A 72,089-nucleotide genomic window follows, 5' to 3' on the forward strand; every position below is an offset into this window, starting at 1 on the left:
TTTAAAACATGTGACCAGAATGATGGAGGTAGAGAAGCTTAGTGAAGAAGAGTGAGCCAAGTTTCAACTATTTGACGGTGTCTCCTTTCAGCGTAGACATTGTACTGTGACGTATATGATGGAGATGTTAAGCGACTTATTTTCCATGAGTGGAAAAAAATCTCTTTGAGTTTAAGATATCAGTTCCACCATTAGTAAATAGAGTTTTTATTGTTTTGTTGAAGTGTTTTGAACCAACAATTTGAATCTGAAAAAAAAAGTTGATGGCATATGATTTTCTCTTAAACGGGTAAAGCCATGTATACTTAGAGTACTGATCAACAAAAATCAGATAATATTTGAAACCATCAATAGATTCAACTGGAGAAGGTCCCATACATCACTGGATATCCTCTCTAAGGGAGATGAACTACAAAGAGTAGAGACTAACTAAATGAAAGCCGGTGGATTTCATTACAAGCAAATGAGACACATGACTTTGACTTAAGAGACGATTATAACAAGGCTAGAGAGTCGGTGTGGATGATGTGATGAAGAATCCTATCTTAAGGATGTCCAAGATGACGATGCAAATTACAAAAAGGTTCTCTAATGGTGTTTAAAATGTAGGTAGGGATCAATTTTGAAGAACATAGACATCATTTTTATTTTGTCTTTGTAGCACGACCTCCCTAGTGTTTATATCCTTTATAGAGAAATATTGTGGAAAAAAATCAACACACACTGTTAGTTTTGTAGAAATGGTTAACACAAATTAGATTAAATTTAGTAGTTGGGACATAAAGGACATTGCAAAGGTGTAATGTGTTTGAGGAGGAACTTTTTTTTGGATGTGCCAACATGTATAATATGCAAACCTGACCCATCACCTATTTGCACTTTATCAGGGTCATCATAATCCAAAGACACATATAAGTTCTGAATGACATTGGTGACACCCATTTACCATCTTTGAGTTGTTGGAGTAGAGACATTTGTATTGTTTGTTGTTGGAGTTCCAAGTAGGATTTCTTTGGCTCTGTATTATTTCTTTTGCAACATGCCCAGGCTTTTCACAAAATTGACAAACAACACAAGGCTTGTGAGATCTCTAATTTCCCTCCATATTGTCCCAATTTTGTGTGATACATGTTCGATTGATTGTGATTAGAGTAGAAACCTTTGTGGAAGTTTTGTGATTTAAGTGACTTGGTTGCTGCATTCACTGTGGTGATGGAGTCATCAGAATCCATAGATTTGGACCTGGCCAAATAGGATTCAAAGTATGTAAGTTTGCCATGCATGAAGATCTTCAAATGAGATACAGGTATCATGGGCCTTAATAGAAACAACTATTTCCTTGTAATCAGGGAAAACTCCATCAAGGATGTAAAGAATGAGATCATCTTGTAAAATAGGTGAACCAACAAGATAAAAGTTGTGTGCCGTAGTACAGATCTGCTGAAGATATTTAGATACAATTTGTTCACCTCGTTTAATCACAGAGATACGTTCTTTAAGAGACATTATTCTTGTTCTGGATTTGTTAGCATATGCTTTTTGGGTTATCGTCCAAGCATAGTTAGAAGTCTTTGAAGAGGCTATGAATGGTACAATAGTCTCTGAAATCGAGGCCAAGATAGCATGAAGGTTTAATTTGTCTTTTCTTTTCTGAACATTAGTTACATCATCGGGTACTTGCACGGAGCTATTGATATACCCCATGATATTGTGTCGATGAGAAGAGAGTGTAACTAGGATTTCTATGAAACAAAGTTGGTGGAAATCAGTTTCAATGGTAATTGTGCAGCAGCATTGATGCATACAAGCACCTCACCTGAGTGCAATGTTTTGTTGGGAGTGTTGATTACTGTAGCACGAGAAAAGTTGTCTGGTGTATTTGGATCAGTATCCATGGAGGAAGGAAGAAAACAGAAAACAAAAGGAGAGGTTTGATCGAGATTGCGGTTAGGCAAACACTATATCTCATACAATATGAGAGACTTGATATATGAGAACAAAAACTCTATTTAATTTACTGTAGACTACAAATATATATATACACCACTACAATTTCATACAATCCCTAAATCAAATGATTTGATATATAAGAATCAATTACTATTAGTAATCTTATTTGACTACTGCTTTCATGAGATTTTGATTGAGCAAACATTTTCTACTTGATTTGTTTTGATCTTGAGAATATTTTTTATCATTAACGTTTATCCTATCATGTATATGAGATAACTTATTTCATCACTATGGTATAAATGGTAGAATGAGTTATCCTAAACTTGATAACCAAACACAACACAAAAATTTTATTCCAGGACTATTTTTCTTATCCAAAGATTATTTATCTTTATTCGTCACACTAAACAAAGTTCAATTGCCTTTGAGTTTTGAAATTTGTTATGCAACAACTATAATATTTGACTTGTACACCCTTTAAATGGAAAACTTTTTTATTGAAAAAAAAAATAGTTGGAATTCAAATTGTGGTTATAAGAATAGGGATAATTGTATAGAATATCAACCTAATACTATAAAATAAATATAGTAGCTACCGTTTGATTTATTTGTGTTCCATATCAAACTGTTTGACAATCTCTTTCTCTCTCTCTCATATTCTTGTTTGCCACTCTCCCTCTCTCACTCGCCTCTCTCGCTTTATACAATAGAATTATATACATTGTGTTTCTAACTGTATAAGGCGAGAGAAAATTATATATACACATGCAAATACATATATCTTCGTCTTATACACTTATAATTATACAATAAAAGCACTTCCCTGCCCAAGTCTTTTTTTTCTCCCTTTCTCGTTTTATACAAATTCAAATTGTATATAATTTCTCTCTTTCTCGTTTTATACAATTCGATTCAATTGTATATTCCCTACCCAAGTTTCTTTTGTCTTTCTCCCTTTTTCGTTTTATACAAGTTCAAATTGTATATAATCGTCCTATACACTTATAATTTTACAATTCATTTTATACACTTCATTTTATACAATTCTCTGCCCAATCTCTTTCTTTTTCTCATTGTATAAACTTCGTTTTATACAAGTCACTTCAATTGTATATGTATAGAAAATTATACATATATATGTTTGCTATGTAGCACAATTATGCAAATTTTTCTATAGCATACAAATATTAATTTTATATTTGCTATATGTGAAAGTTTCCCAATTTAAATAACAATATGCTAAAATTCTTGATATTAAGCGAATCAAATTGGCGGATCATGATCTAATTCAATTTTTAACCCATTTGACTTTGACCTCAAAGTAAATTTGGGTGGATCATGACTAAATATTATATTTAGTGCAACCCATTTTAATTTGTCTATTTTAATCTAACCCTCTCTTTTGACGCCCCTACTTATTTTTTTTACCCTTTATATAAGCCAACAACAAAAGGACTATCATGACATTTAACTCTTTGTACCTTTAACATTAGACGTTTGTACCCTTTTATAAGTATCATGACTCTTGGCCCTCTTTTATTTGTCATTCAACACGTGGTTGAGTGTTTTATATTAATTTGCATGTCTGCTGTCCTATTTCCTTTATTATCAAACAAATACAAAGTAAACCATCGTCTTCTTCTCATATTCTTCAAGCTTCAAGTTGGTAGGTTTTTGTTTGCTTTTGTTGTTTTGATCTTTTCGTTTTCTTTTTATCCAATTGTTTCATCTCTTCTGTCTGATTGTTTTGTTTTGTTTTGTTATTCTGCAATTTCTAGATTTTACTACTCTGAATCTCCTCTACTCTTTCTTGCTTCTGCTTGTGCACAAGCGTCAAATTGGTAAGTTTTCCGTTTTCTCTTTGTTGCTTTCATCCATTTGTTTTCTTTTTATGATATTGTTTGTTCATTGTTCATTATACTTTTATGAATCATCTCTTCCGTTTGCGTTGTTTTTTATTTTGTCTTCCTTTTCTGCAATTTCTGGATTTTACTTCTCTGAATCTCTTCTTTCTTAGTTCTGTTTATGCACTCTTCTTTGTTGTTTTGTCAATGATGTTTCAGCTTGGTTGTTTCTTACTTGAGGTATTTCAATCTCTTTGAAGAATTGGAGTGCTAAATATATTTTTTGGTGTCTTACTTTCATTTTTTATCTGTAAATCCCTGTTGCATGTTAGTATTATTGTTGTCCTTGTATTGTACAACAACATGTGTTTGTTGATGAGTTGTAATGAACTATGTTCGCTTTTTCAACAGTAGGCTCATAGCGATTCTAGAGTTCCAAAAACCCACCATTTAACCTTGCATCGTGTCCTGCCATTATCAAGAGTTTACAAATTTAAAAGAACTCTAATGTTGTGGCTCTAATACTAACAAAAGGCTGGTGTGGGAACAATGACAGAAAGAAGCTTTGACTGTGTGACCAAAAAGAATTATGAAAATTCCTCTAGCAATATGGAAACGGGTGGTTAACCGAAAGATGACAATGACCAACACCAATAAAGAGACAAGGAGTAGCTGGAAGGGTTGTACATAGTAAGGTAAGTGCACAAAGGTGAATCAGAAAACCAAATTTACTTTGCAAGTCAAAAAAGGAGGTGAAATACGCTAAAGGTGTCAATAAAAGCAATTGTTCGGGAGTAAGACAAGAGTCTAACTCAACTTCAGTCAAAAAGCTCTATGAGTTTATTGCCAGAAATGGATTCCTAAGACAAAACACAAATAAATAATTAGAAGACTTACATATTTTATAAAAATTCTTGCAAGTTCATGTACATTCTGCTTTAAATATGAGCAGAACAATTCTTAGGTAGCTGAACAAATTAACATTAGTATCACATCACATATTACTAATGTGTGATTAAAGATGCAATATGTGTGAAATCCTTACCATGTTTTGATGTGAAGTTCCCATCTTATCATTGCACTTCAATCGAGTCACCTTCACTATAAAATGCTTTTGTACCCTACACATCAATCCTGCCGACTCCAAACAATGAACGTTGATTCCATATTGCCCAACATCTCTACTATTCAGCAGGTTCCTCACAGTTTCTCCTTGACACTCGGCCTTCTTCAAAATGCAGGCATCCTTCAGTATACAAACAACTTTGCAGCTCAAGAAGCATTATCAAAACTGTTATGCGGAATTCGAGATAATACGAGAAAATATAAACGCGAAAAACAAGACAACAGATTTACGTGGTTCACCAATAAATTGGCTACGTCCACGGGGAAGAGGGGAAGCAGTTTTATTATGGAGAGACAAGAACAGAATACAGAATAGGGTTTGCCATAGCGTCTATATATAGTGCTAAGCTACGCCCTAACAGGCTTCGAAATCCAATAACGGGTCCGATTCAAGGCATTCAACAAAAACAATATAAAGGTTGAATGGACAGGAAATCCAGAAGCACCTGCACCGTAACGTACAATAGAAATAAGAAATTACATATTTCCAGAATAAAGAATCAGCCGAAGAACTAAACAAGAAGGTACATGTGCAACCAACCGTGAGTACAACCCAACAACAACATACCTAGTGATAATCAACAATAGCTAAGAAAAAATAATCACGCAATAGCAGTTTCTAATGTTAATTTAAGAGTCATGCTGATAGTAGAACAAAATATATCTATACTACCGTGAAAATATTTCCGACGACAATTCTTTTCCTAATGTGGAGTAATAGATAAGAAAGAATACTTACAGCTGGTAATTTATGCATATTAACTTTAACAACAGAGTGATGCATGCAAGACAATCTAAGTGTATCTGAACTATCACATTTTCGCAAAGCAAAGCACTCTTTGGTATATTAATTGTTGTTATGCGAGCTATTTTTTTTTATTCACGTGTAAAAATTGACAGCCCATAGTAGTCTTTCTCGATGTAGTTGTCAGTTGTAACTTTGTTTTCTGTTCTTTGAGCTACTTTACAGCACTTGAAGAGAAAATGTAGTAAGAATATGGCTTGGATACTTAAAGCTGGGGAATTCAAAACTGAACTTAGATGAAATCCTCATTAATGTGTTCTGATGGATTTTATGGTCAACTTGGTGGCTATGTTATATGAATTTTGTTGGACATTACTGAAATTAGTTGCTGATTTTTTTGTGTGTACTTGATGAATTGTATCCACGTTACATGGATTCTTTTACTTCCAATGCAGCATCAGTGTTGAATTTATTTGACAGTGTGTCCATTCTCCTCAACTTTTGTGAATGTAACTCTTTAGGACACTCTGATTATCGACCTGTGTCTTTTTTTAGTTATCTGTCTCTTTATTAGGAAGATATTTTGTGTCTGCGTCAGAAAAATACATGTGGGCCATTCATTTTGGTAGCTAAATGATGTTTTAATAGAAGACTACTGCAAAAAATTCCACAACCTTGAAGCATATTCGAACAGGCATAACAGGACACTCATAGGTGATTCAGGTAAATACAGAAGAATAACAAGCTGCTCAATTAGTTCTAATGGTAAATGTTTTATTACATTCTCAAATAGAGGCCTCACATTCGAACTTGGGAAACATTAAGTCAATAAGTGCTCTAAAATGAATATAGTGTGAATAGACTTTCTTCATCAATTAGCCTCGCTGAATTTGTTAAATTATCACACAAATTTTCGTAAGTTCTTGAGGAGGTCTCTCTTAAAAGTTATCACCTCTGTTTAATCCTTCAGTCTTTTATACTCGCGAATATCAATAATATGTGTCCTGAAACAAATTAGGAGTGCAACAATACTTGATTGGGGTAGAGCTTAATTAATTTAATTGATCGATGGGTTCTGTTAGGTCTATGCCTATGTAATAGGATATGATTTTAAAAAAAACTTTTCTGAGTTTTGGGTCGAGTAGTGAGAGGGTAATTTGTGTTGTGTGGGTTAGTTGCACTCACGAATTTGAAGGATCACTTGGCGTTTAAGTGGAGAAAGGTGTAGTAGGCGGACACCTGGTTTAGAGATTTCTTGGTGATAAGATCATGTGGGTAAAGAAAACATAAATTTCAGTATGATATTTGGTTTCTTAAGGGGATGGAGTGGGGACTCGGGTGGAGTGGAGTAGGGAGGACAAAGAATCTAAGGTTTTGGCATGTTTGAACTATCGATTGGGTTTTGTTGTAGGTTCTCCTAGAAAGGCTACTACTGAGTATATGTATTAAACATATATGGTTTTACATGTGTTGATGAACTTCTCTGCTATTTATCGCATCGAACAGTTAATCTTTGCAGGTAAAAGATCCTTTAAATTACAACTTTTGCCAAATCGAAGAACTCTTTGAAGCGTGCGAAAGGTTAGCGGAGTTACTACCTCCATTTGTTTTAGCAAATATAGCAAGTTGTTATCTGCAGTCTTGTAACATACCAAATATGTTTTCTGGAACTTTGTCAGGAACAAGAATACTTTTTTGTTCATATTAATTTGTGGGATAAACTAATTATAGATGAAATGTCTATTCATTGAGTTGCACAAACATTACTCAAAAATACACAAAAAGGGGACTTAATTATAAAAGTTACTATAAACTTTAAAAAAGTTATTATTGTTGGCTAAATATCAGCCATATGTATAAAGTAAGAGTCTTTTTATTTTTGTCGTCTTGCGTCGGCTGAAAAAAGCCAAATGTACAAAAGTCGTAAAGTAAATAGTTTGTCGGCCAATCATGTAAAAAGTTTGTCGGCCAATTATGTAAAGTAAATAGTATGACGGTGTAATTTATGTGTATAAATAGAGGAGCTTTTCTCATAAATAAAACACACCTTCATCCTTACATCTCTCATCTTTCTGAATACTCTCTCTTTACGCTTCCACCCCAAAATTGGTAATGAAACATATTTCGCAATTGTTATCTTGTTTTGGTGATGGTGCGAGACAATCAAGAAAGTAATGCCTTTTTCATCCCGTTATTTGAATGATCAAAATTGTTTGAAACATTGATAAAGCAGAATCATCTCTGGCATCAACATGAAATTTATATGGCTTTTGAATGACATAGTAAAAAAGGATTGTATTAGATGACTCATCTTTGATCTGTTGTAAAACAACATGTTATATCTTAGAAGATAACATCATGTATTAATTTGCAGGAACAAATACTTAACGTGAATCAATCAAAGAAGCTTTTTACTCATACTTCCAAGATGTAATGATTTTTTGATACTGATATGATATTTGTCATTACTCCAGTGGAAGTTTGGACTTTTTATTCTTATCTTTGCATGTAGGTTCTGTCTAGAGTCACATCTTATGAAGGAAATTCTTCAGGCAATTGCGCGAGTGAAGGAAGATTCACTGATTTATTGAGCCTAAGTGAGTGCTACAAAGTAAAACAAGCATTCGCCAATATTTTACAGTACCAGTGCAGGCCATTTAGACATTCAGACTTCAGGCTGAGAAGTGTATGAGAACAGGAAGAAGCTTTGATACATGTTCCATTTACTCCTAAAAAAGTCGAAACAATACCAAATTACTTGCCCAATTAAGCCAAACATGTATATTTTCATACAATGTAGGTGCGACAGTTCAATCAATATTATGTACAAACTGATCATTGTTGGGCCGTGCTAAGCACGGTCCTAGGCCATCTTGTCTATTATATAAGTAAATAACACAGATGAATATATGAATAATTAATTTGAAGTAAATTTTATTAGAATGAATAAGCATATAATCATTCCATAAAAAATATTGAAAATATTCCAAAACATGGCGTATATTATTACTTAAGTCCCCCAATTAATGATAGTCTTAAAAATATTTATCTACTTGATTAAATTATATATTATTATAAGTGAAAAGCTCCTAACTTCAAAGTTAGTTTTTCATTTGTCTTTTTAAATTTTTATTTTTTATTTTCTTGGGAATTTAAGTAAAAAGAAGTCCAAAGGTCATAATTTTTTAATAAATAACCACGCCTTCGAATATTTCAATGACTATATTGATATATAACTATATTTCTTCCACGAGAGATGATCAACGTAAGTATTTTTTTTTTAATTTTCAGAATTGCAAGATAGTTTTGTGCTTTAATATTGATTAACTTTTGCATTTGTTTATTATCAATATCTTAAAATTGAAAGACTTTTTTTTATAGTATGTATATTGCTTGTTTTGTCTTTTATTATTATAAGTGGGAAGGTTTTAATTTCAAAGTTGAATTACCATTATACCCCTATACTATATTAAAATATCTTATCAATTAAATTTTAATATTAGTTGAATTCTCTGCATGTGCCCAACATTTAGTATAATATATTAACCTTTTTGGACATTAATATATTCATTCTTTGTAGATGCTTTCATCTTTCAACTAAAAGTTAGCTGAAAAGTTAGAGATATGGATAATGAAGAGTTGTAACACATAGATATAGGTGAAGGGTGATGAAGAGTTGTGTAGTATGTTAAAGATTCAATTAATTCTATAATGTGTCTCAGCATTCATTTACCCAAATTTTCCAATGCTTTAGTTTCTTCCAACCTTTAATATAATTCATATTCTTTAATTTATTTCTGAAACTATTCAATTTCTCTTAGATTCTTATATAAAGTCTTAGATAAAATTCTCCAGTTTTACTTGATTATTTTTCCTGTTTAAGTTCCTTCATTATCAAATATTGACATTTCTTCCTTTATAAAAGAGAGATTTTGGTGATTTCTTTGGAAAGAGAGGTCGAGTTGATGATGACATTAGTTTTCATTGCATCTCATCTAATGTCTTTCATATTTGTGCAAATTTCTTGTACCTTTTCTCATTATCAATTACATTGTAATTTAGCTTTGAAAATCTCCTCTTCGTCACTTTACAGACGTAGTTAATATAAATAGTGTAACTAATTATGGCGAATGTCCTCTGGATCATATACTAAAAATGATTCTAAAGAAGAGGAATAATAATAAAGAATGGACAACTAGAAAGAACTCCCGGTGAAACAGAAAGTCAAAAAGCTCAAATCTGATAAATTTTTTTTGTTGTGTTATCATTATAAGTAATTTTGGTAAGGCAGAACACCTAAAATCATTACTATAAATCCTAGGTGATATTCATTTGCTCTACTATATCTTATAAGCTTAGTATTTGATTGATGTTTATTTATGCTTTGAAAAATTATTGTAATTTGTAATTATATTTTTATTAATCTATTTTTATCTTGTCTGTAGGCATGTAAATACCAAATATTTATCACTTGGTCATTTTCCGTTCATAATATATGTTGGTGTCTTTGCCTACAATATGCTATTTAATTTTAATACTTTTTATTTATCTCGAACAGATTTTCATGAATTGTTTCCTCTATTTTTGTTTTTAAGTTCTTATTAGCCACTCTTGATAAACATTTGATAATCGTTTAATTTTTTCACTCTTTATTATTTTCCATTAACTTATGGAAGATAAATATTTTCTTCTTTTCCAGTTTTCATGTTTTGACATATTTTTTTTATACATTTGAAGATGTTAGCATCAGATTAATGATTCAATTTTTGTTTTACAAATCTTTAAGCATTCTTTTCTTTATTTTTTATATATAATATCGTGTATCTCATGGCACACATATTCTACCTTTATGTATTTTATTTTAGATTAATTTTTTCAATTAACATGTGATACACGTGCATCGCGCATGTTCAGAAACTAGTATATAAATAAATGAGACAAAAATATTAGTAAAAATGATATTTAAGTGTTGTAAGTAAAGTCTTTTCAATTTTAAATTCTCGTGAGCAACTACATTTGTAACACCTCAGACTTCGAGAAAGGGCTAAAAAGAAAAACATGTAAGACCATGAACCCAAAATAGACCAGGGACCCTTCAGAACACCCTAGACGGGCGGTTTGGGGGGTCCCCAACCCGTTAAGGGCTTCGTGAGGGACTATCCAGGATTTCCCTCACAGGGTCATCTGGACAGCATCCTAGACGGTCTATCTAGTGATTCACGACAAGGGTATCGTGAACCACCCTCCAGAGGCTGCCTGGGAAGGAGTCCACTAGACGATGTCATTGACGGTTTGTGGTGACTTGGGTGGCCCGTTAAGGGGTTTGTACAAGTCACCCGACCGTGAGATTGCACCTAAGTCCTCTATGAAGGACCACAAATAACTAGAAGGTCCGTGAAGCCGTCCGTGAAAGAAAATTATTAGACTTTGAGTTTTTGGTTAACTTCAAATGATCATATCTTTTAGCACAAAATAAAATAGGTGACCCATGACCTATCAAATTAAACTCTATGAGTTCTATTTCCGACGTCATATTTGGTACTTAAACTACATCATTTGATACTTAAATCACTGGTTTTACTTAGTGTAAGCCTAAATAATTAGTCAAAAACTACCTAAAATCGTCATTCTCCTAAAATCATCTAACATAGAAATAAAAGAAGAGAAAGAGGCGATAGTTTCTCCCAAGAACAAGAAAAGGTCTTTTTCAAGTTCAGCCCCAAATTCAAAGAATTTTTTCATAATTTTTGTCACGAAGAATATATTTTGTTAGCGGGTTCCTTTCACAGATTAGGTCCATAGGATTCAGTCAATTCTTCAGTTCTCCATAAATTGTTCACACCTAGGGTTCTTAACTCTTAGGGATCCATTGAAATTAAAATGATACACTCTATAATGTTAATTACATGTTTCTTTGAGAATAAGTGTAGTCCCATGTATAGAACTCAGAAACCCTAGCTTGTGTTAATTATATGTGTTCCATGAATTATACTTGCTAGACAGATTAGACAGAAAATCATGCTTCACAATTCGAGTATAATACCTTTCATTATATGTGTGTTGCATTCTTAGATAACTAAGAAGATAGAACTTGGAATAAGAATACAATTCGAATTTAAAATTTCATTGTTCTTTGAGTAGAATATTGGATTTAACTTTTATTGAATGAATTTAGATGCAGGACGTGAGGACGAATTAGTCCAATACTATGAGTAGACTTACATACCTGATTATCAAACTTTTAGATTGGAAACTTTCATGGAGACCTAATTTATCTTGAGTTTGACGAAGAACATTAGTTTTCTTGGGGGAAATGTTTGAACATGGAATCTTGTGGCTTGATCTTGAGAGTGTAAGAACTTGGGAAAATCTTGGATGGAAAGTTTTTCTTTATATAATTTCATACATAGAAGTTTTAGGGTTCTTGATCGAAAAGAGGAAACCTAGGTGAGTTTTGAAGAGAATTTTTGGATACTTAATTGTTTATATTGATGAATTTTGAGGGGAAATCTAGTTAGTTCAATTATATAATTGGTTAAAATACTCAAAAATGACTTAGAGTAGGGTTAAAAATCTTTAATAAGGACCAAATTAAATAACGTCGGAACGTGTTCTGGATGTTGCTGGAGAAAAAATGCAGCAAGCCTCCACAGATGGCTCTACGGTTCGTGGAACATTCCGCCATCCATTGTTGTCATCCACAGAACTTTGATTGCAAGGTTTTACAAAAACGGCATAATCTTTTATTCCGAACTCTAAATGAGGCAAACTTGGTGATGTTGGTATATCTTTCATAAACCTTCAATTTGATAGGTTAAGTAACATCTAATTCATTATATGCTGAGAGATATCCTATATCAAAACTTAATATGTAAAGAAGCTTCCAACTCAACTTTGTGTTAGGGGACTCTAGTGACCTTAATTCATCTCCAAAATTATTCTCATACTAAAACCGTAACACTTACAAGAATAATTTAAGAATCACCCGAAATGACCTTATACGAAATGAAGAATTGTTCTGATCGTAGCTTATAAACTTTTGGGTATTACAACTCAACTCATGGTAATATATATATAGTCTTGTCAACGAAATAAAACACTACCTTGCAATATTAATTTACTGTTTCCACTTATGGGGTGTTGACACCTCTTCGTGCTCCTTCACTGGAAAAAGAGGTATATAATCCCAATTTTTTTTGGACTCAAGAGTGGCTTGCTAAAAAATTTCACCTAAAATATCTTTAGTGTATACTCCATTGTTCATGTTACTGATGGGTCAAAAGACCACTTGTATTATCTTCTTCTCGTTTGTTTTTTTGTTTCATTCTATCTTCTATTGTCTTTTTCTTATCAATTGCTTAATTAAATACCTTTAATCAATATTGTTTTGAAGTTAAAAACTATTCATGATTGATTTGAAAATGTATAAATTTCATGGTTGTTTTTAATTCATATGATTGGGGTGTAGCATATGAGTTTGGTTTGCATTGATTGGGTAGTGTGTCGGATGTCGATTACTTGGATTTGGAGAGCGACAAAAATTCTTTCATATTATGCTAGTCACATCACCCATTTATTTTGTACGAAATGATGCAAGAGAATGTGATGAAGAATATGTTTTCCTCAACTTGATGGAACTTGAGCACCCTAATGTGTGAACGGAAGAAGCTTGAAATAACTATTGAATCGAGTCTATCCATAAGGTATGTTATGTAACACCTCAAAAAATTCTAAGCTAACATTGAAATTATTCTTTGTACGGGAATAGTCTTATACCAGGCTATTATCAATTGTTCATGTGTTAAGATCTATTTCTAAATGTGGGATGTGTATCATATGTAAATTAGGGTCATAAGGAACCTCTAGCACTTTGTCGATTACAAATCTTCCCTATCACTTAAATTTTTAATAAGATCATGAAGAGTAAAATTGAAAAGATTATATATCTTAAAATATGATGAGTTAGGTGAGCCACAACCTATCAAATTAAAGGACTTAGAGTTTTCTTTCAAACTTCACCGACCATCCATCAGTTCAACAATGGAGTATAAAGTTAATGTTAGATTAGTAAGACGTACCTGGGTTGAATTTAGTGATTGACACCTATCAGTTTGGTGAATCACTGAAGAGGTTTTTGTATTGCCGAACTGCATCACCAAAATGGCCCAAAAATATTCATAAATTGTTAATTTTGATGATTCAAAACCCCACTTTGGCGATCCTCAAAATACTTTCGCAATGGTGCCTATAAATAGCCGAATTGTCCTACTACATGATTCAATACAAGGTCATTTTATTTTATTTGCCTGCAATTCTTATATTCCAAAAGGGGTATTATTGACCTACTACCCTCTATGAACTCCTAAATCCTTTATAACCTAATATATATATAGTAACTCCCAAAATCCCTAATTCTCCTTCTCCCAAAGATCTAGAACATCAAAAGTGGGTTCTCCCAATTTTTGAAGATCTAAAGCCTCCATGTTCAAGGTTTGCAAAAAAAAATCCTAGGGTTTTGAATCAAGATTATTCCCTCAAACTTCATCCCGGAGAATTCCAAAGAAGGATTTCTCATGTTCAAGCTATAAGGTTTCAAGCACAAATATTTTTCTTCAAGAACTCTTGTTCTTCTAGGTATGTAAGGGTATGTATGTGTGTAGGTAACTCCCAAAATCCCTAATTCTCTTTCTCCCAAAGATCTAGAGCATCAAATTGGTTCTCCCAATTTTTCAAGATCTAAAGCCTCTATGTTCAAGATTCGCTCAAGGAATCCTAGGGTTTGGAATCAAGATTATTCCCCCAAACTTCATCCCCGAGAATTCCAAAGAAGGATTTATCATTTTCAAGCTATAAGGTTTCAAGCACAAACCTTTTTCGTCAAGAACTCTTATTTTTCTAGGTGTCTTTCATGAACGTATTAGGGTTAGAACAAAATCGTATGTTTTTGAATTATTCCTAGATCTTTATGAAACCCAAGAATCATTCATAAAATTAGTATCCTAATTCAATGAATATATTACCTCCAGGTAATTATAAGATTGCTTCCATGAAATTATGAACAATAATGAAAGTAATATTGTTTCTATCTTGAAAACTTAGTTAAATGGCTTCTTAATAACTTCTTAATGGTTACTTGATTTTTTCTTGATGAATCCTTAAAAATTATTCTTATATTATGAACCCTAGAATTAAAAGCAATGAAAGTATCATATATTTCGTCAATTCTTGATGCCCTTATGAAATCTTCCACGATTTTTTTATTCTTTCAAGACCATGCAATTACCTCCATGAACTGTCAAGTTATGTATGTACAAAAATTCATGTTTCTGTTGACTACTGTTTATGACCTCTAAACCCCTACAATATCAGTCATTTTCTTAGCAAATGTTATTTCAAAAGTTTATCCCTTTTTCATATGAGATTACAAAAGTATGAACTATGATTTTATGACATTCATTCGAGCATTAATCCTACGAAGTGCTGCCTAAAACTATGAACCATGTGATTTATGATATGATTCACATGATTTCAAATCATGAACTATGATATATAGATTTCAAATATCTTTCATTTCATCCTATGAACTTTGAAGTATGTTTTCTCATAATCTTTACCAGACATGTACATGATTTATATTATGAAGTATGTATTTTCAAGGTAAATATGTTTTTTATGGGTGTTATGTAAATTTATGATGTATGAGCTTAAATCTATTTCATGACTTTTTAAGTAATGGTAGGCATAAGCTTAAATAACAAATGCCCGAAACTATGTATACCAATGTAGGTAAGGATCATATTAGTTATTCAGATGACTCCTCTATATGCCCCTTGGAAGAACTTATTATGGATCCTGAAGAAATGTATGGCTCATGACAAGGTATGTGGTGGCTTAACTGTTGGGGCGAAGATCAGACTCCATGTGCTCTCATGGTGGCTATGTCGGGTTAACCTAAAATCTATGTTATTTTATGAAACTAAAGATTATTATTATGAATATAATTTTATGAATGGTGATTTTCCCCACCATTTGAAAAGAGTATTCAGAAATTCATTGCATATAGGTATTTTGTTTAGTCATCAGTTACTCAGTTTCAGAAAATCACTTTAAACTCTTTAGTTGCACTAATTGATTTTGATAATCATTAGTTTCTTACATTCGTGTACTCAGATATCTCATGATCTTGATGCTATCGTTTTCATGTTCAATTGTTCAGATTTATTCATGTTGAGTTCATCTTTGTAGTTAGCAGTTATCATATCAGCCAAAAGTAAACTGGAATCTTCATAGATAGACACTTTTTCATGCATTCAAAATTTGACCTTGGTGTTATTATTCTTCAAAACTTTAATAATTAATTTATGAAAAACTCCTATTTAAACACCCATTTTCCTTTTTATGATGGATATCTCAAAGAGTATATTTTTAAAAAATTGCATTCCACTCATGTATATCTATATGGTCATGTTTCATGCCATGCTATGGGTACACTCGGGTCAGAAATGACATTGGGTGCTAGCCACGTTCAGGATGTAGGATCAGGGTGTGGCATGTTATGTACCCTATTATCTCATCAGCTTATACTCCAAAATAAATTCTTGCTTCAGTTGTAAAACAAACAAAAGAAAACATTATAAAAAAAATAGACATCGAAAGTTCACTAACTTTGTATTCATCATCCAAATTCTAATATTAAATGAACATAAAATAGCCATTATGTAAGGAATACTTGTCTTGAATTACTTAAATTTAAGATTAATTAAGAAGAATTTAATTCTATAACAAATATACAAATACTCGATAATGTTGAACTAAAGTATTAAGAAGGTAGAATTAAGACTAAACAGAAAATATGTCATTAGATTTAAAGTTGTAAACTCTAAATTTTCACTCAAACTAAAATAAACTCTTCACTAATGACTAATGGAAAGGCAGAATAGTAGAACAAAATATAGTGAGTAAAACATGATAGAAAAAATTGTTCAACGAGGAGTATCAAATATTAAGCTTTGTGAATTTGCACCTCTCTTCAAAAATACGATCTTGAGTCCTTTTTCAATCCCACAATTTAATGAACTGCCGTTTATAGCCAATAAAACTTTTGATGCTCTTGCTTGATAGTTAATCATAACAGGAAGCTTTCATGAGCTATAGATGAGAAAGTAACAATAGCAAGTTGGTTAATTTTTTTCAAGAGAGTCAATTTTGTTCCATTAAGGTTCCATTAACATCTAGTACTGTAACTATGTCAATAGGTGCACGTTCTAGGTTCCAATCCATTAGTGCTGGTGCCCTTACTCTAAGAAGTGGTGCAAATTTTTGCACATTTGAGCAACTGTAGGAAATTCGGATAAATATCGCAGGAGGATTGACAGTGAGAGGTGTAATCCGTGCTATTCTTGTTTTAAAGAGGCTCATTATCTGAAAATTGAACATGCTAGGGATGGGTGTAGATATTATTGGTAGAGGACGAGAGAAGTTAAAAGGATAAAATCCGGATATGATTCCCTCCTACGTTTACATCAGTATCTAATTGAAAAGAGAGCTCTTTCTGTTTGCATCTACAGATAAGGCAAAGGTGGTTTCCATGCTGAAAATTTTTGCCAATGCATCTAATGTGGAAAGAGTGTCAGCATTCAACAGTAAATATGGCCTCATCATTTAAGCCTTCATCTTTTCATCATTTAAGCCTTCATCTTTTTTCCCATTCTACGTATCATTGGCCATATTTATTGTCAAATGTAGACACTCTTTCAACTTAAGTTGTATTGACAATAATGTTAAGCATGAAACACCTTTTCCCCATTTGGAGATGCAAATGGAAGGAGATCGCTTCTCAATTTGGTAGTGATATAAATGTAGAAGAACATCGTATTCATGTAACTTCTCCCGCCTTCTAACATTAATATCACCACCACGTCCCCAACATATTCAATTTTAATATGGGGATCCTTTTAAAAACAACATCGACATAGACGGGCTGGATATATTATTGGTAGAGGACCACAAAATTTAAGAGGACGAAATACCTGAATACAATGCACTCTCACATTTATTTATTACCAAATTAAAGAAGGAGCTCATTCCATTTTCATATGCAAATAGGGCAATGGGGGTTTTCATGCTTAATGTTATTGCCAATAAAGATAGGGAAACAATGTCTACTGCAGGTGATTCTGCTATGCAGCTAAGTTGAAACTCTTGGGATACAAATCTAAGGATACCATTAATACACATTGCAAAGGCGTCTTGAACAGTAACAATCAATTCAATAAATGAGAATTTTTTGCTTGATGCATTAGAAATAGCATAAAGAGCAGAAGAATCATGATCTGAACCTAACTCAAAAGTATGATCAGGGAAAGTTCATATGTCCACTGCCCTTTGTCTATTGCAAGCACAAATGGAAGAAGGCAACAGATTCAGATAAGGGATAAATATTGGTTTTGAGGATCTAAGGTTTGATTTATGTTGTGTTTGTTGAATGTATCACCATTATAGGTGTCTCTCCTATCATAAAAGAGAATGATACTTGCAACTAGATTTTTGTCATGCCTCTCTTCAAGAACACGATTCCCCATACTGAATCCTTTTTCAATCCCATAATTTAATGAAATACCATTTATAACGAATACAACTTTGATGTTCTTGTTCGATAGTCAATCATAACTAGAAAAATATATGAGGTATAGATGAGAACGTAACAAAAGAAAGTACATCTAGTACCATAACTAGGTCAACAGGTGTGTCACATCCGGGGAGCACCCCCTAGAAGTAACATGTCATACTTGACCTCTCGGAGGTCTTATACGAGCTCATAGTTATCATTTATCGCATGTCATAGGTAAATTTTGTGGAAAGTTTAAAAGTTTTCATAGTACATCATATGCTAGAAACTTTACCTCATATATATATAATATCATAAGCATATTAGCATAATTGAATCACAAATCGATATGCATAAGATCAAGATCATAAAGCCACACATAGGCTAAAATGGAATTTGTGAAAGAGCTTGGGTTCATCATGAAATTGGATTGAAAATCACATCCAAATCAGTAGATAATCATCAATACATTCATATTATGCTTTTGAAATCAATTTAAGAAAGAACTCATTGCTAGATTGAAGAAAAAAGGATTTGATCATGGAACTTCTTTGAAAACTTTGAGATTGACTCTCCAAGTGAAAGGTTACTTAGAGATAAAGGATCACCATACCTTTATTAGATGAAGAATCCACTAAAATTTAGTCAAGAAATCAATGAAGAACTTCAATCCTAGCTTCAATCTTACCCTTATTTAAAGAATCTTGACAAATCTTGAATTTTCTTGAATGGAGTCTTCTACTTTGATTTTTTTTTCTTGCGATTTTGTCGTAGGGTTTGAGAGATAAGAGAATGATGAATTTAAAGATGGAATTAGGACTATTACGTCTTTATAGGACTTGTGAAATCCGTTTTATTTAGGTTATCGTAGTGGAAAAGGAGAGGAAAATCACCTTAATTACTATTTTCCCGCTGCCAAAATAGAACTGTACTATACTATACACTAAAATGTTCATAACTTTTTACTCGAAAACTAGATTGATGCGAAATTGATGGAATTGGAGAGAGGACTCAAATAACTTTAATTTCAAAGGTAATATCTCATGTAGTTATTATTCTAAGAGATGTGCTTGTTTCAAGGCAAACCTTTCGAACGTCATGGACTTAATTGGATGTTTGACCTTCAAATTTCACGAACCTTGACACACTTCCTATAAACACTATAATAACTCAGATAAGGGCCTAAGAAGCTCATGAAACACACATAAACACATATAAACACATATAAGTCACATAGGTGACTTAGTCGTTGAACGTCTTAGTCATCCCTTGACATTTGACTTTCAAATCACCTAAACATACTTTAAAGCACTGTATTAAAATGTAACAAGCTCATAGGCACAAGTGAGACTCTAGAAACCCTAACACATTTTGGGGTCTTACAGTATCCTCCACTTGGAAACATTCATCCTCGAATGACACTTAGAACACTTTAATCACAACAAGACTTTTAACGAGTTATAAAGCAGTTCACATCATTCATAACATCATCATATAGAAGTTAATGCACCATGTTTACATGGAACACACTTAATTTTATTTAAGAGCTCATCATGTAAGGTCACACATATGAAGATTCCAATCAATACTCGTAAGCCATTTAAGCACTCATACTTTAATGCATATAGACTTGAGTTAATTAGATTGACAATGGATTCTTATTAGTTAGACCTAGTGCTATGAGGGTCATACTCAACCATACCATGCTTAGTTGAGTCCATGGAGGAATGTCCTTCTTCTCAACACACTTATATGTTTCATGAGTTCACACCCAAACAAATTCAAAATGGTCATCTTTACTGTAACATAAGAATTTCTCAATTTTTAAACAAAGGCATGGTCATGTATTCTTCTTAGTGAAGTCTAAATGGTGGTCACACCAAGTACATCACCACAATAGGAACCTTTTCACAAAATGTCAATTTCTAACATTGCAATAGCCTTCACAGTAAGCATCATTTAGGAAAGGTCTTACAATTCATAGGCAAACACAAGGACAATAGCTAGACATGCCTTCACTTTTCAAAAGTGGACCTACAATCATGCTTCCCGAACCATACAAGTGCCATAGTTTTCAAGAGACTGGACATATTTCATTTTAAAGAGGCTCAGTTTCTCGTTATAAGACTAAACCTTACATATCGAAAGTTACTTCAAACATGTTACCTTATCTCATGAACTTAAATGCACAACTAGCGTATCAAGATGCATAATCAACATGAGAAAACCATGAAGTTAATCCAAAATTTCCTTTCAAGTACTTTAGAATCTTCAAAATACTATTAATATAGTGTCAATCAAGACATACCAAACATGTGAAGGTCATGCAATTCATATTTGATACAATACTTTTACCATGAACAAGCTTACTAAGATTTCATTAGTATCAAGTTCAAGTAAGAATAGAAGGATAAGATGGAAATATCTACAACCTTTCTACTCGCATCACCATCCCCCACTTAGGGTAAACCCAATCAAGAGAAACTTAACGCAACCTTAAGAGGATTTTTAACTTAACAACATTTATTTTAATCACTTAAGAGTGACTACTACTTTACAAAGGATTACAATAAGTTAACATAGGAACACCAATGATTCTAAACGTTGTTATTTTTGGCAAATTATCCCTCAATTATCAAGTTAGGTCATACTATTTTACCACATAAGTTCTTCAACAATACAATATATTCCAAGGTCATACATCATTAGGGGAAGAAAACAAGGAGACTTAGCCATAAGAACCTCTTAAGTGAAGTTGGGTTGAAGTATCCAACACCTGCGAAAGTTTGGTATGATATTCAAGTTGCTCTTCATATTGCCTCAAATCCAGTGTATCATGAAAAAAATAAGTACGTTGAGGTGGACTGACATTTTATTCGTGAAAAGATTCAAGAAAATTTGATTTCCACGGGCTATGTGAAGACTGGAGAGCAACTAGCTGATTTGTTCACAAAGGCATTGAATGAAGCTCGAGTTAGCTATTTGTGTAACAAGCTGGGCATGATTAATGCATATACTCCAGCTTGAGAGGGAGTGTTACAGAATAATGTAAGTATATTTTATTACATTATATAGATAGGAGATATATGTAGGATATTTTCTTACCATTATTGATGCTTCTTTCTAGTGAATATATACATGTAATGTTGATATAATAAAGTAAGAATTCTGTAAACTACAATTAACATAGGAACACCAAGGATTCTAAACCTTGCTATTTTTGGCAAATTATCCCCCAATTATCAAGTTAGGTCATACTATTTAACCACATAAGTTCTTCAACAATACAATAGACACCAAGGTCATACATCATTAAGGGAAGAAAACAAGGAGACTTAGCCATAAGGACTCTTTCTGTTCTTTCAACATTAAAATAAGGTAACTTCTAGGTCAATCAAAACCACTTCATCACCCTACAAAGATAAGAATACTACCCTCAGTTCTAGGGGAAATATCAATTCCACAACATCAAAGGACTCACAACATAATAAGAAGTTAGAAACAAATCTATGACTCATCATTCCATAAGACTCTCATTTATCATTCCAAATAGCAAATATCCTTTTTACATTCTTTATCATGCTCATATGCATCAATTTTATACACATTTTCAACAACTTCGAATCAAAGAACAATTTAGTCGATTTCCCAAAAAATCTTACAGTAAGCTGCCAGTAAACGTGCTCCAAAATTTCAAAAATGCAATATTTAGGCAATTGATGGGAAAAGCTTGAAAATATGAGATACAAAACTTTACTTACTCATCCTACATAAACATGCATACTACCTTCACACCTAGGATCAAATCTATACAAAAAATTACAATCCATGTATAGCAATCATGAAGGATCACACATATAACAAAGGAAACATTTGACGCATTTACAATTTCTTAGGAAACATGCTTCCATAGGTAGTCACTAAGCATTTCAAACTCCAATCATAATATTAGGCTAAATCATGCAAAACCATATAGTAGCATACCATTCCCAAATGACACTCATGTTAATCATAACAACTTCTAACATGTTTTACCCATATCATGACATACATTCCTTAACATAACATGCTATTTCACATAGGCCTCATATATAGCCACAATGGACATTGTATCAACATTTTATTGCAAAATTCACCTTCACACATACTCATGAAACCATAAAATAAGATAAGCATCAAAACTCATCTTTTCTGCCTCAAGCATAGAGATACAATCTCATCCAAGCAATCACATCTAAGAGACCATCGGAAAACAAAACATAAGAGAGAGATTTTATAGAGTTAAGTTCTATGGCATGACATGAGAATGATGAAGAAGGGAAATTCCATCGTCCTATAGCCTTTCGTACCATTTGATGTGTCGCGATTGACCACTAATGATGCAAGACTCTACTAGACGTGGCAATATAAGACTTTTAGAACCTAAAACCACTTTCATAAACCTCATGCTCTGATACCCGTTTGTCACATCCAGGGAGCACCCCCTAGAAGTAACATGGACTACTTAACCTCTCGGAGAACTTATACTAGCCCATAGTTATCTTTCATCGCATTGTCATAAGTAAATTTAGCGGAAAATTTAAAACTTTTGATAGCACATCATATGCTAGAAACTTTACCTCATATATATATATATATATATATATATATATATATATATATATATATATATATATATATATATATATATTATATCATATCATATGTACATATTTAGACCTTAAGTCTGTTTGTCATCCTAGACAAAAAATCATAAGAGTACAATAGGGACACGACCCTTAAACATAATACATAAGTAAACTTATACACATCACAGTAAAGACATGGCTTTGGAATGCTTGAACTTAAGGATTCCTTTCCTTGAGCTTGAGAATCACAGATCAAGCTCCTCAATAATATAGACATCCATTAAGCAGCCATAACCTAAACTTTGTGTAAAAATTAGAGAAGAATTGAGTTAGTACAATAATGCACTAAGTATGGCAACCATGCAAAAATATGCATTTAAAACGGACATTTTCTTGAAATCATACTTTATGTCTTTTCGAGTAAATCTTCATAAAAAATTTATACAATAGCATTTATATCATTTACATACTTCATATAGACATATTCGAAGGCCAACCATCATATAAATCACATATAGAATTTAAGGCACATTTGAGGTCACTTTACAACGAGCTCTTTTCTTTTTACAGTAAGCATTTTTCTTTAACAGTGAACATCTTTCTTTTAACTTCTTAATCTCCCAAGTAACCCTATAGTGATACTTGGTGCAATGTATCACCTTAAGGTCACAAGGAATCATTCATAGAACTTATATAAGCCAACACATACCCTTAGAGTAGTATAATACATGAAAGACATACTTAGGCCAAGAGATAAGAACATTAAGAATCTTATCTTTATACATATATACTTATTTTACTTCACATAGAACCTTATGAAATCTTACACATTATTTCAATCTAAATCTACTAGTGCAATGTACATGTGAAGCCCCATAACCTCCCACATACATAGTATACCTATCATGAGACCACAAGCCTTAACATCCAATTCATACATCAACAAGTAAGTGAAGACAACTTCATTCATGTCAATAACCTTCACCATATAGTCATCAAGACCAACATAGTGCATATCAACTCATCATGTAGACACTAATAAAATGTCATGCAAGAGAACCATAATCATTGACACATGCATAAGTACACCTTTCTAGGACTTCCCTCAAAAGTCACTTGTGCAATGCATAGGTGAAGTCCCACACCCCCACCTACACTAATTAACTACCCTTAGGTTATCCTAGTTAGAGTTCTTACTTTACTTCCATTGTCCATTTCACTTTAGGGAAACTATATCCTTAACCGAGAATAAGACCATGTAAGCCAAATATGGAATTTGGTGTCATCCCCTCACACCAAAGGAGGGTGCCTTACTTGCCAAGGTAAGATATGAGTATCATGCTATCATATTAAGTGTTATCAATTGCTAGATCCTATGTGGCAAACATAGTTTATGGAACTTGATGGCATCATGGAAACATCACTTTAACACCCTTTTGGGTCATGAGGCTATCCACCCTGTGAGGACTATGGTGACCTGCCTTCCTACAATAAGAAGAGACACCCCTCATCTTCAAGTTCACTCGGTGCTAAACTAAGTTCCCTTTAGTTAAAATCCTTCATTAAAATTGCTTTATAAAATATAGGCTTAGGAGAGTAATCCCCTCATATGCTTAGATCATAGGTCATAGATGAGAGTTCATCAACCTAAATCATGTGAGAAATCCTTTCACATGGACATAGCATATGTAATAGCACTATCTAGTTTAGGATACACTTGAGCACACCTTTTATGACTCCTCTATTGACTAGATCATCATTCATGTGTGTGTGTATACTTATATGTGAGCAAACCTTTCAGATAACACATTAAGGTCAAACATGTTCATACATCAATGCATAAGTCTATAGGTATAACTATATGAGCAATCTTTTCATATAAACCCACTAAGACACCATGCACATTCATACTTTACCATATCATATAATTCATATTCATAATATGCCCATACATTCATTTTCATGTACATAGAAACCAAAATTAGAAACTATCCTATCAAGGCACACATGTGCAATGCATAGGCAAGGTCCCACACCCTTGCCCATACTAGTACACCTATCAAGACATCCTAGTTAAGGAAACACATATCCTACTTTCATAGACATAATCTTAACATGCATAGTAGTAGATATTAGTGAATATAAGAACTACCTTTTATTTAGACAACATGACCTATACTACTTGTAAGCATGCATAATGTGTGAGTGTGTGTATACATTTTTCAACATGATCACATAATGGCTATCCATAACATGTTGAGGCAACCACCCTTTTAAGGACACATTACACTTTCCAGCATAGACCACATGACACCATTTAGCATAGGAGGCAAGACAATCTTCACATTATATTCAAGACTCCTAACATTGCTATTCATGCATTCACATAGGGGTACACAGGTAGGGAGCATTATTCCTTAATATTTTATCTATGGAAGCACCTAAACATAACCCTAACATAATCATAATGATCGTAACATAACCTAGATTCACAACTAGAGTAGAAGACTAGGCACAAGTTACACATAAGGTGATCATCATAACCACACATTCATATATTCATCAATTTGACTTCAAGGCCATCTCAACACATATGTAATGACAATAAAGTAAAAACCACCACCATAAGCGGACCATACTACACAATGTCATACAAGGCTTCCTGAATAATATTATAGAGAAGTAGAACAGTAGAGGAATTTTTACCAATCCTTTAGCCTTTAGTCATAATTTACCATTGATACTCTTTCATCAACAATTCAAGTATAGGGAAGTAGGTAAAGTACCATAATCATAAAAGAAATCATGTACAATTCGCTACAAGATCATACTACAATCTAATACAATACATCACATATATATACTAGGAATTAGCGAGGTACAGATTATCAACCAATTTCCCTTGTCTCAATAATATTTTATCAATAATATACTTTAAGAGCAGTAGCTAAAGAGAGAGAACATCATAGTTAAAACGTGTTTCATCCACCTTAGAATGCAGATCACAACATATACATTACTCTACCAAGTATAAAGGCTATAAGAACCTAAATCAATCTTTACCAATTCAATGGTTATCTATTCATATTAGATCAATTATACCTAATTATCATCACATTATATGTATAGGCAGTAGATAAGGACAATTCACCATGATCGAGACACATAACAACTATCCCAACGTCAAGATTACAAGTTACTACATGATATACTAGAAGAACCTAGATCAATTCATGCCAAGCTTTCTTTACTTTGATCATACAATATTTATACCCACAATTCAACCATGATATTACCCTAAGGAAGTATCTACAAGCATCTTACATAATCGAATTTAAGTTTTATACATTTAAAGATCAATGTTACAGCGAACACATAGAGATGTAAGATAGACTTATTTAAATCTTCATAAATTGGTTCACGTGGATAATTCATCAACGATTCACCATGAATATACATACTAGAAAGTATACATAAGCATATTAACATAATTGAATCACAAATCAATATGCATAAGATCAAGATCATAAAGCCATACATAGGCTAAAATCGAGTTTGTGAAAGAGAAGAGGTTCATCACACAATTGGATTGAAAATCACGTCCAAATCAGTAGATAATCATCAATACATTCATATTTTTCTTTAGAAATCAATTTAAGAAAGAACCAATGGCTAGATTGAAGAAAAAAGGATATGATCATGGAAGTTCTTCGAAAACTTTGAGATTAACTCTCCAAGTGAAAGGTTATTTAGAGATGAAGGATCATCATACCTTTATTAGATAAAGAATCCACTAAAATTTGGTGAAGAAATCAATGAATAACTTCAATACTAGCTTCAATCTTACCCTTAGTTAAAGAATCTTGACAAATCTAGAATTTTCTTTAACGGAGTATTCTACTTTGATTTTTTTCTTGAGGTTTTGTCCTAGGGTTTGAGAGAGAAGAGAATCATGACTTTAAAGATGGAATTAGGAATATTTAGGGATTTATAGGACTTGTGAAATTCGTTTTATTTAGGTTTTCCTAGTGGACAAGGAGAGGAAAATTACCTTAATTACTATTTTCCCGCTGCCAAAACGGAACTGCACTATACTATTCAGTAAAATGGTCATAGATTTTTACTCGAAAACTATATTGATGCGAAATTGGTGGTGTTGGAAAGACGACTCAAATACCTTTACTTTCATAGGCGATGACTCACGTAGTTCTTTATATTCTAAGAGATATGGTCGTTTCAAGGCAAACCTTTCGAATGTCATGGACATTCTTGGACGTTTGACCTCCAAATTTCACGAAACTATACACATTGCCTATAAACACTATAATAACTCATATAAGGACCTCATAAGCTCATGAAACACTCATAAACACATATGAACACATATTAGGCACAGAGGTGACTTAGACGTTGAACGTCTTAGTCATCCCCTTGACGTTTGACTTCCAAATCACCTAAGCATACTTTAAACCACTGTATTAACATGTTATGAAGATTATAGGCACAATTGAGGATCTAGACACCCTAACTCATTTTTGGGGTCTTACAAGGTGCATATTCTACTTATAATCCATTAGTGGTGGTGCCCTTATTCTAAGAAGAGTTGCAAATTTTTCACATTTTGAGCAACTCTAGGAAATTCAAATAAATATCATATGAGGATCGAAGGTGGGGTGGTATAATCCGTGCCAATCTTGTTTTAAAGAGGATCATCATCTGAAAATTGAACATGCTAGGGACGGCGTATAGATATTATTGGTAGAAAATTATAGAAGTTAACATGATAAAATATTGAGTACGATGCCTTCCTACATTTACATCAGTATCGAATTGAAAAGGGAGCTCTTTCCATTTACATATGCAAATGGGGCAAACATGGTTTCAATCCTTAATGTTTTTGCCAATATATCTAAAGTGGAAGGAGTTTCTGAATTCAACAAATAAATATGGACTCACCATTTTAAGCCTTCATCCTTATTCCCATTCTATATAGAGTTGGCCATATTTACTGCTGAATAGAAACACTTTTTCAACTTTAGTTGTTTTGTCTATAATGATAAGCATTAGAACAACCTTTTTCCTATTTGGATATGGAAATGGAATGAGATCCCATTTCAGTTTGGTAGGATGTAAATGCAGGAGGGCATGGACGTAAATGCAAAAGGGCATCAAACTGAAGAGTTTTATCCTGTTAACTTCTCCCCCCCCCCCCTAACAATGATATCTCCACCGCGTCCCCACATATTCAATTTTAAGATGAGGAACCTTTTTTAAAAAACTCAGTGTAGACGGGGTGGATATATTATTGGTAGAGGACGAGAAAAGTTAAAAGGATGAAATAATCGAAAATGATGCCCTCCTACATTTACATTAATTAGTACCAAATTGAAAAGGGAGCTCATTCCATTTGCATATGGAAATGGGGCAAAGGTTGTTTTCATGCTTAATGTTATTGCCAATGAAGATAAAGTGGAAAGAATTATTCGAACAAGGATGAAAACTGATAACGGTGCAGCCATATTTCTACTTAATGCATACACTCTTTTGACTTGAAGTGTGTTCGCAATAACATTAATCATTGAAACCACCTTTGCCCCATTTGCAATTGCAAATGGAAAGATATCCCTTTTTAAATTTGGTACTAATGTATATGTATGAGGACATTGTATTCGGATGTTTCATCATGTTAACATCTCTCATCCTCCACCAAAAACATCTCCACCCCCAACCCCAACATGTTAATTAAACTCTTAGATAATGAACCTCTTTCAAACAAGACCAACATGGACAGGGTGGAAATATTATTGGTTGAGGACGAGAGAAATTAATAGGATGAAATGTCGGAAATACATTCCCTCTTACATTTATATCAGTACAAAAGGGGTCTCTTACCATTTGCATATGCAAATTGGGAAATGTGGTTTCCATTTTTAAAATTAATATCATTTCAACTAAACGTAGGAGGGAATCATAGTCGATGTGTCATCCTATTAAATTTTCTCGTCCTCAACAAAAAATGTCTCTACCCCATCCCCAACATGTTCAATTTCAATTGATGAGCCTATTTCAAAGAAAATTGACATGGAGGGAGGGGGGATATTATTGATAACGGATGAGAGAGTTTAACCAGATTAAACACCCAAATATGATGCCCTCCTACAATTACATTAGTACCAAGTTGTATAGGGATCTCTTTCTATTTGCATATGCAAATGGAGCAAAAGAGGTTTCCATAACTAATATAATTTCCAATGCAGCTAAAGTGGCAAGATTGTCAACATTCTACACTTAATATGTCCATCAGTACATAGAAGGAAAACAAGGATGAAAGTTGATAATGGTGAGGCGATATTTACTACTAAATGTAGACACTCTTTCCACTTTGGATGCATCGAAAAAATTTTAAGATAGGAAACCACCTCTTCCCCATCTAAGGATGCAAAATGGAAAGAGCTCCCTAATCAATTCAGTACTAATGTAAATGTACGAGGTAATCATATTCGGGTGTCTCATCTTATTAAGTTCTCTTGTACTCTACCAATAAATAACCTTCCCATCCCCGACATATGATGAACCTTTTTCAAACAACATCGCCATAGACGGAGTGGAAATACAGTTGGAAGAGGACGAGAGAAGTTAACAGGATAAATTATCCTGATACCATGCCCTCCTACATTTACATCATTACCAAATTGGAAAGAGATTTTTTTTCCAATTGCATCTGGAAATGGGACTAAGCAATGCTTAATGTTATTAGAATTTTAGATAAAGTGGAAAGAGTGTTTGTATTCTGCGGTAAATATGGCCATCAACATGTAGAAGGGGAACAAGGATTAAAGCTAAGAATAGTGAGGCCATACTTAATGCTGAATGAAGATACTCATTCCATTTCAGAAGTATTTGCAATAACACTAAGCATGGAAATCATCTTTGCTATCTTCAAATGAAAATGAAAGGATATATCTTTTCAATTTAGTACAGATGTATATGTATGAGGGAATTATCTTAACGTGTTTCATAATGTTAAATTCCCTTATCCTTTTCCAATAATATCCTAACCCGATCGAGTAAGTTCAGTTTTCAAATAATGAGCCCTTTTCAAACAACATTTGGACAGGTGAAGATATTATTGGTAGAGTGCGAGACTAGTTAATAGGATGAAAAAAATGAATATGATGCCCTACTAAATTTACATCATTACCAAATTTAACAGGGTTATCTTTTCATTTGCATCTACAAATGAGGAAAGGTGATGTATCCTGAGTGTTATTGTCAATGTAGCTAAAGCGGGAAGAGTTTCTGCATTCTGCAGTAAATATGGTCATTGCTACATAAAAAGGAAAAAATGATGAAACTTGAGATGGAGGGGGAAATATTTCTTTTGAATGGAGACACTTTTTCCACTTCATAGGCACAGGCGATAACGATATGCTTTTAAATAACGTTTGTCCCACATGAGATTCAAATGGAAAGAGTTCCCCTTTCTATTTAGTACTAATGTAAATGTAGGAGGGCATCATATCCAGGTGTGTTGTCCCCTACTAAGTGACGGTGTAGGTAGACGATTAGTTAGATAAGTGGTTGCTTTAAAACATGTGTCCAGAATGATAAAGGTACAGAAGCTCGGTGAAGAAGAGTGAGCCAAGTTTCAACTATTTGACGATTTCTACTTTCAGCATATACATTGTGTTGTGGAGTATATGATGGAGATGGTAAGTGACTTATTTTCCATGAGTGGAAAAAAGCACGTTGTGTTAAGATATTCAGTGCCACCATCAGTAAATAGACTTTTTATTGTTTTTTCGAAGTGTTTTTATCCAACGATCTGAATTTGGAAAACAAGTTGATGGCACATTTTTTTCTCATCAACGGGTAAAGCCATATATACTTAGAGTACTGATTATCAAAAATAAGATTATTTGAAACCGTCAATAGATTCAACAAAAGCAGGCCCCATACATCACTTAAAATCCGCTCTAAGGGAGATGAACTACAAAAAGTAGACTAACTAAATGAAAGCCGATGGATTTAATGATAAGCACATGAGAAACATGACTTTGACTTAAGATATGATGATAATAATGGTAAAGAGTCGGTGTGGATGATGTGACGAAGAATCCTATCTTCAGGATGTCCAAGACGTCGATGCAAATTAGTGGTAGGTTCTTTATTCGTTTTTGAATTGTAGATGGGGATGACGTTGGAAGAACATAGACATCATTTTTATTCTGTCCTTGTAGCATGACCTCCCTAGTGTTGAGATCCTTCATAGGGAAATATTGTGGAAAAAGTTCAACACACACTGTTAGTTTGCTGAATTGGCCAACAGAAATTAGAATAGATTTAGTAGTTGGGACACAAAAGACATTGCAAAGGTGTACTATGTTTGAGGAGGAACTTATATTGGATATGCCAACATGTGTAATATGCAAACCTGAGCCATCACCTATTATCACTTTATCAAGGCCACCATAATCCAAAGTCACATATAAGTTTTGAATGTGATTGGTGACATGATATGAAGCACTTAAATCCATTAACCATCTTTTAGTTGTTGGAGTAGAGACATTTGTATTGTTTTTTGTTGGAATTTAAAGTAGGATTTCTTTGGCTCTGTAACATTTCTTTGCAACATGCCTAGGCTTTTCACAGAATTGACAAACGACACGAGGCTTGTGAGATCTCTAATTTTCCCCATGTTGTCCCAATTTTGTATGATATATGTTTAGTTGATTGTAATTTGAATATATACCTTTGTGGCGGTGTTGTGATTTCAGTGACTTGGTTGCTGCATTCACTGTGGCAATGGAGACATCAGAATCCATAGATTTGGACCTGCCATATTAGATTCAAAGTATGTGAGTTTGCCATTCATGAAGATCTTCAAATGAGATGCAGGCATCCCGGGCTTTAGCAGCCACAACTATTTCCTTGTAATAAGGAAAACTACATCAAGGGTATATAGAATGAGATCATCTTGTAAAATAGGTGAACCAACTCGATAAAGGTTGTCTTCCATAGTACAGGTCTAGTGAAGATATTTAGATACAATTTGTTCACTTCGTTGAATCACGAAGATACGTTCTTTAAGAGACATGATTCTTGATTTGGATTTGTTTGCATATGTTTTTTGGGTTATCATCCAAGCATGGTGAGAAGTCTTCGAAGAGGCTATGAATGGTACAATAGCCTCTGAAATCGAGGCCAAGATAGAATGAAGGATTAATTTGTCTTTTCTTTTATGAACATTAGTTACATCATCAGGTACTTGCACAGAGACATTGATATACTCCATCAGATTGTATTGATGAAAAGAGAGTGAAACTAGACTCTCTATGAAACAAAGTAGGTGGAAGTTAATTTCAATGGTAATTGTGCAGTAGCATTGATGCATACAAGCACCTCACCCGAGTGCAATGTTATGTTGGGAGTGTTGGTGACTGTAGCAAGAGAAAAGTTGTATGGTGTCTTTGGATCAGTATCGATGGAGGAAGGAAGAAAAAAGAACAAAACTAGAGGTTAGATCGAAATTGTGGTTAGGCAAAGACTATATCTTATACCATATGAGATACTTGATATGTGAGAATAAAAGCTCTTATTTAATTTATTTTAGACAACAAATATATATATAGACCACTACAATTTCATACAATCCCTAAAATCTAGTGGTTTGATATATAAGAATTAATTACTATCACTAATCTGATTTGACTACCGCTTTGATGAGATTTTGATTGAGCAAAGATTTTCAACTTGATTTGTTTTGATCTTGAGAATATTTTGTATCTTTAACAGTTATCCTATCATATATGTATATGGGATAACTTATCTCATCACTATGTTATATAAATGATGGAATAAATTATCCTAATCTTGACAACCAAACACGACACCAAGATTTTATTCCCAGACTATTTTTTTAATCCAATGACTATTCATTTTTGTCCGTCACACCAAACGACGTTCAATTGCCTCTGAGTTTTGAAATTTGTTTTTGTTTGTGCTCCCTTCAAATTGAAAACTTGTTTATTGAAAAAATTAGTTGGAAATTAAATTGTCGTTATAAAAGTTAAATAGCAATATGTTAAAATTCTTGATATTAAGAGGGTTAAATTGGCGGCCATGACCTAATCCAATTTTTAACCCATTTGACTTTGAGCTCAAAGTAAACTTGGGTGGATCATAACTAAATCTGATTTCTAGTGCAATCCATTTTAATTTCTCTAATTCTAATCTAACTCTCTAATTTGACACCCCTATTTTATTATATAAGTAAATAACACAGATGAATATATGAATAAGTCATTTAAAGTAAATTTCATTGGAATGAATAAATATATAATAATTCCATAAAAAATATATAAAACTATTGAAAATATCCCTAAACTTGGTATGAATCATTACTCAAGTCCCCCAACTAATGATAGCCTTAAAAAACTCTTCTACATGATTAAATATTTTTAAAACTAGGTAAATTTTTTTGCGCTTCACGCTGTTAGATATAATAATTGCATTGACTTTGCAATGCATTTTTTACTAATATCCATAAATTTGAAATAATGAAAAAATAGGTTCTTAAAATTTTTTTAGCGATATTTCAACATGAATTTGATTATTTGTTATTATCAAATAACTCAAGAACCTCTAAATAATGAATAATTCACAAAATAATAAATCATTGGTTCTTTTATCAAGTTCTAAAGGAAAATAAAGAAGAAATATATATATATATATATATATATATATATATATATATATATATATATATACACACACATATATATATATATATATATATATATATATATATATATACACACACACACACACACACAAACACACACACACAAAAAGACATTTTGTAATATAAAGAAACATTTAAGTTGCATAGATTATCGTATGTATGTAATAATAGAAAATATATATGCTTATATAAGTACTTTTAAGTTATAAAATTTAATATGGAATATAAAAATATAAATTATCGAACTGAGTACAATAATTATTTTATGCATAATGAATATACATACTATATGTGTATATGTTTAATATAATTGAAGACAATACCTTCACAGAAACATTAAACAAGTTTAATCATGTACTCAAAAATAAAAACAGATATCATAAGCATAAATTAATAAGTGTAAAATAACGTACCGGAATATGTGAAAATAGAATGAAATAAAAAGAAAAAATTGAGTTCACTAAATGCACAATGTCCCCTAAAAAAAAATTCCCTCCAATACTAGAGGTTTAAAGAATTACATCCTCTCGGAATAAAAAAATTTTTATTCACCAACTTATTCATAAAAAAAAATAATGGTGTGAGTAAGTCACTCAACAGGAGCAAAATATACGAATATTTAACTTTGCAGAAGTAGAAGAAGAAGATCATTTTTTTTGTTGTTTTAAATTGATAGGAAATATCTCTATTTATAGACAACAAAGGATAATGTGAACAATTGTTTATTGTGCCTTATCAGAAAGGTTACAACTATTGGTAAAGTTGAAACCTTTCGGAAAGTTCACAACCTTTCATAAAAGTCACTACTTTTCATAAAGTCATAATTCTTCATAAAAGCTGCAACTCTTCATTAAAGTCACAACTTTTCATAAAAATTATAACTTTTAATAAAAGTCGCAAGTCTTTATCAAAGTCACAATTTTTCATAAAAGTCACATCTTTTCATGAAATAGGAATGCTAGTTTTGGGAATAAATAAATTTAAAATAGAATTCTTGTTTGTGGTGGTGCCATGTAGGAGGACCTAGGGTTCTCTTTTATATAAATACTAGGGAATTTTGTCGCGCTTCGCGTTGTCTTTAAAATAAATACTAAGGGATTAATTTTTTTCAATTAATTATGTAGTTCTATTTATTTCCAAACGTAATATTATCACTTCATTTTTTTAATTATATATTAATTATGAAGATTGTTTTGAGATGACGATTTAAATAAAACTTAACAAATTTAACATTTATAATCTATTAAATGGGGGATAGTACATTATTAATCAATATGTCAAGATATACTTTCTTAGTAATTTTTTCATTTGTACAGGTATTTAATATGTCACTTTGTACATTTTATTAGAATATCAATGAGCTTGAATCTTTATATTACAACATATACTCCGATTTCAGTATTTAAGAATTATATATAAGTAACTTAAGAATACTAATGAAATTTATCTACACATCTTATTATTCTTTTTCAAATTGATATGACAAAACTCTTTTGAATATTTCGTATATCAATCGTTCTTGTTCTTTTTCAGTTATACAATTTAATTTGTATGATTTTTGCATGGATCACACTCTATTGGTATTTTAGATTCTTTAGTTGCATTTATATCAAAAGATAAATGTTATCACTCGTCAAATTTTTTTCTCAAGAAAGTTATCTAAAATGTTACGCTACTGATTATTAAGTTTCAATATATTCAACCTCAAATGAGAAAATATTTTTTTTAAAAAAAATTATTAACTCGTTTAATATATTTGATCTATATCTTTTAATATGAAATATAAAGATAAGTAGATTCATATAAACTAAGTGAAAATATTTGAAAGATAATAAGCCACTTCACATATTATATATATAGAATAATTAAATTAAAAATTAATTAAATTGAATACTATGATAATATGCTCTCATTTCAAATATACTTCTTGCATTCTCAAATCAATGATTGCACCTCTTTCTATATGAAATTAATACATGGACACCCTAAGATATATACTCATAACTAAGTATATTAAAATGTAATTAAAAAATTTAATCGTAAAAGTTTTATGTACAAAATTTGTGTTTTATTTTTATGATATATTAAAAATCAAAATCAACTTAGTTAGTCATTTGTATTCATCCTTTTATTTAAATTTTTAAAAAGATACATATTTAACAAAAATAAAATAATTTATCAAATTCATGAAATAATTTTTTTTCGCATATATACTTTTCCTATTTTTAAAATTCATAAAATATATATTAAATATTTATATTCACTATTTTATTTATTTTGATAATTATATTTTAATATGCTTCAAAAGAGTTACAAAAATATGCTTTTCATAGTATAGAAAACATAAGTATTTAATATTAAAATTTATACGTGGAGTGCAATTAATATATAAGTAAATCAAAGCAAAAAGGGAATAGTTTAGACTAAAAAAATTACAAAATCTTCAATTGTGGGAACAATATACTTATTAGATTTTGTTTTCAATTACTTCTTTCATTTCCTATGAAATAAACCATGAAATAGAAAATAAATAAACTAAAGTGGGATACAAAATAATAATAAATAAATAATAAAAATGTGGTTCATCAAATTACACTATTTTCTTTCAATTGTTATTTTTGATTTTGGCAAATAAATTAAATATTTTCTATCATAGTTTTTTTTTCTTTTCTTTAAGGAATAAGTTGGAATACAAGTTGAGAACTTGTGACATTGTATTGCATGGTCATAATCAAGTTCTTTCAAAATTTAATTTTGATATTTTTTTTTAATTTTTTTATTCTTTAATCTTCATTTTAATTCATATAAATATATTTATTTACCTATATATATATATATATATATATATATATATATATATATATATAATTTTGACATTTCTTCATATAAGAAGGTCATAATGGTGGATTCGTAAGATGAAAGTGCATAATATTCTAATATAGAAGGTCAACATGAGTAACTAAAAAGCAAGAAAATATCAATATGCATATTTTATAACATTTTCCTCATCATGAGTACATCAAATGTGAATTAAAATACATTAACATTTGCCTCAAAAAGGATTGTCTTATAATACACATTTATATAGATATTCATTACGAAACACATTAAATTATCATAAGTTTACACATTAAAAATTTGAGAGTTATGAGGATTTATAAAGATTCTGTAAATATAAATTTAAAGTCTAAGATTCTATGCTCAAGAATTGATCTCTCCAACACGAGTAACTAAAAACCAAGAAAAAATCAATATGCATATTTTATAACATTTTCCTCATCATGAGTACATCAAATATGAATTAAAGTACATTAACATTTGCTTCAAAAAGGATTGTCTTATAATACACATTTATGTAGATATTCATTATGAAACATAATAAATTATCATATGTTTACATATTCAAATTTGAGAGTTATAAGGAGTTATTGAGATTATGGAAATATAAGTTATGAAGATAAAGAGATACATATTTCTTAGTTTAAGAAGGGAAAATTAATGAGATTAATTTTAGGGAATACTATATTCAAAGTTCTAATTATGTTTGCAAGATTAGTTTCTCCCTTATTTATTTAATAGGAGAAAATTAAAAGGTAAGAAACTTAAAATGTTATTAATAATAAATTAAAATAAAAAAGTGTTCTACTCAAAATTAATTTTATTAATCACAACTTTAAATATATGCTCATATGGTTTCATTACTAACTTAAAAAATGCAAACTTTATATGTTTAATCAAAACAACAACAATGTAGTTTATTCTTGCAAAGTGATATCGGGTGTGCTCAATTAAAATATATCATTAAAAATATTCAATACTAAAAAGAATATTTATTCATTTATTTTGTGAAGATTACTAATATAATAGACCATAGCATATATTTTTAGGGACAACAATATTCAGTAGATTAAAAAAGTGTACCATAGGTAATATACCTTTAATTCAACCATGGAAAAATTTAGAACATTAACTAGATAGAATAATCATTTTTTGTTCAAAATGAAGAAATAAAATAAAAGAGAACAAAATAATACAACAATGAATCTTCAGAATGTTTTAAAATTAAAAGATTATACCACTAAAAAGAAAGAATGAAAAAATGAAAATGAACATGCAATATCTCCATAGATGATATATATTTATAGATAAAGTAAGCCATAAAAATAGTTAAAAAGGGAATTGAAAAGACATGCTATTTAATTAGAGAATATCAATAGATGGGTTTTTTTTTAACTGATTCCATAGAATTACAATATTAAATATGATTGAATTTTTTGATTAATAAATAAAGTATTTTATGAAATGAATGAAGAAAAAAAGACAAAAAAAAAAGAAAGAAACAAATGGAGGCTATATAGAGGTGTCATACATCACCTTGTTTTGATTCTCCTTTATATATATAGATTGATTTGTTATCATGGTGTCAGTTGATTTTAATATAAATTCTGACATCATTCATTTACAGATGAGTATAACTTTGAATGTAGTTTCGAATAGGGTGAACAAAATTAAATCGAAAATTGAGTTTAAGAAGAAAATTGAATCGAAAATTGAGTCAATGAAAAAAAAATAGATTCGAGGTTTGATATTGAAAAAAGAAATTAGCTATAATTTGGTTGATTTGATTTTAACTAAAACAAAAAAGTTAACGTGAGATCAAATCAACTTGATATTTATGTATAATTTTTTTATTTGTATACTAAGTAATTTGTCCGCGCTTCGCATGGTCATTAATTATAGTTGCATTGAACTTGCAAATATTTTTTACTAATATTCATACATTAAAAATAGGAAAACTTACATAAATATACTATAACAAAAAAATATTTACCATTTAATGGGAAAATAGGTTCTTAAAAAAATATTAGAAATATTTCGACACGAATTTTATTATTTTTCATTATCACATAACTCAAGAACATCTAATGAATGAATTATTCACGAAATAATAAATCATTTATTCTTTAATCAACAGTAAAAGGAAAATACAGAAAAAATTAAGAATGTATATACAAATGCATTTCTTATTAAAAAGAAACACTTAAGTTGCACAATTTATATAATTGTGACATATATCTTGGGAAAAAAAATTCAAAAATGTGTTAACATATGAATAAAATTTTTACACTTGAACATGAAAACAATTATAACTTTTGAATTTGTAAAATGAATTTCTTCAATTGATAAGTGCGGAATTTCATATCTATGTAAAAATAGGTAATATGTAATTTTATATGTAGTACTTTTAAGTTATAAAATTTAATATAGAATATCAAAACATGGATTATTGGAACCTAGTATAATAATTATTTTCTGCATAATGAATATACATACTATATGTGTATTCAATATAACCAAAGACAATAACTTTGCAGAAACATAAGCAATCAGAGTTGAAAACATGTACTTAAAAAATAATTAATAACATATGCATAAATTAATGAGTGTAAAAAAATATACCAGGATATGTAAAAATTGAATGAAATAGAAAGAAAAAAATGAGTCCATTGAATGCACAATGTCCCGGCTTTAAGAAAACTATTCCTCTCCAATACCAGAGGTTTATAGAATTATATTCTCTCAGTATGAAATAATTTTATTTGCCAACTTATTGATACAAAAATAGTGGTGTCAGTAAGTCACTCAGCGGTAGCAAAATACACAAATATTTAATTTTGCGAAAGTAGAAGAAAATCAAATTTTTGTTGTTTTACAATGTGAGAAAATTCCTCTATTTATAGACAATAAACGGTAGTGTGAACAAATGTTTATTCTGTGTCATCATAAAGGTTACAACTATTTGGAAAAGTTGCAACCCTTTGAAAAGTTCTTAACCTTTCATAAAAATCGCAACTTTTCATAAAGTCACAATTTTTCATAAAAATCACAACTTTTGATAAAGTCACACCTCTTATTAAAATCACAATTTTCCATAAAAGTCATAACAGTTGATAAAAGTAGCAACTCTTCATTAAAATCGCAATTTTTCCATAAAAGTCACATATTTTCGTAAGAGAGTAAGGCTAATTTTGGAAATAAATAAAGTTAAAAGGAAATTCTTGCTTGTTGGTGCGCACGTAGGCGGGCCTAGGTTCTCTTTTATACGAATATATTGACACCATCATACACCACATGTCATCCACCTATACATATATGTGAAATTTTCTATTGATGTGGCGTACACATAGATATATGTGATAAAATGAAAAAAAATATTTAAATAATTAAATGCTAAAATTTATCAATTGAAGAAGACAATAATTTTTTCTAAAAGAATTAATCAATAGGTACTTCATTAGGATTAGAAAGGTAAGAACCAGACCTAGCCTCCATTTACTTGTCTCTATTGATATTTTTTATGTTTAATAAAAGACCGCTAGACAATTTCTAGTGTTAATTTGCTGTAAAAAATCAATAGAAAATTTTGGAGGAGGCTCCTTTCCAGCACACTAATCTCTCTAGTTGGTCCAATGCATATTTAATTTAATGACATCTGTCAATTTTAAAATCTAATGGTCCATATTTATTTAAATAAAATACTCTTTAAATCATAGTCAAATATCATTAACCATGATTATCACTCCTCTCTCATCTCTTTCTTTCTCACTTAATTTTGCAACAAATCTTTTCTCAAACAACAAAGAATTTTCTTTGTTAATAACAAATCACTTTTTCATTTTATTATTTTCACACCGTGATAAAAGAAGATAAAATTCAAAGGATGAACTTGGGTTATAAAATATAAAAAATCCAACCCATGAGACTAGTTCTTTGAAGCTTGATTCGTTCAGAATGGTGATCCATAACTCTGCCATTTTTTTTTAACATCAATTTTTTCAATTTGGAGTTTCTGCAAAAGCCAACTAAAGGGTTCGAAAGGGCACAAAAAATGGGTTGGAAAATATTTTTTCACAAACTTTTTTTCATCACTCGTGAAATTTCAATAAAACTTTGTGAGAGAGGCATCAATTGCAAAATTATCAATGATTAAAGGTAAAATGAATTTGAAGTCACAAATATCAACACTATAAATAAAATTCACAAAATCTATTATTGATTTGGTGCCAAAAAAAAGAGTGTGAAAAAATAAACTATGACAAAGAAGAAAGGATTCTACACAGAAAAGTGAGAGAAATATTAACTATAGTAAAACTCTTTAGTTAATCAAACAAATTTTAACGGTATGACACATGTCAAAATATTTAAAGGGTAATGGAGAAATTAGAGAAATTCATTAGTGGAGAGGAGCCAACTCTGGAAATTTCACACTAAAGATGACAAGTGACACAAAAATGGTGTTATAAAATACTAGATAGATTGGTGTTTTATTTGTGAACTACGAGAAAAAGAGATGTGAAATAACAAATTTCCACGCGACAGAGGTATATAAGAAAAGAGTGTTTTGAAAACAGTGATTTACTTCTGAGCTATTAAGTTATTAAGATAAAGAGATGTGAACATGACAAATTTCCACGCGGACTATGTAATAAGATTCTATCTTTTGTTGTAAAATTCCACTCAACAAATTGATTAATCATGCTTCTAAACATCTCTATGACTTCATCATCTGTAAGAAAAAACAAAAACCATCTGCTAAGATAACAATTAAAGCCATAAACATACTTTTCTTCTTGTCATCCATATGGATTCTGTCGACTGCTCTCAGTACCACACCTCTAAATCAACCTCTAACAGATAAAAGTACCATTATTTCTTTTGGTGCCAAGTTTATGTTGGAATTTTTCTCATCTGGGACACAGGGAAAAGATACTTAGGAATATTATTCAATAAAGTTACTGTACAGACAGTGGTATGGGTTGCTAATAGAGAAACTCCAGTCAACGGTACATCCAGCACGCTAAATTTAACCAGACAATGGATTCTTACCCTTGTGAATGGTTCTGGCAGAGTCATTTTGTCATCCAATTCCAGTAGACATGTGAAAAAACCAATAGCACAACTTCTTGATTCAGGCAATCTTGTTGTTAGAGATGATTCAATTGAGGATTATCTGTGGCAGAGTTTTGACTATCCCACTGACACCGCTCTACCTAGAATGAAGCTTGGGATTGATCTGAAGATTGGTTTTCGTGGTTTCCTAAGGTCGTGGAAGAGCAGAAATGACCCCCTGAGGGTGATTTAGTTGGATATTTGATCTTCGTGGATTCCCACAACCATTTATCATGAAGGGTTCCATTGAGCGCTAGAGGTCTGGACCGTGGAATGGTCGAGGCTTTTCTAAATCTCCATCTCAGCTACCAAGTCCTGATTATATCTATACATATGTATCTGATCCAGAGAAAGTTTCCTTTGTGTATCAGTTAACTGAAGGTCTATCCTTGCAAGGGTAGTGATACAAGTAAATGGGGTTGTACAACTCTCGATATTGAATAATCAAACTCAGAATTGGGATGACTATGATAGTATACTAGCAAAAAAATGTGACATTTATGGGAAGTCTCAGTCATATGGTTTGTGCAACAGTGGCAACACTACTATCTGCAGATGTCTGGATAAATTTTACACCGAAAGATCCAACCAAATGGGCAAGGGGAAATTGGTCAAAAGGTTGTGTTAGAAAGACATTATTTTATTTCCAAAATGAAGTAAAATTCTTGAAATATTGAGGCATTAAGATTCCAGACACTCGTTTTGCTTGGTACCGTCGAGGAGTGACTCTTAATGCATGCGAGGAATTGTGCTTCAGTAACTGCTCATGTGTGGCTTATGAATATCCAGACAAAACAAGGATAAATGAAGGTTGCTTGCTTTGAATTAATGAGATGATGGACATCAGAGAGTTTGGTGCTAGTTGGCAAGATATCTATGTAAAGTTGGACACTTCCGAGTTAGGTACAAATCTGTTTCTTCACTTTTTCATGTAACGTTGTTAAGAATGCTACATTAGATGTTGAGTATTATTCTAGACCAAATTAAATGTCATGGAATGAGAAAGTTGAAGTTTCTCTACATTATTTTTAAAAAAACAAAACAGATTTCCTTCTTATGAAACTCGATAATTTATTTACTTTAATCCTCAGGTAACTCCAGTACAAAAAAAGTAAAGATATTGAGTATCAGCTTGCCAGTGGCAGCATTATGTCTGTTCTTAGCACTATGCTTAATCTTGTACGTATGGCAAAAGAAGAAAGATCAGAATCAGCAACATTTTAGCAAAGGTAAACTAGAGGTTTTTGCTGCTTTTGAATTATTTATACCTTTTTTTGGAGTCACATTTGGTAAATCTCAGATTTTTCTCTTTACATATAATTAAGTCGTTATTTTAACAGGATGAGGAACAAGAAAATCTTAAATGTTCTTTTAGAATCTGTGCGTCCACTATAAGTCAATGGACCAGGTCCCTTGACACACAAATAAGGATATAACAAAAAGTAAATGTAGTTTAACAGCAGAGGAGTTTTACATGGAAGCCTCCTTTCTCAAGAGAGTAAAACTACGACCTGTCTCACATGATTTCACAAACGTTTCACTAATCTTCACAAGCAAAAGTAAACCGGTTACACAAATGTGAGAAAAATTTTTTAATCTCACTAACAAGCAATAACTCGATTGCTTGATGAGCCTAAGTAAAAGTTAATCTATCCACTAAGTTATCACTCTAGACAACTTAGAATTTTCTAAGCAATACAACGGTTACCCACTAAATTAGTTCAACTAACTAACTTGGAATTTCAGATCACACCACACTGATTCCTTTATAGATTTAGGATCAGTTCACAATGTAAGACCGAAATAATATATTCTCAAACAACTAAACAATATACACCTGAGTTTAGGTTGTTCTTTAATGAGTCTTCTCCTTGATTTTCTTAAGCCTTTGCAAAAGTTCTTAAGTGTGCTTTTTCAAGTTTCAAATACCAAAGACCAATGTATGGAAAAATGAAATTGTATAGACAAGTAAACTTCCTTAAACCCTTGCAATTGGTTGGAAAGGTCTGGCGTTTCTGACGTAGTTGGGAACTGTGCACCAACTTTCTGTACCTTCTCCAGGTGGCAGTCACAAACTATTCATGTTGAGAACCATGTGCTTTAACAAGGTCCCTGAGTTTGTTACATCATCAAAACTACAAATAACATTTTTCTCCTTTTTGATGATGACAAACAATACTCCAGGCTCTACTCCAGCTTAAGGACAAGTTCCCCCTGAATTACTTATCCACCCTCCTAGCATAAAATTGAAACCAAAAGAAAACACAATATACACTACACTAGTTGTATTCCCCCTCACTATCATGTCTAGTCACAACAAGCAGTTAAAATTCCCCCTTTTGGCATCATGAAAAAGAGATACAGTAAACCAATAATATCAATAATAATATCAGAGAAGATCAAAGCCTTTTGGCAATCAAACATAAAAGAAAGCATTTGACAAGAGATATTAGCTAGAACACCAGGGGAATAATATAAATAGAATTCCAAAATTAACATTCAATACATTAACACCAAACTGAAATCCAAGGACGAAAAGATAAGCCAGACAAAGAAGACAAGGGAAGATTATGGGAAGGACTATGAAGGGGGGAGGCTGATGGGAAAGAGACTGAATGATGAGAGTATGTCTTGCATTAGCATCATCATTATCCTTGATTGCTTTTTCTTGTAAACCAATAACTTTGGCTTTCTGTTTTGCATTTTCCCTTTCCAGGGCTTGAACCACAGCGCTACCAGGTCCCTCTGTCTGGGCAGTGAGTAGCTCGGCCTTAAGAATAGCAATTTCAGTATCCTTTCCACTCAGACACATAGTTAGTTCTTCAACTTCATGCTTGAGTTGGTCCTGGTCTTCAATGAGTTGAGCCATTTTGCTCTTGGGATTTCTTTTCACTTCAATGAACTCACATTCAACCAAGGAAGTCTCTAAAAAGGCTTGCTTCACTGTACTGACCTTGCCCACACCCAGCGGAATGTTGAAGTATTTGAATACTTTAGTGAGAAACTATCCATATCCCATATCATGTATCCTTTTCCGCTCAATGACAGTCTTGTATATATGTTCAAGCATGAGTCCCGGAAGATTCAGAGGTTCAAACTTTCACAACAATTGCATCACATACAAATCAGCAGAAGTTGTTGAGGTCCTCTTTTCAGTTCGAGGGAGGAGTGTTTTGTTGACAAATTCAAAAACTAACTGATACTCACTTTTTATCACTTTGCACATTTTGTAGTAGGAAGCTTCGAACACAGTGGCACAAATTCAACAAAACACGTTTTCCCTACCATAGACCTGGTATCATCTCGTGGTACCCTAAGAATTTTTCCTAATAGAGTCTCATCAAGGTGAACAACAATATCATTTACTCTGGTATTGACACTTCCATCTTCCTGAAATTGAATGTTATAGTAAAATTCTCGCACTTCCTCTTCATGAAGAATGGGATATTTATGGTTGAAAAGTGCATCCAAGATTGAATCTCAACCATGTCATGAAGTGATTCCATTCCAGGAAGATTAATTATCCCCATGTCAAAAACCCTGCCCGTCAGTAACGACTGCTTCCTCAAATTGTCAATAGTCTCTTGTTTGTAGACTTGCTCTTCAATTTTCCGTTGTGTACCAGGTCCCTGTGACCTTTTCCTCTTCCTTTAGCAGTCTCCTTTGTGGATTTTGTTTGCTCAGCTTTCTTGGTTCCTCTTGGTTTTGTCTTTCCTTACCTCTTCTTCTTGTATCCCTTTTTTGTTTCTTCAGTAGACACATCTATCACACAAGACTCAGACAGTTTAAAATTGGACACTTTGAAAGTTCTAGCGTTCCTGTTTTCTGCTGTAGACTTAGCACTGGTTTTCAGAGCATCACCTATCATCTTTCTGGCGTCAGATCTAGTAATAGGTATCCTTTAAGACACTTCTCCCACCACTTTCTCTTTTCCCTTTTTAGATGCACTTACATCTCTCCTTTCAACCTTCCACTTTATGGATTGTTCATCACGTGCTGAGTCAGAGGAATCAGAGGATGGATATCTCCAAAAATCTGGAGTTGTATCAAAGATAGTTGGGTCTCTCTGATATCTTCAATGAAAAGGTTCACTTTCCTCAACCCTGACTTCCTCTCGCATCATAGCAAGACTCTTAATCACCATTTCTTCACTCGCAGCAAGAATGTTCGACTCAGAAGTTTTGTTCCTTGGCAAGTGTCATTCGAAAAGAGCATCTAAAAGCATTTCATGATGAGGACCAGGTCGAGTAGGAACACTTGAACTGTTCAGATCTATAGAGTGAAAAGGGTTTTCGGGATTATCTAAGGGAGAACTTTTTGAAAGATTAGATGTTGACACTGTGGATGACAGAGAGTAGAAAGAAATTGGTTCAATCTCACCAAGTGTTGTAAGCATTTACTTAGAAGCATAAGAAGGGTCAGACATTTTATCAATAAGAAAAAGAGAGTAGCAGTATTGGAGAATGAAAAAAGTAGTGAATAAAGCAAATTTAGCCCCCCCACCCTTTTTTTTACAGAGTGAAGGACTATTGCAAAAAGAATGAAGGATTTAAAAGAGAGAAAAAGGGGTTTTAAAAAGAAATGAAACGGTGCTAGGTCACTATTGATTTGACGCATCGCTTGGAAAGTAAGCGATGGGACAAACGGTCAGAAATACCGATGAATGTCACGTGGTTGATCAACGGTCACTTTATCTCAGTTTGAAATTAATGTACGAATGCTAACCTCGACTAGGACCAGGTCCAATAATGTAATTTTATCATCATTCCTCAACTGTTCTAGCCATGTCTTTGCTTTGCTTGTCCTTTATGAATGTATGCCTGCAATAGGTACAATAACAATCTAACTTAGATAAAATATTATTAACACAGAGGATACCTGCACTACAAGTTTAGCCATCAAGGAAATTCAATGATTGAATGACTGGAAATCAGTTTGAAGTCATCATGCCCAACTTCAACCTATTACTCTCAAATTGATCTTTGCTAAGAGCCTTGGTGAAGATATCTGCAATTTGTTTCTCCGTTGGACAATATGTAAGCACAATGTTTCCTTTTTCAACATTGTCTCTTAGAAAATGCTGTCTAACATTAATGTGATTGGTTCTCTTGTGATTAACAGGATTCTTTCCCATACTGACTGCACTATTGTCACACATAAAAGGTATGGCCTTGATGATTACTATAAAGTCCTCTAAGTGTTTTTTGATCCATAACTATTGTGAACAACATGCAGTAGCTGCTACATATTCAGCTTCAGCTTTTGAAAGAGCTACTAAATTCTGTTTCTTAGTTCCCCATGAGATAAGTGAAGATCCAAGGAAATGAGCCATCCCTGAACTGTTCTTGCTATCAACTTGATAACCAGTAAAATCAGCATCTGCAAAACCAACAAGATTAAAAGTGTCACCTGCTAGGTAGAAAAGGACCAGGTCCCCTGTCTTCTTCAAGTATCTTAGAATCCTTTTTGCAGCCTTCATATGTGAATCACGGGGACATGATTGGAATCTATCACACATTCCAACAATATATACGATATCAGGTCTGCTAGCATTCAGATACAATAAGGATCCAATGATTCCCCTATACATGGTTTGATTCAAAACAGAATCAGATTCATCTGCTATAATCTTGGAGTTTGTTCCCATAGGAGTATCAATAGGTTTAGAATCAAACATATTGAATTTCTTCAATAGCTCCTTAATGTACTTCTCCTGACTGATTGAGATTCCATTTGATGATTGCTTGATTTGTAGCCCCATAAAGAAATTCAATTCACCCATCATGCGCATCTAAAACTCCTTTCCCATTAATGATGAAATTTTTTCACACAAATGCTCCGATGTAGCTCCAAAGATAATGTAATCCAAGTATACCTGTATAATAAGCAATTCCTGTTCTTTTTTTAATAAAAACAAGGTATTGTCTATTTTCCTTCTTTTGAACTTATTTTTCAATAGGAACTTCGACAGTCTTTCATACCAAGCTTTGGGATCTTGTTTTAAACCATACAGATCCTTATTCAATTTGAACACATGATCTGGTAACTCAGCATTCTCAAACCCATGAGGTTGTTTAACAAACACCTCCTATTTTAATTCTCCATTTAGGAAAGCACTCTTGACATCCATTTGATATATATTGAATCCTATGACTGCTGCAAAGTCTATGAGAATTCTCATAGCCTCCATTCTTGCAACAGGAGCAAATGTTTCATCATAGTCTATACCTTCCTCTTGATTGTATCCTTGAACAACTAATCTGGATTTTTTTCTAGTAATCACACCATTTTCATCAAGCTTGTTTTTAAAAACCCATTTGGTTTATATAACTGTTCTGTCAACAGGTCGAGGAACTAGGTACCACACCTTACTTCTTTCAAACTGATGGAGTTCTTCTTGCATTGAATTAATCCAATCTGCATCACCTAATTCCTCTTTCACATTGTTAGGCTCAATTGATGATATAAACGCTTAGAATGTAACTAGATTTCTTGTTTTTGATCTAGTGTGAATTCCAGAGTTCAGAGTTGAGATGACATTAACAAGTGGATGTTATGAGGTGTGTTTCCATCCTGATCTCAAGGTCAACTGGTTCAGTTGATCAGTATGCTCTTCTTCTTCAAGAAATTCTTCATTTTCTTGAGAGTTTGAGATATTCTGACTTGAGTTCAGAATGGTACCAGGTTCCTCTTCACAATTTCAACTTTATCAGCCTTTTCAGATGAGCTTTGATCATCATTGTCAATCCAAAACTTGTCATTTACATCAGTTTCACTTCCTTCAATTTTCTTGAATTAAACAGCTCAATTAACTCATCTTTATCATTTGATGCAGCACCTTCGAGATTTCCATCTTCATCAAACACAACATAAATACTTTCTTCAATACATTGAGTTCTCTTGTTGAAACTATGTATGTTTTACTTGTTGAAGAATATCCTACAAACACTCCTTCATCACTTCTAGGATAAAACTTTCCTAGATCATCCTTTCCATTGTTCAAAATAAATAATTTGCATCCAAATGCCCTAAGGTATCTCAACATAGATATTCTGTTGTTGAGTAATTCATAAGGAGTCTTATTCAGTGAAGACCGTATCAAACATCTGTTAGTAACATGACATGCTGTGTTGATTGGTTCAGCTCAAACACTTTGAGGAAGATTTGACTCAATCATGGTGCTTCCAATATTTACCAAGGTTCTGTTTTTCCTTTCCACTACTCCATTTTGCTGGGGAGTTCTTGGAGCAGAAAAATTGTGACTAGTGCCATTTTTCATACAGAATGATCAATTTTTGAGTTTTCAAACTCAGTTCCATGATCACACCTAATTCCAGCAATCACTTGATTCAACTTTGTTTGAATAATTTTGGAAAACACTATCAATTCTTCCGGTGTTTCTGCTTTTGATCTTAAGAACCTTGTCCATGTGTACCTTGAGTACTCATCAACTATTACCAGAATGTATTTCTTTCCATTTCTACTTTGAACCTTCAAAGGTCCACATAAATCCATGTGTACCAGGTCTAATACTCTTGATGAGGTAACTTGCTTCTTTGGCTTCAAGGATGATCTGATTTGTTTTCCTTTGACATAGGCTTCACAAATTTTACTTTCACAAAATTTCAACTTTGACAGACCCAGGACCAGGTCCTTAGAAATTGGTTTATTCAATAAAGATGAGCTCACATGCCCTAGTCTTTGATGCCACAGATCAGCATTTTCATTTTTAGCACTAACACATGTTAGATCATCTCCATGAGATGTTTCTAAGTTAGCCACATACATGTTTTTACTTTTATGAGCAGCAAGAATCACTTTCTTTGTAGTTAGTTTAACTACAATGTACTTCTCAGATCTAAAGTTCACTTCATTTACCTTGTCACAAATTTGAGACACACTCAAAAGACTATACTTCAACCCACTGACATGATACACGTTGTCAATGGATTCCCCAAGCGATTTTCCCACTTTACCAACATCTAAAATATAACCCTTCTTTCCATTACCAAAAGAGACAACATTGACTGCTGGTCCTCTCACTCACCTGTAGCAAGAATCACTTGTTAGGCTTTGGAACCCATTTCAATCTGAGTTCCCAGAAAGCAGACAAAGGAGTGATCAAAGTGTTTCTAGACCAATGAGGTAGTTTCAGATTCCTTTTGACAAAGGATTTTTGAGCAGAATCAAGTCCTTTCTTTGAAAACCTTTTGTTTGAGAATTTTTTTGAGGGACCAGACCTCTCTTCTGAAACCCTTTGATTTTTTGTATACTTTGAAAGTCTCTCATGTGACTTTGTCCAGGCAGTACACTCTTCTTCTAAATGCCCATTTTTACCACAATGAAGGCACAACAAATTGTCAGACACAAATACGTATTTGCTGTGAGGATTGAAAGAAGGAGTTATATTCAAACTTCCTAGACCCTTCTTGTTGAAATTACTTTCATTTCTTACGTTTGAAAGTTGTTTAGAAGATTTTGTCCACTTAATATTTTTTTCAAGTTCATCTTTAAGTTTGAAAATATCTCTTTCTAAACTGTTGGTCCTTTCCAAAGTCAAACCAAGATTAGTCTCAGAGGTTTTCAATTTTTCTTCAAGCTCAAATTGTAAACCATTAGACTTTCCTTTTTGCTTTTGAACTTTCTCATTTATCAGATGCAACTATTTTTTAAGTTCTATTTTGTCAGATTCCAGAACAACCATTTTATCTTCAATTTTATCTGTACTTGCATTTAAACTTTCAAGCTCAGCATTCATAATATTTCTTTCGGAAGTTAACTCAATTACTGAATAAATCATAACATTTTCCAATGTTCTCAATTTTCAAAGAGAATAGGTATTCAGATCATGTTTCATATAAAGAAGAGTTACCATATCATCATCATATTCATTTTCTGAATGAGCCATGAAAGCAAACATCTCATTGAATATGTTTCCTCTTCATGAACCACCACCATTGACACATCATTTGGTTGATCAGGATCTTCTAAGTCACTTGAAGAGTCTCCCAATGCAGTAAGAGCTTTCTTGACCACATAGTCAGTAGCAACTTTTCTATCATTCTTATTGAGCCATGTCCCTTCGCTTTTCTTTATCACCTCTTAGTTTTTCATATTCTTGGTTTTCAGCTTTGAGTAATGGACACTCTCTTATAAAGTGTCCAACTTTTCTACACTTGTAACAAGTATCATTTTGAGAAACATTTACTCCCTTTCTAAAACCTTTGTTTTTCCTCAAAATCATCTGAAATCTCTTGATGAGGTAAGCCATATCATCATTATCACTGGAGTCCTCTTCAGATCTGTATTCCAGCATCAAGGACTTATCTTTCTTGACTTCCTTTTTTGACTGATCATGACTTTGGTTCATCTCACGAGTCTTTAGATTTTCAATGAGAGCATCCATTGTTAAGACTTTCAGGTCCTTTGCTTCAGTAATAGCATCAACCTTACTTTCCCAAGACTTCGGAAGGATTCAAAGCACTTTCCTGACTTGCTTACTCATACTGATAGGTTCTCCAAAACATCTCAACTCATTTGTGATGGATGACAATTTAGTGAACATTTCATGAATAGTTTCACATTTTCTCATTTTGAAATTTTCATACTGAGATGTAAGCATATCAATATTTGACTTTTTTACTTGTTCAGTTCCCTCATGGGCTATTTTTAAGCAATCCCAGATCTCTTTTGCAGATTCACAAGCTGAGACACGATTGAAATCATTAGGTCCTATACCACAGACAAGAAGTTTCTTTGCTTTGTACCCCTTTTCAATCTTCTTCCTTATCAGCTTCATCATATTTTCGTCTAGGCTTTGGAACAAGCCTAGTGTTTTCACCATCTTTCTCTTCAACACATAGGGATGAAGGGTCCATCTAAGATAATGTCCCATAGTTCATTTTCTTCAACCATAAGGAAGTCATGCATTCTCACTTTCCACCAATTATAAAAGTATCCATTGAAAGGAGGAGGTCTACTTGAAGACTAAGCCTCTTCCAGATTAAGTGGAGCAACCATTCTAGAACAGGAATCACTCTCTTGGTGTTAACCAGATAGAGAGTACCTGCACTGATACCACTTGTTAGAACCTGTGCGTCCACTATCAGTCAATGGACCAGGTCCCTTGACACACAAATAAGGATATAAAAGAAAGTAAATGTAGTTTAACAATATAGGAGTTTTACGTGGAAACCTCCTTGCCCAAGGGAGTAAAACCACGACCTGTCTCACAAGACCTTCACAATCGTTTCACTAATCTTCACAAGCAAAAGTAAACCTATTACATAAATGTGAGAAAAAGTTTTTAATATCACCAACAAGCAATAACTCTATTGCTTGATGAGCCTAAGTATATGTTAGTCTACCCCCTAAGATATTACTCTAGACAACTTAGAATTTTCTAAGCAACACAACGTTTACCCACTAAATTATTTCAACTAACTAACTTAAGATTTCAGATCAAACCACACTGATTCCTTAATAGATTTAGGATTAGTTTACAATGTAAAGCTGAAAGAATATATTCTCAAACAACTACACAATATTCTCTTAAGTTTAGGTTGTTCTTGAATGATTCTTCTCCTTGATTTTCTTAAGTCTTTGCAAGAATTCTTGAGTGTGCTTTTTCAAGTTGCAAAAATCAAAGAGCAATGTATGGAAAGATGACATTGTATCTATAAGTCACTTTTCTTAAACCCGTGTTATTGGTTGGAAAGGTCTGATGTTTCTGACGCAGTTGGGAACTATGCACCAATTTTCTGTACCTTTTCCAGGTGGCAGTCAATGAACTATTCATGTTAAGAATCGGGTACCTTCTCAAGGTCTCTGAGTTTGTTACATCATCAACACTACAAATAACATGTTCTCCACTAATGAAAGCAAATATGATGAGTTAAATTTACCGTTGTTTGATTTTGAAACTATATCTCATGATACCAATAACTTGTCGCTGAGCAACAAGCATGGAGAGGGTGGTTTTTGACCTGTTTACAGGGTAACAATGTTAACAGAAACTTTTTCTGTTTCATCTAAACAAACTAATAAGATCAGCAGCCATAGAAATGCAGCAATGGACTTAGTTGCAATGATGGCTTTCAAAGTATTTGGTGGGATGATTAACTCATTTCATTTTCTGACTGTCTAAAGCATATATACAAAGCATGAAAAAATATCCAGCTTATCTTGAATAACTTCATTTTGATATCTAAGCAACATTTAAGGTAGGCTCATTCTAACTAAACTAATATTTAACAAACTAACTACCGCTTGCTTACAATAATTGTACTTACAAATATATATATATATATATATATATATATATATATATGTATGTATATATACCTCTACCTCTAACAAATTGTGATGACAAATATATATCCTAATATCCCCCGTAAGTTGGAGGTGAGGTTCTCAAGCCAACTTGATGAGTATATCACAATGTTTGCCTCCAGTTAAGGATTTGGTGAGAATGTTTGCCAAGTGACATCCAACCTCAATGTGTTTTGTACATTCACGGGAAGCAGGATTTCTTTCTATATGTATGGCATACTGACTGTCACAGAAGAATGAAACAGGCTGAGGAAAAGATATATCCAACTCTCTTAATAACCTGCACAACTAAATAATCTCTCCAACTAGTTTTCGGAGGGATTAGTATTTATAAGGAAATTGTTTCTTGCTTTTTAGATTTCCATCTTATAGGTCTGTTTCCTAGAAATATAAGGTAACAACTAACTGATCTCCTAGAGTCAGGGAAAGTAGCCCATTCTGAATCACAGTAACCACTTATGGTGCAGGCAGAATCATTTGAGATAAAAATGTCAAGTGTGGCGATGTAGCGTCTTTCTTGAGATGTCTGGGAAAATTGTAGCTGCTTGTCACTGGGCTTCCCTTGGATTTTGCATGGACTGTCTTAGATGTTGTACACTATAGGCAATTTCCAGCCTAGTTTTTGTCATGAAATTTAACTTCCCTATTAACTTGCTGTAAAAAGAAGGATCTGATATTGCTGGACGTTCCTTATCTTTTAGTTTTACGGGGAATATCAAGAGAAGCGAAGCTGCTAAGACTAAGATAATGACTCCATCTATTCAGTATAGAATTTTCAAACCCAAAATATAGTGTAACCTGCCAAGTCGATAATCCTTAAGCTAAGCAATTTGTCCTGAGTCAGTACCCTGTGATGATAAAATCATCTACATACACTGAAATATACATTAAGGAAAAGTTTTTTTTTCTGTAGAAGAAGGAGTAATCTTTAGAGAGTGAGCGTATCCTCTGCCCTCCAGAGCATAATGTCTCAGCTAGTTTGTCATACCACGGCCTACTTGCTTGTATGAAACCATAGAGTGACTTGTTTCGTTTTCAAACAAGGTCAGGATTGGTAACAATGAGACTTTTACATGTACATCTCCATGGAGAAATCCATTATTTACATCAAGTTGATAAATACCATTGTTTCTTAAGTACAGTTGCTATTAAAGCTCTGACACTAGTCATCTGAACACCTAGTGAGAATTTTTGTGTTATCAATCCCTTCTTATTAAGTATAACCTTTTAAAAACGACCTTTTATTGAACCTCTAAATACACCCATCTGTTCTATGTTTGATTTTTATATACCCATTCACAGCCTACAGCCTCCTTCCACTGGCAGGGAGGCCATGTCCTAATTATGATCAATGTTAAGGGCTTCAAGTTCAAGTTTCATTTGTGCTTGTCAAGCAGGAGCAATGCTGCCTCTTTAAAGGAAATTGGCTCATTGTTAGTGCAAACAGTTCAAACCAAAATCATATTATCAGTAGCAAGAGAATTGAGGGAGATATGATTGTTGTTTGAAAAGAAGGCATACAGAGATAAGGTACTGGGCTATTCGGATCGACCATCGGGACACTTAAGGTTGGCATGGTAACTACAACAAAAACAACTTTTAGATGCATTAATTATTGAAATTAATAAAGAGTATTAAAGTCTTTACTGGCATTAGTTAAGTGTCATTCAAACTAATGTCGTTAAAGACTTCAGAGACATATACAAAGAGTACTAATTGCCTCTAATGATCATTTTTGATGTAGTGGGTGTAGATGTCGTCCGAAAAATGTGCAGGGAGGGTATGATGCTTAATTGATCTTCTAAGAGTTGTTCATGATGTTCTTGGTATATGTTCAATTGGAGCATTAGTAAGGTTGTGAATGATAGACATGTGATGATGAATTGTCAATTAAAGGTTCACTATGGGATGGCAGTGATGATAGGGAGGATGACGGTGAGATACCATGTGGCAGGTGATTTAGCTATTAGAAAAATAAGATTTCATTAAAAAGTCCTAGATTATAGATATTTTGTAGTAGATAGTCTTTTGATTTAAAAATGAGTGCTGGTTAGTGAGCTACATATATACATAGTTTAGTGTGGGATACTTTATTTAGGCGAAATGGTCTGGTGGACCCTTATACTTGTATCCATTTGTATTTTGAATCCTTCTACTTATCCATTTATCATCTGAATCCTTAAACTCAATAAAACGCAATTTAACAAATCCCTCTAACCATTGACCAAGCTTATGTGTCTTTAAGATGGCTAAGTTGGCAAAAGTGTGTGTGTGACTACATGCACCGTAAGGCGAGTGAATAATTTTTTTATGTTGAAAAAATATTGAATATATAAAGTAAATATTTTTTTAAAAAACAATTAATTAAAAATTTGTTTCATCTTCCCCAAAATCTTAATTGCTTTCCACCTTTGGATACCTTTATTAACACTAGCTTCTAGAAAATATTTTGTTGTAAATTATTGCACTTTAATGGTATTGTTAGCTAGAGAGTTGAAGGATTTGACACTTAGAGAAGGAGAATCGTTATTTTGCTTCAGATCCATATTACAACAAGAGCAAATTGTTTTCTCTCAAAGGCTGTAAGAGACAGCTCTTAGCATTCTTAGTTCATTCTCCGGTAAGAGATGAGTAGAATCGGGCTGTTAAAAGTGACAATGCCTAAGTATTCAACGATTGAAGAAACTTGAAGATCCAGAGCTGATTGAATGAGGGATTCTACAAGTCGAGCTCCCAAACAAGAGCAAACCTCCTTTTCATCCTCAATTCCTTTCGTCGGCCGAAATTCTTAAGAGAACCAAATGTTGAAGAAATTGACCGCACCAAATTTATTTGTCCATGTGACCGTGGAACCAAGTTCAAACAAAATCAGCAAAAGAACTATCGGTCGGTTTGGAGGATTTTTGGCCAGATCCGGCGGTGCAGTGGCTTGAGTTTCCCCAGCAAAAATGGCGACGATAAATGACTTTTTTCGGTCTATTTTGGTCGTGAATCGTGAAAATAGGGAAAATGAATGTATGAAAATTACACTTTGAAAAATACCAAAAATACATTTAAATGTTATTATTTTACTTTTTAATTTTGGTCAATAATTTTAAAAGATAGTTATGAAATAATTATGATGTGACATTAATATGCCTGATGTGGATATGACACGTCAATAATATAAAGGAGAGTGAGCTATACACATGACTAGAGGGACTTAAAAGTCCTCATTTTAGTTGAGTTTAAAGGTCCAGATGACAAAGACATAAGTAAATGGGTTCATAATACAAACTGATACAAGTATAAGGTCCCACAATACCATTTTGCCTTTTATATATTATGTGGTTTAATTATCACATTTTATTTATACATAAACCTTATGTATAAAACTTCTAGCAATATAGAACATCTGGATTGATATATAGAACTCAAAAGAAACTTAGACATTCGTATCTTTATCTTCATTTTCAGATTTCTATAGCAATTTACAATTGCAATTCCTACTATTTTCAATGTGTAGCCTTGAAGTTCTTCCTTTTCTTCTTAACATGGTATAGAACCTATTTCCTAAGGGATCTGAATCAATTTTTTTGGCTCATCTACTTTGTGTATTTTCGTGAATTTGATTGCTAAAAAAATTCATGGCACCTTAATCGACAAACGATGAGTCCTCCAACTTTTACCGGAGAGAAATATCACATTTGGAAAATCAAGATTTTTAGAATATAGGCGTACACTAGTTGTCAATGGACCAAGTTCCTTGACATACAAAATACAAACCACACCATTAAATAATTCACAAAACAGAAGCAACACAATCACTTAACGTGGAAACTCCCTTGCTCTAAGGGCGGTGAAAACCATGACCTGACCTAGCAGGCTTTTCAAACCAAACTATGTTACTTCCAAATAGAGCAGCAATTCCAGATTACAAAATCTTGCAACCTTGGAACTTAGTTCTAAATCCCTTTCCCCTAAATGTAGTATTCCCACTACAAATAGAGTAACCTAACAAATATTGCTATTGCCCACTAAGCTACATGACAAAACAAAAATTAGTACCGGTAGGGGTAAAAATAATTTCGTTTTAACGGTAGGGGCATAATTAACTAATAAACTAAAGTGGAGGGTTATTTTTGACCCTTTTCCCATTTTAATATTAGCTGAATTTTCTGCATGTGCTCAGAAATTAAGTATAATCTGTTAATTTTTTTGGACATTAATATGTTCATTCTTTGTAGATGCTTTCATCTTTCAACTAAAAGTTAGCTAAAAAGTTAGAGACTTGGGTAACAAAGAGTTTTAACAAATAGATATAGGTGAAGGGTCATGAAGAGTCGTATAGTATGTTTAAGAGTCAATTAATTCTATAGATGTATCTCAGCATTCGTTTACCCAAATTTTCTAATGCTTTAGTTTCTTGCCAACTTTAATATAATTCATATTCTTTAATTTCTTTCTGAAACCATTCAATTTCCTTTAGATTCTTATATAAAGTAATAGATAAAATTCTCCAGTTTACTAATTTTTTCTCCCTATTTAGGTTCCTTCATTACCATATATTGACATTTCTTCCGTTATAAAAATGAGATTTTAGTGATTTCTTTGGAAAGAGAGGTCGATTTGATGAAGATATTTGTTTTCATTGCATCTCACCTAATATCTTTAATATTTGTGCAAATTTCTTGTATGTTTTCTCGTTATCAATTAAATTTTAATTTGTCTTTGAATCTCTCGTTGTCGTCACTTTGCAGACATACTTAATATAGATAGTGTAGTTGATTATGGCGGATGAGGTACCACATCCTATGGATCATATACTAAAAGTGATTCTAAAGAAGAGGAAGAATAATGAAGAATGTACAGTTAGAAGGAAAAACCTGGTGGAACAGAAAGTCAAAAAGCTCAAATTTGATAATTTTTTGTTGTGTTATCATATAAGTAGTTTTGGTAACGCGGAACACCTAAAATCACTCCTACAAATCCTAGTTGATATTCATTTTGATCTACCTATTCATGTATCTCATAATCTTAGTACTTGATTTTTCACGCCCTGAGCTACCCCCAAGAACCGAACACGGGTCCTAGGACCACAAGTGATCACAAGCTAACCTTGCTGGTATGATAATTATCATATTAAAGATAATAAACTGATGCGGAAACAAAAGAATAACTAAAATGAAAAGATTGGGTATACCCATTGTAACACCCCAGAAAAAATTCAAATTAAGACTTGAACCATTCATCGTGGTGAGTGAGATTTTACCATAGAATTTAAAAATTATTTAAGTATTTAGGTCATTTCTCTAGACTTAACACTTTGAGTTCCAAAAAGAATCAAATTGGAAGTAGAAAAATCCAAAATTTTGAAAATTAAGATAAGTATGAGTTTTGGGTAAACTTAAAACGATGGTCACTTCTAGCACATAATGATTTAGGTGTGCTACAAGATACCATAGGAAATATCTTTGAATTATCTTTCCAACTCCATCGGGTTTTCTAAATTTCAAGTTCGGACAGTGAGATATGACCTTTTGAAGTTAGGCTGTCCAGTTAAGGAAAGTTAGCCGAAAATAGTGAGGGGTATTTTGGTCCTTTCCTTATACAAAAAGATTTGATTGATTTTTAGAAATATTTTAGGGGTCTAATCTTTTTAGGTTCAGTTTTATAATCCGAATATACACCTAGCATTTTAGTTTAGAATTCAAGAAGAGGCAAGAAGAGAAAAGAAGAGAAAAGAGGAGAAAAGAGAAAAGGATGAAGCCGTTTGTCGACGTTCTTACGTCTAGTTACGGATTTTTGCCATGAGACTAATACCCTAGAGGTATGTAAGCTTCCATAGTATTGACCGTTGGGTTAGTTCACCCACACACCAAATATGTTATTTTCAACATAATTTCATTCACAAAAAGTTGATGCTAGCGCGGCAAGCCCTAGATGCGCTCAGAGGGATGAGGTGGTGCACCTGCAATGCACCCAAATTCACTCTATGATGATAGGTTCTGGCACCACGCTTTCGGAATGCACTAGGCTCGCGTGCCCCCTACTCCTAGTCCGTCGGTTGCTCCATTTGAGCTCATTTAAAGTGTATCTTCACCCCTTTTGATTCTAAAAACATTAAAATACTTCTAAACACTTATAAATCGTTCATAAACTGAATCATAACCTTGATAAAACAATTCAAATTCAAGTTAAAGTCAAGATTAAGTTTTGAGAGTTCTGCCGAACCTTTTGAGAGTGTCCCTTCAAGTCTTTTTTAGGAGTCTTTTACAACTTCTAGTAACTTGTTTGGAGACTCAAGTAAGTGAGAGTGAGAGTGAGTATAATGTATTCATGAGTCTACAATATCACCTAGATCCTTCATATCATTAACCATAACTCTTGAATTCATAATTCACATTCAACAGAGAGTTAAGAGTAGAGTTCGAGAAAGGCTTTAAGTTAAATCGTGATCCATCATTTATTTGAACTAATTTTTGAGGAAGTAAGTAAGATAATGACAGATTCATATACATGAGTTCCATATAGTTACTTAGACCTTCGAGTCGAGTTGTTCATGCCTATAACTTCCGCATGAATACCATAAATTGAGTATTATTGAGAGGAGTAGCATCTCTAAATTCAAAAATCTTGATTATTGAGTTCCTTATTACTTTTGAGATTATATTTCTAATCATTATACTATTACATGTTACCCATGAAGTCCTTGAGTGGAATTGTTCATGTCCATAATTTTGCATGAACCCTAAAAGTCAAACAGTAATGAGTTGAGAAGTATCCTTGAGTTTTCAAGTTGAGTAGTTCATGCTCATAATCCCACATACACCCTCCAAGTTTAAAATCATGATTCATCCACATGATATCATGAACCTTGAATCCATACTTCAATTCAAAGAAAGTTAAGAGTCAAGTTTAAAAGTTAAAAAGCAAGTTAAAGTGATTTCTTAAGGTTTTCAAAGAGTCTTAAACAATAATTTAAACTTTGATTTAAGGCCAAAGTTACAAGTCACGCAAAGAGAAAAGAGTTGAGTTAAATTCTCAAAAGTTATAAAGGAACTATGTATACCCTAAGAGTTAAAGTTTCAAGTTAAGTAAAGAGCAAGAGTTGAGTTCATTTATCAAAAGTTATAAGGGGGACTAAGTATTCTCTAAAGGTTGATAAATGTTTCACTGTTAAAGTTAAAAGGAAACTAAGATTTCCAAAAGAGTTTTGAACTAAAAGGGGAACATTGATTCCAAAAGAAGCTTTTTAAAGCTAAAGGGTTCAGTAAATTATCTTAACCCAAAGGAAGGAAGTTTTATGATACACTCAAACTTACTTCTCAAATGAAAAGTAAAGCGGTCGTGTCCAGTTAATAACTCAACTAGTGAGGTTGGGATCGTTCCCACGAGGAAAATAGTCTAGACTTAACCTCAACCTATTATTACTATCGTTTGATCAATAACTTCCTTGGAAAGTAAAAATATAAAAAGGGGGGGTTCTATCTCTACATAAGTGAAAATAAACAACGAACATGAAAGAGACACTTAACAACTTTTAATGTTGGGTTTTAATCAATTAATCAAAGTAACTAGGGTTTATGTGTTCCCCACAGGTTCATAACTTGATAACTCTAACTATAACAATTCTTTCCTAGTATCTTGCATGCAAAGTGATAAGTTATGTATTTCTAAATCCTTGGTCCGGCATCTAAAAAATCTCACTCCGCACCTTGGTACGGCTACATATGTTTCTATCCTAACCCTTATCCTTACCTCATATTAAGCATCGTATTCGATATTTGACTAAGTTATTACCTCGTACCAATCAATACTAGCCTATTAGATAGTATACACTAAATCTATGTTAATAATTTTTTTCCTATTATCTACCTCCTTGGTCCGGCAAGTAGCATTAAGGCGAGTTCTAACGTTGGCCATCCGTTAAAAAGACTTCTAAATGAAAGAATTATAAATACATGCAAGACACTATTCTAGAATTGTTCTTCTAATTAGGGTTTATCTCATTATTTGCCTATGGTTCCCACAACCCTAGTTATGGAGTTTAGTTACTCATAGCCATAAACACAATATTCAAATATATTAAATAAGATTTCATGTACTTACTTCAATGAGAAAGAATAAAGTCCGAAAGTTTGCTTGATTAATCACTAAAAATCACTTATAAGAATCTCCAAATCAAACACTAATACACAGAGTCTAATAATATGATGTCTAATCTAGCAGAGTCTAACCTAAAAAACGAGGTTTTTCGAACTATTTATAAAAAAATAAAAACCTGATTAAACAAGGATTCTAATTGCTGGAAATCTGCCAAAACGCGGCTGGGTCGACGGACCTCGCGACGGATCGTCGTGGTCACGACGGACCGTCATGGACTCCGTCGTCCCATACTTAGCAATTTCTTCTGCTGCTCTCTTCATTCCCCTCAATGGCAAGTATGACGGACCGTCATAGGCACAACGGTCCGTCGAGGGTCTCGTTTCAAAAAACTTCAACTCTTGGATTCAGGGTACTGGGATCACTTCTCTGAACTTCATGACGAACCTACAGGATGGACCGTCATAGCCACGACGGACCGTCACAAGATACGTAACCCCACACTTGGTCAGACTTCCCCATCTTCCTTCAGCAGCTTCTCTACGCTGCCACCTACGGATCGTCACAAGCGCGACGGACCGTCATCAGCTCCGTAGGTGGTCTCTTCTGCATTTCTTCACTCAAAATCTCTGCATTCAATTTTGGACAGATTTCCTGCAAAACAAAGAGAAACTCATATAAAAACTAGCACAAAAAGACTTTCGGACACACTAAACTTATGGAAAAAGTATTAATTATACCGTGAAATCACGGTATATCAACACCCTCAACTTAAATTCGTTGTTTGAACTCAAGCGACGCACTATGACTCACTACACAATCTTTGTACAATAGTATTCATGTTTTATCCTTTGTAATCATTTGGCTATGAATCCCGATTAATCTCATCAAATCTATGCATGATATCACTGTTAGACTTGAATTTTATTGGAATAGAAAATTACACAGACTCACCATGCACTAACACCTATCCTCTTTAATTTCTCACCGAGGTGCTAACAATTCCGGTATTGCAACTAGTGTCCTCACTTCAAAACAAAATCCTCATTTTTCACACAATGATTTCAGTTTGAGTATAAGGATTACTTTTCAATACTCTCTCTCAGAACAAAGTCACACTCATTCATACCTATTGCCATAAGCTTGCCCTTATTTTCACTGCCTTAAGTTCGCTATACAACCCTTAGGATCACGATAGGACTTTCTTAGCTTGTAACATAGGCTCAGAGTCAGGTAGGGTATATTTAGGTATACTTTAGTGACTTTTTGCCCTCCTTGACATATCGGCTAAACCTTCCACTTTCTATCACTTTATCTCGCCCAGTTTCTCCCATTATTTCACCTTGCTATTTTCCCTTCTTTCTTCATTTGTGTAAGTGACTCTTTTCCTTTTTTTTCTTTTTTTACTTTTCTTTCAACGAGTTCTTGAGTCACTTTACTTTTTTTCTCTCTCTCTCTTTGTTCTTTCAACCCCACTTTCCAGAGCATTCCTCAAAACAGCCACCCTCAACTCATGGCTTTGCCATGAGTCAAGGTTCACAATACCCAAAGTTGGGTCAGGGCCATAAAGAAGGTTGTTTATGCATTAGCCACCCTCAACTTATGCTTTTGGCATAAGATGAGGTGCACATGTCCAAGGAGGGACCAGGGACAACATATTGTTCCCAGAAAAGATCAGTTGGGGTGAAAAAGAAAGGTCTAATTTTAAGCTCAGATTATTTGGATCAAAGAAGGATAACTTTCATTTGGTTTATTTTATTTAGGCTAGAAATGGGCTATGTTGAAAAGGGCCTATGATCCTTTCCTAATTGTCTGTTACAGCTTACTTTTAGCAGGACTAACCAGGCAAGTTCTAGCTCATTACCAATAGTGGACTATTCAAATTTCCTCACACTCACTTCACATCTCATCACTATACAAGATTATTAGACACCTAGTTCGAATTGAAGACTTAGGGTAATGCAATGGTGTGATTCTATTTCATGCTTAGAGCCACACAATTATCAGTTACTATGCCTAGTCATGCAACATTTTCCAGTTTTCTCAGGATATAATTTTAGCCATCATGCTTCAGAGTTAAACTATGTACAAAAGATATAAACATGCCGGTTCAACAGAAAAAGTAATCGGTCTTTTGGGGAAAAAGAACACAGGCAAGAAAACCCCAAAAGAGGATAGTGAGTTGGGCTACTCAGATTTCACCCTAACACTCACTTTCCATTTACCCCACCCCAACAAAAAAAACATGCAATTGTCCTCAATGCATAAAAAAATCTAAATATTAGAGTGGTAGGTGAAGCAAACCTGTGGCGCAAAGCGCCGTCGATCAGCAAGATGGTGGGTCCGGTTCCCCGAAACCCATGTCCTCTGCAATATGGTGCGCCTCCACCTCTGCAAGTGAGGCTCTCCTCGCAGCCTCCATCTCTCGGCGCTCCTTCTTCCTTGCTCGCGCCTCATCCTCTGCTCGACCCTTACGCCTCTTGGCACTCTCTCGAGGGGGAGGTGGTGGGATTTCTGAAGTAGTAATCAAGGCTGCCAGCACGGTGTCCTCAGCAGGCTCGACAGAAGAGGCCTCAGACTCCGGCACCCTCGCCTCTAGAATCGTGTCGATGTCTGCACGAAGACTGTCGACTGCAGCGTGAAGAGTCGACACATCCATCGGAGGGGCTGGTCGGGCTAACACTCTCAACTCAAAGGCGTCCAGGCGCTGGTTGACCTCAGCAATCATCCTCTCTGTAAATTGTTGCATCTTTCTCTCTAGATGCGCTTTAGACTCAGTAATCGACTTCTGCATCCAGGGCTGGATATGATGCAGAAGAGTGGCTATTTGTACCTCTAGTTTTTGGACCCTAGCAAGCGGGACCAGTACCGGTAGAGGGGCTGTGCGAGAAGATCTCGGGGCTGTGCTACTACCTGGGATAGAGTCAACCGGGGTAGTGTCAGTGGACGCCTGTGTAGCTGTGCAGGCCTGGGCTACCGTATCCGCAAGATCATCAGTAAGTGGGGGAATTTCTAGATGAGGCCCTCTTCATGGAGCCAACTCATTGGCCTCGTGTCTTATGAGGCCGATGTCAAAAGTGTTGTGCGGGGTCTTCAGCTGATCTACGTGCCATATGGGCACACCTGCGGACCTGCAAAGGGCAAAGATCATACATGGGAAGGGCTAGGTAGTAGTGAACTTGAATGCCCTCTCGTGCATGACTGCCTGGAGAAGCCATGCGAAGTCCACCTCAAATCCGGCTATCATCGCCGCCATCAACACTGCTCGATCCCAGGTAACGATGTTATCAGCAGCTATGGGGGAAAGGCAGTGACGGACGAGCAGCCACAAGAACTTTGCTATGAACGTGAGGTTGCCCTTCTTGATGGCCCCCTTCGGCTCAGTGACACCATCGGCACCCTCTCCATCGACTGACAAGTGCAGAGCCATCCACCTCTCGGTGGTCTCTCTCAATGATGGCTCGCGCAAGAACTGTCCATCCTTTAGTATCTGCCATCGGTAGTCAAACTCGGTAGTGATGGGAGTACTAGTAGCATCTGCACTCTCGCCGTATTGAAACCGACGAATGGCTGGCAGGGAAATGTCAACCTGCACGCCCCAGACTCAAACCTGCTCCAGTGGGGCCTTTTTAGCGGGAGCAGCCCGCCTATCGATCTGTGATCCGAGAGTCGCTACGTAGGATGCGTAGAACTCTCGGACCATTTTCTCGCTGTATCGTCCCACCGGACGTGCTGTCCACTCTAAGCGATGCCTGGTGAAGAGGTTGTGGATCTCCGGCATTGTTGGGAGACTCCCTGTAAGTACCCGCCGCTCTAAGGTGAGTGTTCGAGTCATTACTCCTTTATCACTCAGGAACTTGGCATCGGAGTAAACTTGAAACTGGCCGTCGACACACCACCGGTTTGGCTGGTCAGAGGCTGGGGTGAGGTCCTGAGTTGGTGCGCCGGATGTAGAGTTTGAACTGTCAGCCTCATCAGACGAGGCCTACACTGCAGCAGTGGCGGGTGCGAGAACCTCAGGAGAGCCTGAAGATTCCTCGGACCATGATACCCCTAAGGAGCCAGACGCTCCTTCCTCATTTGTGGCTGACCCAGAGGGTGTGCCGGTCAGTGTGCGCTCCACATCAGACTGGGAGGCAGTGACTATGCCAGATGCCACCGTCTTGGGTGTGGCTCTGGTAGCACGTGCAGGACGGGAAGGTGTGGAGGTGCCTGGGGGCACATACTCAGGGTCCCGCTCATCATCAGAGCCGATGATCAAGCGTGCAGACGGAGAAACAGATTTTGATCGCCCGCGTGCGTAGGTTTGGTCTTGCTTGGGTGCCATCGTAGGTAGTAGCTGCAAAGGATCACTATTAGTACGAGTAATGGCAAACAAGACAAGCGAAACCATACGAAATAAAAAAGTGAAAATAATATGTAATTGTTGTATAAACAGTGACACACGACGGGCCTGGTGACGACTTGTCGTGACTATGACGGACCTTCGTGAGGTCCATCGTGTTGTACTTGGACTCTGTATAAATAGAGAACCCTGAAAGAGAGTCTCTGACTAGCATGATGGTGTGTGCAGGACGGACCGTCACAGTTACAACGGTCCGTTGTAGATGTCCGTCGTAGGACACTTAGGAAAAAATATGGAGACCATAAGGAGAGGGGTCTCTGACCGTTATGACGGTCATGCAGGACGGACCGTCGTGGGTATGAAGGTCCGTCACATGTGTCCGTTGAAGGACACTTGGAAAAAAATGAGAGACCCTTAGAAACAGGGCCTCTGTCTAGCATGGCGGTTGTGCAGGACGGACCGTCGCAAGGACGACGATCCGTCACATGTGTCCAGTAGGACAGGGGTGCTAGTGCTTGTGCAACGGACCCTACGACGGTCCATCGTGGCTACGACGGTCCCTCATCGGGGTCTTGTTTGGAATGACAGTGACAGAACTAAAGGTACCCTAAGCAACCCCGATGAACCCACATCAACCTTTTAGTGTTTTGGACCTACATGTGTTTACCCCAACTACCTAGGAAACTAGCAGTGCACCTATGTCTAGGGTGATAAAACATGGTAATTTCGAGCATTTGTAACCTAGGTCAGGAAGAATCGTATAAAGTAAACAAAATACTATGCGGAACTAAGCTTAATGCTAACTAGTAACAAAAATACAAGATAAATGAGTATAAATTAGAGACACATACCTTAGAAATGGAGAAAAACAGATGCAAAAGTACTCGGTGGCAAGGTAGACACTCACAGCAGCAGTTTCCACTAGTACATAACACTTTAGGGCTTTGGAGAATTGTGAGAGGGCAATGATGGTGGGAGGGAATGGGGAAGTTGAAAAGAGAGAGTAATGCGAGAAATAAGAGAGTAATGGGGTGAAATATGGAGGGGTGGAGAGTTTAAATGGTCTGATTTTGGAAAAAAGGGTCCAGCCAGGTTGGGTCGGGTAAACCTCATTAATCACGCGACGGTTCCCCGACGACGGTTCGTCGCGGTTGTGACGACCCGTCGTTGGTTCCGTCGTGTGTGCCCTAGTTTCAAAACAATAGAAAAAACGTACCTGGTACGACAGATGAATATGACGGTCCGTCACAGGCGCAACGGTCCGTCGATGTGTCCGTCAGTGACTGCTGCAGAGTAATTTTCTGCAGAATTTCCTGGTGATGTGCCTGCAAATTTAAAACCCATTAATAGAAAAATGCTACCATTACTAAAAAGACGATAAGTATTGGGTTGCCTCCCAACAAGCGCCTGATTTAATGTCACGGCACGACTGGGGACACTCGATTACTCAGACTTCATTAAGATGGTATGCCTCTATCACTTCATTTGCCGATTCAGCATGCCCGAAATAGATTTTTATGCGCTGTCCATTCACCTTGAACTGCACACCCTCCTTAGTTTCCAACTCAACTGCTCCATGAGGGAATAGTTGGGTAAACAAGTAAGGACCAGTCCATTTCGACTTGAGCTTGCCCGGAAACAAGCGCAACCTGGAATTGAATAAAAGCACCAAATCCCCCACCATAAATTCTCGCTTTTCAATTTTGTTGTCATGGTACTTCTTCATCTTTTCTTTGTACAGTGCGGAGCTCTCATAGGCTTTTAGGCGAAATTCATCGAGTTCAATCAACCCATTTAACCGTTGCTCTGCAACTTCACTCCAATCCATTTTTAACTTCTTCATAGACCACATGGCTTTATGCTCTAACTCAACCGGAAGATGACAAGCTTTCCCATATACAAGTTGGTATAAAGACATACCTATGGGAGTCTTATATGCTGTCCGGTAGGCCCAAAGAACATCATCAAGCCTCCTTGACCAATCCGTTCTACTAGCATTCACTGTTTTTGACAATATCTGTTTTATTTCCCGATTCGACACTTCAACTTGCCCACTAGTTTGAGGGTGGTAAGGAGTGGCCACATTATGGGGAACCCTGTATTTCTCCAATAACCCCTTAAACAATCTGTTGTAGAAGTGGGAGCCCCCATCACTAATAATGGCCCTTGGGGTGCCAAAACGAGAGAATATATTCTTTTTCAAGAATGCAGTGACACTCTTCCCTTCATTGTTTGTGAGGGCTATGGCTTCGACCCATTTAGATACATAATCGACTGCTTCTAGAATGTACTTCATTCCATGAGAACTCACTAAAGGGCCCATAAAGTCAATACCCCAAACATCAAATAACTCAATCACAAGAATGAGGTTTAGAGGGAGTTCTTGCTTTCTTGAAATACCACCATCTCGTTGACATTTGTCACATGCTTTAGCAAACCCATGAGCATCTTGATGAAGAGTTGGCCAATAGTAACCACATTGTAATATCTTATGAGCGGTTCGGATACCACTGTGATGTCCGCCAACAGGTGAAGAATGGCATGCCTCCAACACACTCAACATTTCATATTCTGGCACACAACGCCGAATAAGCCCATCGGCACAACTCCTATACAAGTATGGTTCATTCCAAAAGAACTTCTTCACATCATACATGAACTTTTTCCTTTGATGAAAGGACAAGTCTGATGGAACAATATCACTAGCCAGATAGTTCACAAAATCTGCGAACCATGGAATCAAGTCTTGTGAAGCAACCAATACATGTTCATGGGGGAAAGTATCATCAATGTCAATCTTATCCCCTAACTCTCTCATAGCTTCATCCTCTAGACGAGACAAGTGATCAGCAACTTGCTTTTTTCAGCTCCTTTTCTATCCAGCACTTCAAAGTCAAATTCTTGCAGCAGTAATACCCAACGAAACAGCCTAGGTTTCGCATCCTTCTTCGCCATCAAATATCTCAATGCTGAACGGTCAGTATGCACTATAACTCTAGTACCTAGCAAATAGGAGCGAAATTTCTCAAAAGCAAAGACTACTGTAAGGAGTTCTTGCTCAGTCACTGTGTAGTTCTTCTGAGCTTCATTTAGGGCTTTACTAGCATATTAAATTGGGTGAAGGATTTTGTTTCTTCTCTGTCCCAATACTACACCAAGAGCCACCCCACTAGCATCGCGCATTACCTCAAATGGACTGTTCCAATCCGGAGAAATAATGATAGGCGCAGACACTAACTTTTCTTTTAGCTCACCGAATGCTTTAAGACAGGATTCATCAAAACAAAATTTACATTCTTTATCCATCAATTTGCACAATGGGTGTGCAATCTTTGAAACGTCTTTGATGAATCTCCGGTAAAAACCTGCATGCCCAAGAAAGCTTCTCACACCTTTCATAGAGATCGACGGGGGAAGTCTCTCTATTACCTCGACTTTAGCTCGATCAACCTCTATGCCCTTTTGTGAAATGCGATGACCCAACACAATACCCTCTTTCACCATGAAATGACACTTTTCCCAGTTTAGTACCAAATTGCAGTCTTCACATCTCTTAAGAACCTCAGATAAATTGGTCAAACACCGCTCGAATGAATCACCAACCACAGAAAAATCATCCATAAAAACTTCTATAGTATCCTCCACCATGTCAGAAAATATTTACATCATATATCTTTGAAAGGTTGCAGGTGCATTGCACAACCCAAACAACATTCTTCTGAACGCAAATGTCCCATATGGACAAGTGAAAGTGGTTTTCTCTTGGTCTTCTGGTGTAATAGAATTCTGATTATACCCCGAATACCCATCAAGAAAATAATACCACCCTTTTACGGCAAGTCTATCCAACATCTGATCCATGAAGGGCATAGGAAAATGGTCTTTTTCAGTCCATGGGTTTAGTTTACGATAATCCATACACACCCTCCATCCAGTAATCGGTCTCATTGGAACAAGTTCATTCTTTTCGTTGGGTACCACAGTCATTCCCGCTTTCTTAGGTACACACTGAACCGGGCATACCCAACTACTATCGGTGATTGGATAAATTACTCCGGCATCCAACCACTAGATGATTTCCTTCTTCACAACCTCTTGCATAGGAGGATTCAAGCGTCTCTGGCGCACAATACTCGGCTTATGATCAGGCATGAGTTGGATTTTATGAGAGCAAATACCAGGAGGGATCCCCATAATGTCCGCAATGGTCCACCCAATAGCTCTTTTGAACCTTTTTAGTACCTTCACCAAACTCTGAACCTGTTGTTCATCCAGGTCTGATGCAATGATTACCGGAAAAGTGTCACCATTTCCTAAGAATTCATACCTAAGATGAGGTGGGAGAGCTTTTAATTCAACTTTTGGAGCCTCCTCTATCGATGGTTTCGCGGGTGGGGCCTCGCGATTTTTCATATCAAGCTCAAATTTCTTTGGTTTAAACCGAACATCACCTCGGTCAAGAGTCGCGACTAATGACTCATACTCTTCAATGCAATCGCTATCAAAGTTCATTATCACTGCCGCTAATGCTTTGACACCTAGACATTTTTCTATTTGTGTCTCAGATGTCTCACCCATGTTGTAGGATATAGCAGATACCGATTGGAGCTCACCACTCTGCCTCATGGACCTACAAATATTAAAGGTCACTTCCTCATTGTTTAACCGAAATTTCATCTGCCCCTTTTCCATGTCTACTAAGGCTCTTCCCGTAGCTAGAAATAGCCTCCCAAGGATAATAGGCACTTCAAAATCAACCTCACAATCAAGAATAACAAAATCAGCCAGAAAGATGAATGACTCCACTTTTACCAGCAGATCATGAAGTATCCCTATGGGTCGTTTTACTGTTCGATCAGCCATCAGTAGCCGCATCGCAGTGGGCTTTGGGTCACCCAAACCCAACTTCTTGTAAATCGAGAGGGGCATGAGATTTATGCTTGCCCCCAGATCACATAATGCTTTCGCAAAATGTAATAGCCCGATTGTACAAGGAATAGTGAACGCACCCGGATGTTCTTTCTTTTGGACCAGGGATCTTGTAGCAATAGCACTACACTGCTACATTCTATCATCATCCTCAGAAGTAACCGATCTTTTCTTTGTGACCAGATCTTTAATAAACTTGGCGTAACCGGTCATTTGTTCTAAAGCTTCTACCAAAAGGACATTGATAGAAAGTTTCTTTAACATTGTTATAAAACGCCGATATTTGCCATCCTTGGTCTTTTTCACTAATCTTTGAGGAAATGGGGGTGGTGGCCTAGGCATAAGAGTTACCTTTTTAGGCACTTCAGCATCTTTTGCAATGTTATCCTCTAAATCAGCATCAACATTTACCACTTTATCAGTATCTTTTGTCACCTTATTCTCATTAGATGGCATAGGCGGGTCAATGGTTTGCTTGCCACCGCGAGTAGTAATTGCCATACAATGTCCATCATTTTTTGGATTTTGGATAGTGTTGCTAGGAAGAGTGCCCAGTTGCCGTGTGTTCACAATTGCAAATAATTGGGCCAATTGTAACTCAAGTTGCTTAATCGATATTGCATGTGTATAAACTTTTTGCCCAATACCCGCTAAATCATTCCTTAACTCTTTATTGTGCTCATCACTAGCATCGAACCTCCTCATCATTTTATGCAACATATCCTCAACTCGCGACATACTACCTCCACCATGGTTAGGAGTAACTTCACGATTTTGAGAAGGAACATAGGGTCCATTCCTGTCGTTTCTATTACCATAGTTACCCCTGTTGAAGTTGTTGTCGCGATTGTAGTTTCCATCTCGGACATAATGACCCTCACGATTGTAGTTACCATAGTTCCGACCTTGGTTCCGTTGACCTTGGCGCCAATTCTTCTGATTAGAGCCATGGGCACTTGGTCGAAAACCCCCCATCTGTTCATTTACTGCATAGGAATCCTCCTCATAATAACACTCATCTTTTGGAGGTGGTGGTTTAGCCAAGTAGTTGACTGCATCTATCTTTTCTGCACCCCAGTGACATGTTTTAGTACCAACCCAAGCTCAGTTCTCATTTGAGCCATTTCTTCATGAATATCATCTGTGGCTGGGTTGTGAATGGACTGCACTGCGAAGGTGTTTCTCCCTGTATCGGACTTCCTAGTACTCCAAGCTTTGTTATTTCGGGAGATTTTCTCTAGTTTTTCTGCAATCTCAGCATAAGGGCATTCTCCATAAGATCCACCTGCTATAGTGTCCAGCACCGCTTTATTGTTATCATCATGTCCCCGATAGAAGTATTCCTTCAGTGACTCATCATCTATACGGTGATTTGGAACACTTCTCAAGAATGAGGTGAATCTATCCCAAGAACTACTAACTGACTCTTCTGGTAGTGACACAAAGTTGTTCACCCTGTCTTTGTGGTTTAATTTCTTGGAGACCAGATAATAGCGTGCTAAGAAGACATCCCTTAGTTGGTTCCAAGTGAAGATGGAGTTGTATGGGAGCTCAGTGAACCACATAGCAGTCTCTCCCGTCAGTGAGAGAGGAAACACTCTGAGACCTATTACATCTAGATCCAAATCAGGCCTCCCCACACAACTTTTACACACTGCCTTACCTTAGCTATATGGGCATGTGGATCCTCAGAAGTTAGCCCTGAAAACAAACCTCTGGCAGTGAGCATTTGCATCAGGCTACTAGTTTTCACAAAAGTGTGGCCTGTGGGTAGTGGCCCATCCGAGTCTGCTATGTTATCAT

At 34.5% G+C, this 72,089-nt stretch overlaps 1 long non-coding RNA gene and 1 pseudogene across 2 annotated transcripts; both read left to right on the plus strand.

Annotated features, from left to right (window-relative positions):
* Positions 1 to 3,463: 3,463 nt before the first annotated feature.
* LOC138341698 (uncharacterized) lies at positions 3,464 to 8,659 on the plus strand. Of its 2 annotated transcripts, none has more exons than XR_011214551.1 (5): positions 3,464 to 3,619; positions 3,732 to 3,794; positions 7,187 to 7,248; positions 8,042 to 8,097; positions 8,180 to 8,659. It is a non-coding gene; the product is annotated as an uncharacterized lncRNA (long non-coding RNA). The 2 variants fall into 2 exon arrangements; XR_011214550.1 differs by having other exon boundaries at positions 3,467 to 3,619; positions 7,174 to 7,248.
* A 9,117-nt stretch (positions 8,660 to 17,776) lies between these two features.
* On the plus strand, positions 17,777 to 44,494 carry LOC109119461 (G-type lectin S-receptor-like serine/threonine-protein kinase At4g27290; annotated as a pseudogene).
* Positions 44,495 to 72,089: the final 27,595 nt, after the last annotated feature.

The sequence above is a fragment of the Solanum lycopersicum genome, chromosome 2 (genome assembly GCF_036512215.1).
Source record: "Solanum lycopersicum chromosome 2, SLM_r2.1".
In the NCBI taxonomy this organism is placed as follows: Eukaryota; Viridiplantae; Streptophyta; class Magnoliopsida; order Solanales; family Solanaceae; genus Solanum; species Solanum lycopersicum.